Source organism: Diplotaxodon limnothrissa, linkage group LG5, assembly GCF_057381915.1.
Source record: "Diplotaxodon limnothrissa isolate DT_005_m linkage group LG5, D_limnothrissa_male_GT1.1, whole genome shotgun sequence".
Classification (NCBI taxonomy): domain Eukaryota; kingdom Metazoa; phylum Chordata; class Actinopteri; order Cichliformes; family Cichlidae; genus Diplotaxodon; species Diplotaxodon limnothrissa.
Window position 1 is genome coordinate 28,717,194 of NC_140600.1, and position 72,089 is coordinate 28,789,282.

The 72,089-nt window shown below is 39.0% G+C and overlaps 2 protein-coding genes across 4 annotated transcripts in view; one reads left to right on the plus strand and one right to left on the minus strand.

Moving 5' to 3' along the window:
* The first annotated feature begins 9,989 nt into the window (after nucleotides 1-9,989).
* On the plus strand, nucleotides 9,990-35,543 carry LOC146632557 (sodium- and chloride-dependent taurine transporter-like). Its single transcript, XM_085353385.1, has 15 exons — nucleotides 9,990-10,182; nucleotides 19,765-19,994; nucleotides 20,083-20,217; nucleotides 23,640-23,728; nucleotides 24,054-24,199; nucleotides 24,383-24,515; nucleotides 25,972-26,106; nucleotides 26,494-26,597; nucleotides 26,709-26,833; nucleotides 29,382-29,494; nucleotides 30,593-30,730; nucleotides 32,520-32,622; nucleotides 33,281-33,381; nucleotides 33,671-33,841; nucleotides 34,071-35,543. Exons 2-15 carry the CDS (start codon nucleotides 19,766-19,768, stop codon nucleotides 34,227-34,229), a joined length of 1,881 nt encoding a protein of 626 aa, XP_085209511.1. The 5' UTR covers nucleotides 9,990-10,182; nucleotide 19,765; the 3' UTR covers nucleotides 34,230-35,543.
* A 21,981-nt stretch (nucleotides 35,544-57,524) lies between these two features.
* The window catches only part of grip2b (glutamate receptor interacting protein 2b), a 280,202-nt gene continuing 265,637 nt past the window's right edge, over nucleotides 57,525-72,089 (minus strand). For 2 of the 3 annotated variants that reach the window (XM_085354483.1, XM_085354482.1), the window contains exons 18-25: nucleotides 63,056-63,195; nucleotides 62,263-62,457; nucleotides 61,970-62,126; nucleotides 60,335-60,449; nucleotides 59,505-59,718; nucleotides 59,150-59,358; nucleotides 57,940-58,086; nucleotides 57,525-57,683 (exon numbers count right to left, since the gene is read on the minus strand). In XM_085354483.1, the coding sequence (XP_085210609.1) occupies nucleotides 57,525-57,683; nucleotides 57,940-58,086; nucleotides 59,150-59,358; nucleotides 59,505-59,718; nucleotides 60,335-60,449; nucleotides 61,970-62,126; nucleotides 62,263-62,457; nucleotides 63,056-63,195 (1,336 nt within the window). Of the gene's footprint in view, nucleotides 57,684-57,939; nucleotides 58,087-59,107; nucleotides 59,359-59,504; nucleotides 59,719-60,334; nucleotides 60,450-61,969; nucleotides 62,127-62,262; nucleotides 62,458-63,055; nucleotides 63,196-72,089 lie in introns of all 3 variants that reach the window. The other variant, XM_085354481.1, reaches the window with a different exon arrangement.

A 72,089-nucleotide genomic window follows, 5' to 3' on the forward strand; every position in this document is an offset into this window, starting at 1 on the left:
TGCAAGGTATCTCATTTACTTGAAATGTTTTTCAGGTTCTGCTGACTTCACAAAATCTTTAACAAGTTGAAAAGAACTAAATGCATATATTTAGATCTGGATTTGTACATTTTATTAAAGAAATGTAAGAATTCAAGGCCAAGAGCTGCTTGCAATGTTCAAGATCGCAATAAAAAATCAAATTTTCTTTAAAGAAATAGCAAAAATGATACAAAGCATAAAAAATGTGTTAAGTTAAAATATGAAATAAATCAATAACTAATAAAAATGCTTTGTTCCTTTAAAACAATCCTGACGCCAGCGGTGGTTGCCTAGCTGTTCATGGCTCACTGACTGAATGCATGACTGTGAACAGAGAAGTAGGCTGAATATTTGACGAGGTCTGCTAAAATGTAGGGACAGGGAAAGGGGGACTTTTGTAATTGAGAAACATTTGTTCTTCACAGAAACTAACTGCCTGCCTTATACATAATGCTAGTGTTTACTGGGAAGTGGTGCATTTATTTTGGTTTAATCCCTCTCGCTGGCCAACGGGATAGTCAGATGACAGGCACTAATCTCTGGACTCCTGGCCTGACTGACTGCCTACTTACTAATAAGGGATTAAAACCTAGCATGCCTCCATCACATAGCAGGCTTTCAACCCAACAAGTGGGGTGAATAGAGATGCTAACGCTGATGAAGTGGAGGAGTCAGATGATGAACTGTGTCAACTGCCTTCCTTCCTTTTATATTCTCAGACCTATGTCTTTGTACATTTTGTGTTCCCTTTGAAATACAGCACCTACTTAAACCATGAACTCACATAATGTTATAAACCAGTGATTTCAGATCTGCTACTCTCTCTAGTAAACCTTAGTTTTCCAACATAGATGCTTCTCCTTATTCTTGATACTCATCATTGGGACCAATGAGACTGGTTGACGAACAATCCATCAGCTAATCATAATTTTTAAAAAGCAAACGTTATGGCCATGTTATGTCCATAGACATCATAAAAGGTGGACATATTTATCATGATATCATATTTTGGTGTCTTAAGGCCTGTGCTGAAGGCTCGACAATTGGGTTTTCAGCATCACCATCTTGGTTTCAAAAACCTGAATGTGCTGAAAATTCTTTTTTAAATTTTTTTATTCAGTGAAACCTAAAATGAATGATTGAGGCAATAAAGTCATCAGGAAAGTAGAGGTACTGGTCAAGACAGAAAGACATTTTCTGGTGGACTTCTACAGGACTGAAACTACAGCTATTTCTATCTGGTAGCCTTCAGATAGAATGCAAACACTTCTGCACTGGTATAATTTTTCTCACTCACAAGCTATGGTAAATGGTAAATGGCCAGTATTTGTATAGCGCTTTACTTAGTCCCTAAGGACCCCAAAGCGCTTTACACTACATTCAGTCATTCACCCATTCACACACACATTCACACTATGGTTATGTTTTATAGTAGAAATGGTTGAGCTACATGTAGGGTACCCTGGATTCAGTACATTTTATTGAAATAAATAAACATAAAAGCCAGACCAAAATTGAAGGTAAAACCTGGTACCGTGGTAAAAGAATATTTTTCACAATACAACCACCACTGTGGTTCAGATGCTAGCACAATCACTTTTTAGATAGAGCTGCTGCTGTGTTAGCATGCTAGCATAATTACTATAGGCATGAAATCTAAGTTTAAGCACAAATCTCAGGTAGCGTGTAGCACTAAGTAGCATTACATTCTCTTAAGTATTGCAGTGATTAAATTACACTGCTCACAAAATTAAAGGAATGATTTTTAGCGACTAATGTTTTTAATAACATTAAATAAATTAAGCTTCTGGGATAATGATCCTGTCTGTTAAGTACCAGAGACTATTGTTAATCAGTTTCAGCTGATTTGGTGTTAATTTAACTAACAACAAGTGCACTAGAGGGGTTACAATTAGATGGCCCCTAAAGCAGGAATGGTTTTACAGGTGGAGGCCAATGACATTTTTTTCTGACTATTTTTCTTTTTCTTTTTTTTGTAATTTAAATTTAGTGTCATTGTTATTAATGTGCACCAGCATCTATTTATTTTGGGTGGAAATGTGTGGAACTGGGGGCAGCACGGTGGCACGGTGGTTAGCACTGTTGCCGCACAGCAAGAAGGTCCTGAGTTCAATTCTACCATCAGGCCGGGGTCTTTCTGTGTGGAGTTTGCATGTTCTCCCCGTGTTTGCGTGGGTTCACTCCGGGTACTCCGGCTTCCTCCCACCGTCCAAAGACATGCAGCTTGTGGGGATAGGTTAATTGGATAATCCAAATTGCCACTAGGTGTGAATGTGCGAGTGAATGTGAGTGCGAATGGTTGTCCGTCCCTGTGTGTTAGCCCTGCGACAGACTGGCGACCTGTCCAGGGTGTACCCCGCCTCTCGCCCTATGACAACTGGGATAGGCTCCAGTGCCCCCCGCGACCCTGAAAAGGATAAGCGGAAGTGGATGGATGGATGGATGGATGGATGTTATTAATGATAACATGAAGCAATGCCTGCACAGGTAATTCAACTTCTTGAGGATGGCATATCAATAAATGCCATTGCCAGAAGGTTTGCTTTGTCTCCTAGCAAAGTCTCAATACCACGGGGGAGGTATTCTGGACTGATATGTGCTGCTTTGTGCAATGAAGAACAGGATGAGCGTCCTGGAGCCATTTGGGCTTAAGATTTTATTTTAACAGGAAACACATGACAGTGCAGCATTAAAATTGTTTTGAAATGCAGTTTCAGTGAGAGTTAAAGCACACAGTCAGTCTTAAAATCTGCCTCTTCTGGTCCTCTGTGAACAAATAGCATGCATTTTATTCTTATTCTTTCTAACATTCTGCTGATCTCTTTGAGCTTAGTTTCTTATTATTGTCAAAACATTGATTGTATGATTTCATGTGGAAATTAAAAGTGACGAGATATTCAGTTTGAAAAGAATAAAACGCCTGGTACCATGACTCTATTTTATAAGCAAGAAACAGAAATATAAATAAATAGATATAAATGTATATATAGAGAGATTAAATGATATCAAGAGTAATAAATGACTAAGGGAGAAAGTCTGATTAAATTTACTACTGAACACAGCTTTGCCTTTATTTTCTCTTTGCCCTTTTCAGGAAGTCTACCATCTAGATCTTTGTCACTTTTCCTGTCACATGACCTCGAGCTGCACTAACAGTGGCTGTGCAAACACAGTAACACCCTTTATGGTGTTAGAGTCTGCAATGTGCCCTGGGATTTTTTCTTTCTTTCTTAGCAGACTGTTCTGGCATCTGAAAGAAACCAAAGAGAATAAATTAAAATCATTGTTTCTAACTCCTTACACATATGTATGCACACATATATATGACACACAGTGTCTTTCTTAACACAGAAACGTTATTTGTATTTAGGTTACAAAAAAGAAGAAGTCTATACTGCACATTGGACAGTCACGCACAATCAAGTTATTTCCTGAAAAGACCTCAGAGTCACTGTATATTTTATGAAATATTATTATATTATTATCATTAAAATAATCTGCTAGACCCACTCCTTCAGTTTGGGTTTACAGCTCCTGAGCTTCCTATTACCATTGAAACCACTCTGGATTTCAACTTCGACATCTTCCACAACTTCCAATTGTTTCTTCGGCCCCTGGTACTACTTTGTTTTCTCATGCTTCTTCTGTCTGACACTCTTGTCTGCTGGGATTGTAGCACCAATTACAGTGGTCTTGGCAGTGTTCTGCCTGTTGTCAGCTAGCACTATGTCTAGTTGTTTAGCCAGTCTGGTCATACACTCCTGGTGTACTGTATCAACCAGTAGCTGGTGCTTTGATATCTGGCAGCTCAGAAGGCCATTGGAAGTCTTATGAGCCTACTCAGCTCCTGATGCCTGAGAGAAGCTTCAATATTGCAGAGAGGTAAGTAACTGGCCTGCAGTTCAAAAATACTATATCTTTGCTTCTTTCATGACCCCATTTGTTCTGACCTGTGTTATCCAGTCCTGGTGAGTACCTGCTGTTACCTGCAATCACTTATTTGTGGTGCCTGGCATTCATGAAGTCATAAGTGTATTCTTCCAGGAGGTGCCGATTGTGTTACTCTTTCTGCCTGAGACTTGCTGTTGGATGTCCGCTTTGTGATGTTGACTGGTTCTGGGACATTGTTTTGGTCTGCTCTCAGGTCCGACCCAGCTCAACTCTGGGTGGGTCTGTACTTCTTTACTTTTTTTTTTTTTTTAATTTACCCTTACCAATAAAAACATCACATGGTACATCTCTTACAGTTGCAACATTTATCAGGTGGCTTTTAATTTTATCCTTGTGAAAATTCAAAACAAAAAATGGAAAAATCTGCATCTGCATCACACCATAACACTCAATCTGGTGAAGGCTATTTTATTATCCATACCAGATTACTTCATTTGAAGTCATTTGGCAGTGTAAGCTAATTGTTTGGTGCATCTGAACAATTTTCATAAGTCATAGTGAGTTATTTGTCTGATTCATTTGCCACTGTGTGTGTTTATATAATCTTTCCATTGAAGAAGTTTTCCTCAATGTGTAAATGGCAGCATGGGTGTGTTTGTATTTGCATGCGCGTACGTCTCTCTGTGTTTTTAAGCTAACCCAAACAAATCTGTCCTTGGTGATTACAAAAAAGACAGAGTAACATGAACAAAGCATTATAACTGATATAATTCATGTCTCCCTGGTATTCTCTGTGCTTTGGGTGCATGTTGTCTTCATTGTCTTTTGACTCATGGGAATGTCATATTGGTTCTTCAAAATGATATCTTATATCAGAAAATATCATTTTCTTATGATATTCTTTTTTTTTACAAAAATGTTTTCAACCTTAGTTTTAAATTCATTTCTCTATACACCATTTTAGTCTCCTTGAAAATCCAAACATCCTGCAAGTATTTTTTAGTTCCACTTGATTGGTTTTAGTCAAAGGCAGGACTGGTAATTTGTTTACCTGGCACAAATGAACTCACTTGTACACCTCAGATGCATTATCAAGCCAAAGGTCTCAAAACATAGAAGAGCAATGTATTCACAGAGTTGTCAAAGCGCCACTGTGACATGACCGATTAAAGCTGACTGAGGATGAGCTGCTGATATGCTGGATGTTGGCATGCATGGCCAAGATGCTGCAGCCTTCGTTGTCAACATCAGAGCACCATCTCTGATCTGACTGTTCTTGATAGAAATCAAGAATAGTCAGATGTGACAAATCTATTGTGACAATAGATGTGACAAAGGTATCGCGATGAGGTGGATGAGGAGCATATCCACATGCAATCTTCCTTTTCCAACATTTAACCCTGATAGCCCCAGGATTTAGTGTTCTGTCGAAGATGCCTGGGGAAGGCTGGGTTGGCATTTTCAGAGGCAGCCACAGCCAGTGACCACTGCTGCAGGCTACACTCATTCAGGATTTGCCTAAACAATAGATCTGGACACCCATGCTGTCACTGGACAGATATGTGACTTTTTGCATTGTGTCCAGAGGAGGCCATATCTTGTATTAAATGTCTTGTATATACATATCGTGTTTGTCCATATAATCTATTTGAAACCCAAAAATTTAGTTTCTTTCTTTCTTTCTTTCTTTCTTTCTTTCTTTCTTTCTTTCTTTCTTTCAAACTAGTAAATGAATATATTTAAGTGAAAACCAATGAACGTGCTATTTTGCATGCTATTTCAATGAGTCACAAATGGAAAAAAACTCTATCCTACAACTTAATGACTTTAAATGACCCATGTTTGCCGGCAGTATAATTATATAGTGTACACACTTTCATAGGAAATGACTCCTCAAAAAGTGTACACTTGTTTTGAACAACTGCTCTGTCAGAGAGTCAAGAAAAGAGGAAGACCAAATTGACAGCATAGTCAAACAAACTGTAGAGGACTTTGAATTCAATGCCTCTTTCCTCTGCTGCACCGTCTTCCGACTCTAGGGTACTTTGAATACAACTTGCGCCTGCATAAAATCTCGTTTTAAGTTCCATTTCATGAGTGTTTCAACGGAAACTGACGTGTGAAGAATTGGCACACAAATCACTCAACGAATGGATACCTATCAGTATTGCAAAACTCATCTTTTTCATAACATGAAAAAATATGCAAACACCTGCTCTTACCATCTGGTGCATGTGCATACATGATTCAAAAATTCCTCGTGAGTGAATCCAAAAATGATCAAAGACAGTTCTGAACCTGTGCAGACCTCGCACCCTTATTCTTTAAACTATCTAGGATTGTTTTTAGTCATCTCCAATTAGGACTTTGCATAACTGCACGGTATGAACTGATTGGTCATCATAGCAAAATTATCAACAGACATACCAATATGATTATGTAGTCATTCATTTCAAGTGAGAAAGCAATTGTCATTTCAACTCAAAGTACACACTGTACAAAGTAAATGTATCAGACTAAAAGTGATGTCTTTTTCTGGGAGTCAACAATGACCAACAAAGAAGATTATTTCAACGGAAATGTAGTATGACATGTAGTATGACATGTAGTATGACAGTATGGCAAATAACCACATTAGTTGTCTTATTAATTTAATTTGAAAATGCAAAAAAAAAAAGAAGAAGAAGAAGAAGAAGAAAAAGACACCAACAGCATGAACATGTACATTTTAAATGAAAGTAGAAACTGTCCATTGAGGCCAAAGCTATTTCTGTTAATATGAGAGTGTCTGTGGACTGAATAATTTTTGAAGCAAGCCTCAGGTGGCCACTAGAGGAATTGCAGTTTTTGTCACTACACTGTTGGCTTGCCCAAAGTGTAGCATGCCCCTTGGACATACCTAATGTGATTATCATTTTCATTTCTGTGGATGTGAAATGCAAAAGAGTATGATAAGAAAACCAAGTGAAGTACTGTAACTGAAACAGTTAAGCATGCAAATGAAGAGAGATAAGAGGAGTATTTAACAGGTAAGATAACAGTACAGCTCTAGCTTTTTTAACAGCATTTTAAGATTACAAGCAAAGTAAAGTAAATATACAGTGCCTTTACTGAATATGCAATGCGAGAACATTATAAAATTGGAAAGCTCTCACTGACTGTATGCCTAAAATATGTTTTCCATCTTTAAACAAGAGCGTTTCTTCTTATTTTTGATCAGGCAGATTTTTCAGGTAAGAGTGATATGGCTGAAGCTAGTCCATTTATCAGTTTCCACCCAGATCACTTAAAAGTTATAAAGAACCGACCAAAAAGTACTTTGTCATATCTGGTACTCTAAGAGAAAAATAATTATCCGAGGCAATTCTCAGAATGTGTAAGGTCAATGAGTTCATCACGGTGCTCTGGAAGTGAACCGAAGTCGTCGAGGTTGTCCAATCACAGAGCTTGGAGCAAGAAAGTAGGGAAAGTCTGCTATTTGCCACGCTGTTTCCAACAAACAACACCTTGTTACATGAAAAACTCTTGCCCATGCCAATAGTTAGTTTCAAAACTCTTATTTTTTTCTTAATATTATGATTTGTTCTGTTTCTCAAAGCAGTAAAATAGTAAACATCCTTATCTTCACCCAGCTGCTTTAGCCTGCCAGTGACCTTATGCCAAGTTCTTAGTTAACTTTTGTGACACATGGACGCTGCCCATTTGCTCTGAATAGATAAAGCAGCAATTTAGTGACAGTTTGCAGGAGCACAGTGTGTGTTATACATAACTCAGTGTTTACATTCAGTGTTACTCCTCAATATGCAGTGTCTATGTCCTTGAACTATATAAAATGTTGAATATATTTTTCGTCTTAGTGAAACAACAATGCATTTTAAATGTATTACATGTGTCTCCCCCCACTGTTGTACTGCTGGCACAGTGACACATATTTGCAAAATAAACAGAAAATGGGATCTACTGAAAAGTCTTTCCTCCCTTCACTTTGTGAAATTGTCATCCAGGTCAAGGCTGAATGGAAAGTCCTGCAGAATGGTACACAGCTACTTCTGTGTATCCACACCCATTTTTTTATTCATCCTGTGCACTATGGTGACAGTGCTTAGTGGGACAGATCTCATCATCTGCGTATCCATATTTGGTTATGAGCAGTATATATGATAGTATTGGATTCCAAGAGTCCACTGTCGCTGTGGCTAGTTTTCCTACTGAAGAGATTACTAACGGTGCCACTAGCATGGCTCTCTTTGAAGGCCTGAAAAGAGTTGCTTTCTAAGGTGGCACTTGGAAGTTTGCATTAGAGGCGTTGAATACGTATGTTTCTGTTGTTTGTGCTTTAAAACTAATAATAATAATAATAATAATAATAATAATAATAATAATAATAATAATAATAATAATAATAACAACAATAACAATAATAATAATGCTTTTGAAATTCAATGTTCAAATCCAAATTTAACAGATGTTTGAATGGAGTTTTGTCACATTGTGTCTGTAATTTTCCATTAAAGTTTCTGAGAAATTGCACTGCCCTTCTTACAACAACAACAACAACAGGTTGCAAGTTTCAACTTCTCTAGTATTAATAATCTTTCCTTGAACCCCATCCCAAACAAACAAACAAAAAAACTCAAAACAATATTTGCAAGTTCCAGTTATGAATGAGTCTCATCTAAACGCTTGCTTTTTGCAACATATTTGCCATCATATCCAACTTTTCTCATGATGGCTATGTAATGTATAGTTGCACTGGCCAAAATCAAATCAATTTTTTAAAAATGACCATAAATCAGTTTCCCAGATCAGAGATTACATAGTGAGACTACAGTCTGGATTTAAGTCAGTCCTTCAATAAGGTTAGAGAAAATAATCTGTCTTCGCTGTCAGCTGAGAGTCTACAACAAAAATATCTCCAATATTTAAGTCCAATGTTTTTTGGCCCCTCCGTCCACTTCAACATCTTCTCTACACAATCCTTTTGGTCAGTAACACCAAAAGGTGTTGAAAATTAAAAAAAAAAAACACGTGTTATTTATCTATTTGTTAATGGCAGGTTAGCCTCAAAACAACAGTTACCAATAACAACCCTTCAATCACCCTAACCCATTTACCAATATGGATAAAGTATATGGAGCCATAACCTTATACATGGACTGGTTCTTATATAGAGCTTTTCTACTTGGAGCACTCAAAGTGCTTTTTAGAGTTTTTAGTTATTTGTTTTTTATAGTGTACATCAAGAGTCTGACGGAAACATACAGAATATAGGAAGACAATTATCAGTTCCTTATCAAAGCATAGGATTACAAAATAACAGAAACATCTTTTTATTCACAACAAAAACTCTGTCAGGCAAGTTAGTTTCGATTTAGATTTGAGCTTGATTTGTTTGTGATAACGTTTTTTTTTCTATTGTGAAAATAAAAAAAATAAAATGAAATAAATAAATAAATAATAAAAATGTGGCTACACATTAAAAAGAGCTGCTGAATCTGTGTTACCACAAAAGGTGTTATCTCGTAGAGATCGTTTATTTCCACACGTGCACTTCTTCGCCTGTCCTCGGCCGCGTGTGGGGAAGTGGAGCTAATTCAAGAACGCGCTCGAAAATCTGAGCGCGTGCTCGTGAGAGGCGGATAAGACATAGACTAAATGGAGAACTTGGCACTTTAATATCTATTAATGCTGCATGTGATGCTTGTAAACACCAACTTTTTTTTTTTTGGATGGCCCAACATAACCTTTAAAGGCATGCTGGTTGAAGTAACAATAACTCTAACAACAAACAAACAAAGGAAACAAAGTATAGCCTAATTTAGCAACAATTCCCAGATAGAACATGGAAAAATTGCTTAATTTAAACTATTATCATAAATATGATCATAACTACTAGCTAGTAAATGGCTATATTCATTTCCTGATGCTTTGCAAACGCGCAGTTTGCCTTCACAAAAAATCCGAGTGTGCTGCTGCACCCTGAAGGCACCATAGACCTCTCCTGTTGCTCAGAGAGGAGGCAAGCCGGTGATTTTCCACTGCTGCTGCTTCTCTGGTCCCCCAGTTTTAAGAGACAAAGGTCAGGAAGAGAAGCTTATAAATAGGCTTAAATATAGGCTCCCGACGCGTTCAGTCCTCAGTCGCTCTAACGGACTCAAGAGGTCACGGACAAGACGAAACGGACAAGGGACGGCGCTCAAAGGACATTAAAAGGACAAAATAACAGAGGAAAGCACATCAACATTGCAGGTAAAGACAAAATGCACCCTCGTTGCACACCTACAAAATATTTCACGGAGAGATGATGGTGTATCTTACATGCATTCTCTTATAGATTTTTTCTAAAATATCAAATTACGATTTTTGATGTTTTGACTTATTTCGATTTTGTGTCTGAATGGAAACCTTTCCTTTTAAACCCCGAGGAACAGAAAAAAGTTCTTGTCCATTTCTAAGTTAAATCCATCGCATGTGTTTCATTATTATTGCTGGTTTTACTGATGGCAGTGTATACACGAGATGTCCGGGTGAAGATCTGTGAGGAAGCTGTGAGGTAGATTTGGGTGAAGGCTGTTCTCCCCTCGTCGGTGAGCGAGCGTTTAGGAAGGATCACTGGTGGACTTGTGTTACCCAGATGGCTACAGTGTCATTTTGTATTATTGGAATATGTACAATTATCTGTTTTCATCAGTAGCTTTGTCATCTGTGAGATGTCGCGGATTCACACATGTCTACGTCAGATGCTTTTATTTTAGAGGATCTTATTAATTTCTACCATTTGCTTGCTGTATTTATTTATTTATTTATTTTAAATCGTCTTTGTTTAGGATGGCGAGCAGCGGATTTAGTTCTGTTATCTGATTATTTGCTTTTACAGCCTACGCGAGTCTTACAGTCTTTGTCTCTCTTTTTTATATACATATATGTCGCTTTATTCTTAGGTCCTTGGATATCCACATTATTTAAACCAAATGAGAAGTTATATTTTTGGTCATTTAGGTTTATTATATATAGACTTTGTTTCGAATAATTGCGTTGCTGAACTAAAAAAGAAAGGGGAAGTGAGACGAGAAGGCGGAGATGCTCGTTTGTCGCTCTGAAAGCATCACACGCTGCTTCCCCTTAAAACGTCTCTCTCTCTCTCTCTCGTCCTCTCTCGTCCTTTTTCTTTCTTTTCTCCTTCGCTTAATTTTGTCTCCGTAACTGCACTATTTGTGACAATGAACGGGGGACATTTTACCGTCTCCAGTAACAAGTGCATGTGCAGCGATCATTAGCTTCCTATTGCTATTTAATTGTTAGAGTATTGAGAAATTACGTTTTTCGTCTGTATACGTTAATCTTACGCGCTTCGTTCGGTCTCACATTTATTCACAAGGGGTCGCTACAGTGGATTGCTCAATACCGGGGACCTTGTGTTAGGTGAATGGGTAAATCACTACACTACAGGGCTCTTAGACGTCTTACAAAGGTTGGAAGAGAATAAAAAAATGATTACTGGTAGCCTCAGTGTGCCTTGGAGGGGTTTGGTTCTGATAACAAGTAGTTATTTCCTTTTTGGGTTGGTTTCAGAGTTGGAAATTTACCCAGGATTTTTAACTCAGGAAGATGATAAAACCTGGAATGGAGTATCTTTCACAAAGAGACCTTTACAAAGCGTTTAGGAAACCGAATGGAGAGAAAATAAATCTTATCTATGAAATTATTTATACTATTTGAGTTTGAAATTGGATATTCAGCCTTGACAGAATTGATTAACAGTTGATAAACAGTGAGACATCTCCCACACAGACCATAGATTTCAGTGCAAGGTTAGATTAATAGTGTTTTCTTTTTTTAATCATTTATAAGTGTCAGTTACCAGTTCTTGTTAACTTTTAACTATATTAGGGGAGCAGTTTTCTGTGTTTTAGAGCCCAATGACACTGAGTGGAAAATATACTGGTATATAGGGCTAGTGTTAGGATTTGACAGAGACATTTCTGTGTGTATTTTCTCTGCTAGTGGCCTTGAGTTTAATCTAATCTTGACTGATGTAGGCAAAAATCTCGTGTAACTGAGTCTGCTGGCAAGTGACTAATTTCAAGGGGCTGTAAAAATTTATGAAAATCAAGAAGTGTTCAGTGGTTCAGTCTATCAGAATCATATACCCTCATTCTCATGTCTTTTTATGAAAGCTGGCAAACTTTTCAGTCAGTTACATGTTTGATGCTGTCATCGGTATCATGTGGGATGAGGGACAGTGGAGCTTTGAACAATGTCAGGAGTGATGTTAATACGGTGGGTTGGAGTGATAAAGAACGAGAGTGCACATAATGAGCTTAAAATGCCTGCAAAAGACCCCTACACATGTGACAGTTTATGGGTCTTAACAGACTTAAAAGGCACGTGAGTTTGAGTGCTGAGTTTGATGTGTGAAACTCTCGAATAGCACTGGAAGCTCAGGATAATGTCAGAGCTAGCTGGTTAGCAGGGACTGATCTTTTCAAATTAAGAGAGGTGATGTTTCTGTAGTGAAGTGATTTTGAATTGTGTTGTCCTCTTGGATGTAAAAAAAAAAAATAAGTAAATGACTAATAAAAAGAATTTCTGTGTGTGGGGAAACACTGTAGCCTGTCCAGAGATGCACTTCTTAGATTTTACATCACGCTTGTCTTTGTCTTTTATATTTGTGTTTTAATATCTAATCTGCAAAGTATATTTCAATTTTAATATGTTTGTTGTATTGTAAATAATAGTCATTTATGTAAGTGAAAATGTAGTGGGAATTTGTTGTTCCCTTGTCTGACAAACTACTGCTGAAAGCTGACGTGTCAACTGTAGGCTGTTGCTGTTAAATGATTTATTAAGTCAGTAATCTGAGGGTAGTGGAGCGTGCGTGTGTGTGTGCGTGCGTGCATGTGTGCGTGCATTCACGCATGCGTGTGCATTCATGCGTGCGTGTGTTTGTGTGCATTCACGCGTGCGTGTGTTTGTGTGCATTCACGTATGTGTGTGTTTGTGTGCATTCACGTATGTGTGCATGCATGTGCATATTAGTAAAATCTTAGTCATGGTGACAACAGCACTTTTTACAGATTAAATCTGAGAAAGGTGGTGCAAACCTATACTGACGTGGAGGATGAAAATATAAACTGTTGCATTGCATGTGCTGATATCAAACATTTATGATCAGGTGGCCTTGACATCAGACATGCCGCACTAAATATTAACCAACTTGAACCGGTAAGCAACATAAATTCACACCATTATGTAAGTTCACTATGAGCTCATTGCTGTTGGAGCTGCCCCATTAATCTTGTATGACTGTATAAATGTGTTGAGGTCTCAGTTTGAACATTTATTTAAAAAGCATTGACAGCTTTGAAAGATCTTATTTATCTTGGCTATTGAAGGTGAAAACGACAACGATAGTGATTAACACCTTATATATTTGTATATCAGGCTGATGAAAATTGCATATGTGCATGCGTTATCATGGTGATTGACTTTAATACATTTCATGCAAGATAACTGACAGAAGATAAAAGATCAGCATCACCTTGTGGCTAACAATCCAGTTTACCAGGAAATGTAGAAATTTTGGATTCTTTTAAGATTCCCAAAGAAATGATTAATCAAAACAAGACACTGAGAAAAAATTTTTGCACAATATATTCCAGAGAACTTGAACTCAATACTTCTGTAGACTTGATGAATATGGTGGAAGTTGCAAAAAAAACCCCAAGACAAGGGAGATAAGCTAGGGTTTATTCGCTTCTTGTGGTGGCAGGGACCGTATCAATAATTAAACTCCTGTGAATACTATAATGAGTAAAATAGAGCTTCAAGTGCTATCCTTCAGTCTCCTAGTAGACAAACCTATGGTATCAATTTGAAACTCCTACGTCGCCTTATTTTCAAGTTATTGCATTTACAAACTTGGGTGTCCACAGCGCCAGTCTGTTGAGGTGACGACAATACCCCATTGGCCTTTTACAGCTGAGGGGTAAAAATGAAAACAACGAATTTACAATGTATCTGCTGGACATGCAATTTTGAATCTGTGAACCGAAACGTTTATGACGAAAGGTTCGGTTAAAACCTTGCATTATTCTTTCATAATAAACCTCAGCTTATCAGGAATCTCTTAAAAACCAAAATATGACCAAAGTTTTGGGCAAAACGTTGAAATTACAGAGACACTAAAACAAGCCATAATCTTTGAAGTTCTTGAATGTTTAATTGTTAGATACATATTTGCAGTATGTGAATAATTGAAGCTCAGCTCCACTGACCTGTTATAGTTTGCAGAACTAGAGTGGAAAAAAAAATGTTAGCAGAACCGACAGTGAGTGTTAACTGTAGCTTGATAAGCCTTTTGGTAACTTTTGATAACTTTCTGTTGCCTCACATGCTCATACTTCTTGTGATTCTTGGTGTTCAAAGAAAAGCCTTTAGTCTCTTTTTTGGTCCATCAGCCCAACATCTATTTTTGTATTTGTCTGCATGTGACTCTCACATGCCGTTACCTTCTGTAGCATGATTAATTTTTAGTAACAAATGTGTACACGGACCTCATTGTTTCTTTTTGTCTTCATGCCATTGTGTTTTCAGCTTTCCCCATCCAAGTTAATCTTTAACAGCTTTCAGTCACTCTTTCCTTTGTCCCTATGTTCCACCTATTTCTCACTCTTTTTTTACTCATATTCACTCTCTGTGTTTCGGTTTCTTTTCCTGTCTTTCTTTTACAAGTTTTGTATGATCATTTCTATTTGTCTGAAATGAAAATGAGAAAAGAGCATCGAGAAGTGTCTGTACTTATGCAAAGTGAGGTAGCATTAATGGGGGAAAATTGTAAATAAACAAGAGTGTCTAAAGGAGTGCCTTGTAGAAAATAACCATAGTAAAATTAAGAGGGAAGGTAGCTATTGGAGGGAAACAACAGAAAATTTGCAAACAAGGACAAGCTGATTTAAAAAGTGACCCAGGAGGAAAAGGGTGAGTGATTACAAGAAAAGGGGGTGGGGGCAGCAGAAGCAAGCTGTGGAAATAAAGTGTGGGGGTGGGGGTAAAGGGTCGAGACTTCTGAAAGGCCCTGTGGGGGGTTGAAACATGAAGGATGTATAATGAAGAAAATGTAGAAAAACTAAAAGCAAAGGAGGTCAACCAAGATGATGAGAAAATAGGAATTGGAAAGGCAGAGGACAGCTGGTTTTGTGTTGCATCTCACTGTGTTTGGAAGACTGCTGTTGATTATTTTGTTACTGAAACGTCCAATCTTATCTCTAGTCTTTGGTAAAATATTTGAATCTGTCATCCTTAAGCCCTAAATCCAATAATTCTATTCATTGCTCATAAGCTAATAGGCTGAATAGCCTAAATAGCTCATTTGAAATGAATGAAATATCTAATATTGACATGTTTGTTAAAAGCACAATGTGATGAGCGTAAAAGAAGACTTTAACAGAAGACAAAATATGGGCGAGGAAAAAAGAAAACAAATATGCAGGGGATGAGTAAAAGAAATGTGAGGCAAATAAAGAGGAGAGTGGATGTAACGGGCAGCTGCAGCCAGCCCAGTGGAAATGTACATGGTCTCAAAATAGGAGAGTGTGTTATGTAAGTACTTTGGGACTGTAGTAAATATGTGAAGTCACTGAATGCATATCCAGAGTCTGGGTCCAGTGAGGTCCACCCTCACACACAATGGTTCTCTGTTGTGCACAAAACTTTTGGCCTGAACTTTAAATCATCCCACAATTCATAGTGGTTTCCAAGGCCAGTCTAACTCCGTGGGAGTCATGTTGTAGGAAATTGTGGAATAGCAACATTCCCGTGAACAGATTGGGTTCAGTCTCTTTGAAATGATGCCTTTTTCTTGGGATGAACCACCTGAGCAGCTAAATCTACACCTACACATGGTCACCACTCAATTACTTCTGTTTTCCACCACTTATCTGGGTCCAAGTCTGTAGTGAAAGCAGACTACACAAGATAGATGATGTGGCAGAGAGGTAAAGCTATCTCTTCCTGTGAAGTCCTGAAGCACTCCCAGGGCAGACTGAGTACACATCACTTCAGAGTGTTCTCGGTCAGCCCCAGGATTTAAACGCAGTTAATGTGCCTAGAAGATCTAATCTTAGAAGCGCCCAGGAAACATTCTCATCAGATGCTGTTTTCCAGTGATGTTCAAGACGATTCATTGCAGTATGCTGAATCACTAGAATCAGTTAGTTCAAAAGAATTGTTCAACAAATCGTTCAGCTTTGACCGAATTGTACTCACTGGAATTCAGCACAGTAACATTTCTAGTTAAAGGAGCTAGTGCTAGCGATCATAACGGACAAGCTAAATGCTATTCATAATTCTTGAGATTTTAATGATTTCCTAGCTGAAAATTGGGGAGTAGTACTAATATAACTGTCAAGTCTTTATTTTTAAAAATTATTTTAAGCTACTCTGCAATTCCCTCCAAAACATGAGAGGTGATTCTGGCTGTTTCAGCAACTGACTGTCACTGCGTCACTTTACATTCACTGTAAAGTACTTAAAGTTACAAATCATTAAACATAGGCCATTCCCCTGCAGCAAAACGATGAATTACTTTTGATCCTCTACACGCTTTCCTAATACAAGGAAGTTTGTTCACTGGCCCTGCTGGGAACTTGAAGGTATGTGTTTGTCTTCGTATGGCTTTGTAAGTTTAACAACATGATGAATTGAATCAGAAAACAATGGCCTTCCTGTCAGTGTATTCCTGTGCACAAATGACTTAAAACACTTGGCGAGCAAGTTATTCCTACATGTTCACCAGCACCTGACTGGGGACAAAAAAAGGTCATTTCAGGATATAATTCTGTTCACTTCACAAGTTAAACTCCTTGCACAAAGCTCAATAGATTGTACTACATAGCATATATGTAGTACAATGTCTTAGGCCGTCCATTATACTTTACACTTCCACAAGACTGTTGGGGCCCCCAAAAGCTTAATCATCAAATCGTCAAAGTACCTATGTACCTGCCAATTTTTGGGGACTTTAGAATACTTCAAATGCACCTATGCCACTTTTCCTTGCTTTTTAGCATGTTGTTGATACTAGAAGTGCCCGATTTGTCAAACTGTTTTATTACTGGATGATTCCCAACTACTACACTAGTAATTTCCAAAAGAACTGGTAGTACACAGTACATCCCAGCTAAACATTTTAATCTTGTTGTGCTTTTCTTTTTATGTATTTGATTTAACTTCACCCTAGCTATTTTAGGCAAATGGCTTCACTCCCTGAGTCAGTTTATTCAGCTTATTGCATTAATTCCTGTGATGTTGCAACACAACAGAGCACATTGCAGTATCACGTGAATTCCTCTTTTGTCTACTAGCTGGTTTCCTTTTTCAATTTAATATCTTAATCCAAATATATACAGGTATAATGTCACATATCTAGTGCTGTTAGGGGTCCTTTGTCTCTCCTAGCAGAAAGTCACTCACACAATATATGCACAAAAAGCCAGTTCTCTCCTCCTAGCATTACTCATTAACTTACTATAGGAAGTTATTCATGAAGATAAATATATGTGTCACTAACTGTGAAATCATTAACTTGTTTGAAATGAGAGATGGTATTGTACAGGGCTGTTTGTACTTAGTCAACCAAATATTGGCAGAAAAAGCTAGTATTTAGGCATGAACAGCTTTTTTTTCCCCCAATTCTACCTTGGTTGAAGATATCTGCTGATGCCAAACACCAATACACTAGTCTTAAATTAACAAGAGGCTAGGAATGATCCTTTATGTGCCTGATTTAATCATTGATTTACTAACTTATTTCCATTAGTTAGTTTGTGTTCATTATAAGATTTGTAGGCTACTGCTTAATGCTGCTATTAAAAAACACAGTAGTTTCTCCTTTTGTTTCAGTGTGAGTGTGCCTCCCTTTAGTTCTAGTCACACACACAAATAATCTTAGGTTTCTCTTCAGACTTCATAGCTTTTGCGGCTTAGCGATCTATAAGCCGCTCAGATAACGGATAACTCTCTTGCTGGGGTAAATTTTTACCCACCTTAGTGTACATCAATACGTTACAAGCATTCACCCATCAATGCAGTTGGTCACAGGATAATCAAAAACAGTGTTTCATACCTGCTGGCTGCTGCCAGCATGCCAGCAACATCTCATGAAGGAGTGGTGGCCATCCTTAACCAAAATGCTCATTTCTAACTAGTAACAACCCCACCCCACCCCCAATCTCTCCAAACAACGATATATTATATGAAAAAAAAAAAAAAAAAAAAAAAAAAAAATATATATATATATATATATATATATATATATATATATATATATATATATATATATTTTTTTTTTTTTTTTTTTTATATCAAAACTTAGAATTTCAGTTTCAAATCACTTTTTCAAATGAATAAAACATTTGACCCTGATTTAGCTTCCTAGACAGGTGAGATGAAATGATATCAGTGACGCTGGCATCAACACCTTACTCTGCAATAAAAGCCTTTAAAGAAATGTTACACTGAACATGACAACCGTTCATGTCCAGTCACTTGACCACAGTTTGTGTCCAATTTAAAAACAAATTCAAACAAAAAAGCTGTAGGTGCAACTAAAGTGAAATACTTCCATGCTGTATCTGATTCAAACATAAGAATCATGCATTCTGACTAACATTCCTGGGTCTGGTAGAAGCAAGGGAGAAAAAACCCAACAACTTTAATTTAAATATCCAGGTAAATATAAACTGGAAACAAAGCCTGTATCTGCAGATAGCCACTGAAAAGTAGTCTTTCCCTCAGTTTTACCTTCTGTAAATATCATCCTGAAAGACACAATAAGATTGAAAGATGAAGACAAAGAACTAGAGGGTGCAGCAACCTAGCACATGGAAAGAGAGGGATGTGGCATTTTCCACAGTGACAGACATCTGCTGACTACTAAGTATGTCAGTCTCTTCCACGACTGTCTTTGTGTCCCTCATTGTCATTGCTGAATGGAAATTTACAGCTACAGTTGTCATCGTAACCCTTATAATGTTCAGCCAATCACAGCGCCATATTAAATAGTTTCAATGAGGAAGTGCCGAAGAAGGAAGACTAGTTTTACGGTTTCATCTTAAACGTGTTACCATATATTCAAATCTTTTTATCTTGACTCTGATCAGTTTTAGCTTTCATTTGAACAAAATGCATTCAAATTGAACTGTTTATTTTTACCAGCTTTCTTTTTCATGTGCTATTTAGTAAGGATTAGGCAACAAAACCTCTCGGTGAGCATTCAAAAAAAAAAAAGATATACAGTTCTTTTTGGGGTGTTTGTTTGTTTGTTTTTTGTCAGTAATCAGTTTCATGTATCCAACAGATAATTTTTTATGCACTTATTTACATGACCACAGGAGGTCTCCTAAATATTCTTGGTCATTTTCTTCTTAGAACTGACAAAAATGGAGGATGCCTAACCTGATGGTTTATGAGTGGGTGCATAACCTGCTGGTAATGCCTGTGGGAGTGATTACAACTGATAATAGCCATTCAGTGGGATGGTTTGTGAAGCAGATGATAATTTTACAACTTCCTGAATCTTAAGCAACTGTTAAGCAGTTTTCCTGCCTCAGCTAATGTGTTTAGTCTCACAGTTCTTTGTCTCCAGTTCAGTCCCTTGCCACAACTGAAAAACTCAGTCTCAATCGTTCAGTAAAAATGCAGTGCATTCATGAAAGAAGGCACCAAAAATAATATATATATTTTAATTATTATACATTAATAATATTTTTGTTTTTGTTTTTCATGAATGCAGCTCTGACTTGATCTCTTCTTTGTCTTCTGTTTCAATAGAATGGCTCAAAAAGAGAAACTTCAGTGTCTGAAAGACTTCCATAAGGACACTCTGAAACCATCTCCCGGTAAGAGTCCTGGCACCCGGCCTGAAGATGAAGCAGAGGGCAAGCACCCCCAGCGAGAGAAGTGGGCCAGCAAGCTGGACTTTGTTCTGTCTGTTGCTGGGGGTTTTGTTGGTTTAGGGAACGTCTGGCGTTTCCCATACCTCTGCTATAAAAATGGTGGAGGTAAGGCTTTCAAATGCTGCAACAATTTATGTCAACTCATGGGGGTCATATTTTTAGGTTAATGGTTTCCCTTGTGTTCCCCATCTAGGTGCATTTCTCATCCCCTACTTCATTTTCCTGTTTGGTGGAGGTCTGCCAGTCTTCTTCCTGGAGGTCGCCCTGGGTCAGTTCACCTCTGAGGGTGGCATTACCTGCTGGGAGAAGCTCTGTCCCATCTTTACTGGTATGTAGTCCCTAATTAGATCCTCCCTGCTCAAATAATGAGCTTTTTCTTAGGAATCATATTATAGGTGCCCACGATATCAGTTCTAAAATAAAGAAACTGGAGATTATGGTGGTGGTTAGATGGAGTATTCACCCTAATTAACTCTGTCTCGGGTGTAACTTGTCTCATGAGGACTTTCCTCAAGGAAACCCATTACTTACTGCTGTTGAATCAGTAATTTCAGACACATCACTATAACTATTTCATTGAAATCTTGGGTATTATAATGATCATAAAATTCCAGTTATTGACTTAAAAAAACTTTCTTTCCATACACCTGCACCTGCACTTGTACCTGTGAGTTCAGCTTCACTTACTTCCCCTTCTTTTGATAGCCCGCCAATTTGACTGAGTGCAGAGTACTTTCCATATCCAATCCGAGACTTTGAATTTTTCCAGACCTCTGTTTTTTCCACTGAGAAATGGCTGTGTAACATAAGGCTGAGTCACACCAGGTTTTCATCCAATCAGGCTGCTGAGACTTTACCCTGCAGCCGTTACCAGGCAGCCAAGCCTGCACTGGTACACCAACATACTGAGGACTCTATTGTGCTTTAACCTTCTCTGGCTCACACCTGCCAAGAGGCATTTCTTCAGTGTACTCTGACAGGTCCTCTGTAGTTATTTTCTTCCACTTTACTGAGCTCAAGTCTTTTCTTTTTTCTTTTTCTTCTTCTTTTTTAATTCTAACGTCTTCTTTCTCCTCCTGTTATTAAATGTCTTATATATTATTTTTCCCTCCTGTCCTTCTGTCCTGGGCATCTCCACTTCCCCTTCTTCATTTCATTCACTGTTCTTCTCACCTCCCCCTCTCCTCCTGTTCACTACCAGCCAAATAAGGTTAATGTATTTCTCCCTGTCTGTTCAATTCTGAATAGTCATTTTTTTGTAATATTTATACTGCTCCATCTTCAGCAATTGCACATTAACAGTCATTATTTCTGAAATGCATTCGTGGCTTCAGTTCAGAGCTATAAACACATTCATTTCTTTCTTATGATCTTAATTATTTACTTGTCCTGCTATTCTTGCTTTCACATAAATACACAATCTTTCTTCTTTTCAGACACATTATCCTCTTGCAGTCTTGTACATGGATATCAAAGACAGACACACACACACACACACACACACACACACTCTCTCTCTCAAGACAGTGTACAAAGTGTCCTGAATCACACGTTGTTATGGCAACAGCGCAGCAACACATCAGAGAGATGATGAGAGAGAGAGGGGAAAAAGGCAGAGCACAGATCTGAGGACCAGACAGATGGATTGACAAAAAACAGGAAAAGGTGGAGAGGGATTTAACAGAGGAGAGAGGTTTGAATGGAGAAGAGATGATGAGAGTGAGGGAATTAGAGGAAGACAGGGGGGGAAACAAAGCATGGTAAAAGCAAAAGACAAAATAGAGGATATGAGTGAAACAGAAGCGAAAGGTCTATACTACAAGACTTAGAAAAAATAAAAAGAACATTATAAACAAGGGGAGAAAATCCAAGCAAAAAATTATCAAATATAATATGGACTTACTGGTATTTGTTGTTGCAATATATTATGTTGTGGGTTTAAAGTGAAATGTGATGTGATTAGCTTGGATTCAGAAATTTGAACTGTTGATGGCATTTTTTGGCTTTAAGGCCAAAGAGAGGCCAATAAAAACAGAGCAGATAGTATTAGAAAGGAATAGAAAAACAGCAAGAACTATAGACTGCATCTCGCACTCTTACACAAATAAATTACTGCTTCTGTGTAAACTGAAAGTTATGAGGGCTTGAAGAATAAAACTGTCATTGAGTTGTTGTGGCTAAACAGAACATGAACACAATGTCAGTGAGGGTAAACAAAATTACAACTTGGCCTTATTTGATTTGAAACAAAGCTTGGTAAAACACATGGGTGGCAACGTTGTGATATGTTATTCATAAAATGAGGGCTTCTAAGGTCAGCAGATGAACGCAAGATGTGACGTCATGGAGGAGGGCACAGCTCTTTGATTTGCAGCGTACCATGTGATCCAAGTGTTTGTGTGTATCTTGTGAGCATGTGCATGTCTGTGTTTTTTAGACATATAGAGGTTATGATGCTGCCAATTAGCTCAGTGATTAAAATAACATAATACAATGTTAAAATATTCCATGCATTCATTAGCACACTAACACGCACAGACACAGATTGCAAATTAGAATTTAGTCAGGCAGTTCACAACACCAGCACACACACACACACACACACACACACACACACACACACACACACACACACACACAGAAGGCCAGTGACGTTGAAGGACATTAATTTGTATGAGTGGCCTCAGTCGGCTGTGTTTACAAAAGCAATACAAAGCTTTTTCTGATATACTTACGAGGACCGTCGGTGACCTCTAAACTAAAATCTAATCCATGTCCAAATCTTGGTCCAAATCCCAGTTTCAACATCTGTTCTCATCTGAAGCAAGGGTTGGGGTTTTTCTTCCCTTCATATCCTTGTGTAGTGCATAAGAGCACACAGGAGTGCACACACAACTCATGTGTTTACCACCAGCTTATTCAAGTCATTCAAGGCCAGTACTGATGCAATGAATCTTAGCTGATATTAAACATATTAGATGCACTATAATTAAAACTGAAGGTTAAAAAAGAAATAAATGATTGCTTTAGACCTTGTATTGGGTAAATGTTGTCCTGTACTTGTGATATCATTTTATAAGGACTAGCTATTTTGTAAAAAAATGGATCTGATACTGCTGACTTTTCTGCAGATGTACAAATCTTGCAGTTTGCACTGTAAATTCTGTTAAGCGCATGTAACACTTAGTGCACAAAACCATTAAAAACAGGAAGTATCACTGAGACTCAAACTTGTGAGGATGCAATGACTGGCTTGTAGAAATCTTTTTATCTAGTGAAATCCAAGTTTGCAATTTTCAGTTCTATCTTTTTTTTTTTTTTTTTCTTTTTACATTTTAAAACTATTTTTAAAATGGTGTATCATATATTCAACCACTGCCATCTTGTGCTTTACACAAATTTCCCATAGAGTTTTGCTTAGGATTCAAATCTTTGTTTTGTTTTTTTTTCTCTCCTTCTTTTGAACATCTCTGCCACTGGTCTCGTCGTCTTTTGTGGCCAATCAAACATCAGCATTAAACCTCTTCCTCTTATACAAGAAAACTGTGTGTTGAAAATTGTGGGGCTTTGGAAACAGTCACTAAAATATCATGTCTTATATAAGTTGACGTGCCAGAAAATGGCAATATTGAAATTGTTGTATATTATTTCAGAGAAAAGTAATAGTATAACTAATAATTATTAATAGTGATTTAATAGTTTGATGACCCGCTTCTTGTTTAATCCCCTGAACCGCTCTATTCTCTCCAGGCATTGGTTATGCTTCCATTGTGATTGTGTCCCTGCTGAATATCTACTACATTGTCATCCTGGCCTGGGGCCTCTACTACCTGTTCCAGGTAGGTTTGAGGGGGGGAAAGACAGCTGTTGAATATTCCATTTCATTTTCCACTTGTTTCAGGCATGTATTATTTACAATGGAGATAGGTGAGGAATTTACATCCGGGTAGTGCAATCTTTGATTCTTGTTAATTTAACTACCAGCTAACTGCCATGCAAGTTTTGTCTAAACTTACATTTTTCAGGGGACACATTCAACAATAGCTGCATAAAGAAGTGACTAGCCTGCTACCAGAACATGAATATAGTAATTATTATTAATAATAGTAATAATGCAGTTGTCATCATTTATCTTTTTTTTTTTTTATTATTATTATATCCCAGTGTTTTCAGCCTGAGCTGCCCTGGGCCAAGTGCAATCAGCCCTGGAACACTGATCATTGCATTGAGGACACCTACCGCAAGAACAAAACCCTCTGGGTGGCTGCCAACGCCTCCAACTTCACCTCCCCCGTCACCGAGTTCTGGGAGTAAGTTACATAAAACCACACACACCTGCACACTTGCATAACCACAAACAATTGTTCATTCTTTGTCATGTAAAAGTTCAGTCAAGGTGAGGTAGAAAGTCGGCAATGAAACCTGCAGCTTGCAGACACACACCTACAGAGGATTATTTATTTATTTATTTACCCATTTATTTATTGTTACAGGCATAATGTACTCGGTATCTCCAGTGGTATAGACGAGATCGGCCCGATTAAATGGGACCTGGCCCTGTGTTTACTGCTTGTGTGGGTCATCTGCTTCTTCTGCATCTGGAAGGGCGTAAAATCCACTGGAAAGGTAAATATCCTGTAGTGTCTCGTGTTCATTGCTTCGTCACTTCTTTATTCCTCTTAGAATACAGGGACCTGGTTTTTACAGGACATTAATTTCAGCTAACATCCAAGACATGGTCATGCTTATCTGATTTTTATTTCTCGCCTTTGTGGTCTGACCAGGAGAACAATTTGCTATGTTTACATTTCCTTGTGTAAATACAAAAATAAGCTCATAGGTTTTCAAACTAAACAAAGGCAAATATGGGTGACATAATTCATGTTTTAAATGTTACAATATTACTATTTAATACACTACTGTGTGCAGAATGTAGTCAATGGTGACTAAAAGAGGACAAAGTTGTAACACAATTTCTTGTTGCTTGACAAATCACTACGGATTTTTCTGATAAATTGATATTGGGTGCTTCCATGCATCAAGAAATTACCTAAGAATTTGTAGATTGCAATTGTTTTATTACTAAATATAATATCTACAGTGAAGAGCCACTAGTGTTGTAATGTGTATGCCCCTGCTTGTGCTACAACAATGTCTCTGGCCTGTTGAGACACAAGTTCTCCTGTTCTTTACAGGTACTGAGACATTTGCAGCAAATCTGTAGAGCGTGAGGGGGGTTTCATATGTTACACTTCATTTCCTAGTATGCTACACAGATGCCTGGTCAAAGGAAGGTCTAAGAAGTTTGGACAACAAGTCAATGCCATGAGCATTTTGGCATTTTGCCCAAACCCTTCTTGAACTCTTGTTGCTGAGATGCTTTGACCCTGTTGTCTAGACATCTTAATTTGGCCCTTGTCACAGCTGCTGAAATTTTATGCTTGCCAGTTTTCCCAATTCCAACATCAATTTAAAAAAATGACAGTTCACTTCCAGCCTAATATATCCTTGACAAGTGAAAGCTGTCTGTTTTATAAAATGGTATTTTCTCTACATTTTTCTATAGTATTGCAGGATAAATGTAATCTTGGGTATTTCAATATAGGGAATATTTCAGACCACGTTGAATTGCTGCTGCAGTAACAGCAGCAACAGCTTGCTCCAAGACCAAAGGCAATCAATCCCAGACCGCTCTTTTTATAGCCCTAACACACTTTATTGATTGCGCTGACCTGATTGATACTTTCTAGTTGATCCAAGTTGTAATTCTTGTATTATTGTCACTCCTGCAAGGCCAAATGTGGTCACAGTTTTCCACATAAGAGATACTGGTACACCGCTATTGATTTAACGGACCACCTGTGGTCTGTTGTTGTCCAAAATATTCCCAAGTTCACACACTGATCAAATCCATTATCTGTAATAAAGCCAGAGTATCAGCTAGCTGGCAAAATAAAACTACTGTGGATGGAGATTTGATAAGCTAATATATTGGCAGTAAAATAATTCAAACTGGATCATTTAGAGTTTGTCTCCGAAATGTGTGACCTTGCTCTTCTGTACCTGTGGTCTCCCCTTATAGGTGGTCTATATCACAGCCACGTTCCCTTTCGTCATGCTCATTGTGCTTTTGATCCGTGGTGTGACGCTGCCAGGTGCTACTGCAGGCATCAAATTCTACCTGTATCCTGACCTCACTCGCCTGAAGGACCCAGAGGTAGGTGTTAACCTGAGGTGCATGAGCAAGAAAACACTGTTATAGCTTTCCTTCACTAGTTTGACCACATACCTGTCCGGCTGTTCATACAGAAAAGAACCAAATTTAAATTCCAAAATTGTTGAACTCATAAAAATGGAACATGTGGTTTACAAGGAAATGAGACCGCAATAATATAATTGCTGTTGTCCTTTTTTTGGTTGAATGGCAACAAAACACATGCCTGCACACTGATTTGTAAAATGTGGCAAAAGAAAAGCCAAAAAAGGTTTTTCATAAACAACCAGAAACACAGTTTTATCCCACTTGCTTCGCTGTACAAAATCCCCTTAAATTCCCCCCCATCAGCAAGCCTCAGCCTTTTTGTCCCCACTTCCTTCTTGGTAGGTGTGGATTGATGCTGGCACCCAGATTTTCTTCTCCTATGCCATCTGTTTGGGTGCCATGACGTCCTTGGGGAGCTACAACAAGTACAAATACAACTGCTACAGGTGAGCCATTAGTTTTCAGTGAGGGGGTTAGCGATAGGGGAGAGAGGGGGGGCTAAAGGGATCCTTGTGTGTTCATTAACAAATCCTCCTCATGACATATGTGTGACATAGGGACTGTTTGCTGCTGGGAGCCCTCAACAGTGGTACCAGTTTTGTGTCTGGCTTCGCAATATTTTCCGTCCTGGGCTTCATGGCACAAGAGCAAGGGGTGGACATTGCTGATGTGGCAGAGTCAGGTACGAGGGTTCTGTAAAGGCGGCAGTGATGGTGGGCGCTGCTTCCTGGTTAACAAATAAAACAATAGCAATTATGAAGAAAAACAGCAACGAAACCTGAGTGAGAATTCGACTACACGTCCAGTTTCGAAATGAGTTGAAATTTGGAATTGAATGGATTCGCTGATTGATCTTGAATGACAGCATCAGAATATAAAAGCTTCCGAAATCAAACACTCCTTGACAAAAAGTAGAAATATTGACTTGATTTGTTAGCGCTCATTCGAACGAAACAAGTTGGGGCTGAGATGCATCTGAAACTCGATTGTGCTTTTTTAGGCACGCGTTGAAAACTGTAGCGGAGTGCACTTAGAATTAGCTGTGTCATATTGTACATGGATCTTGTGCCAACGTGATGTAGTTCTGAATTGTTCCTTTTGTGTACACGAGAGATTCCTGCCACCATTATTGTGGTTCCTTTTTTTGCGTGACATCGGCATATGTGGTTCTTGATTCTTTCTATTATTTATTTGTTGTTTTTAATCATGGTAGCTAGAGCCAGCGCCTTTATCTGTTTGGGTTTCTTTTCCTCTCCAATCATGTTGTCCATGTAAGACATGATTTTGTTTTGAATGCATGACTATCAGTATACTTTAGGTAAAAGAAAAAGAGTAGTTGTTTTCACGGCATCGTGAGATTGAGATATTTTGGAAAATGGCTTTGAGGGAATTGTAAGTGTCGACATCTTTTCAGCGTAGGAAGTGTAGTTTTCAGACAGAATCACAGGATTTAAGTTAAAAGCAGATGTGCAAAGGTATAAGTCACCCTCAAATGTGTTGGCACATGAAGCTTTGTCAGATGAGTCACAAACTTGAAATCTATACTAATATTTGTTTTTTCTGGTATATCATCATCAAATGCTCTGATCTTCATCTCTGCCCCATGATCGACCAAGAAAAAAACCCAAAATGTAGCTTTCAGTCTGCTAATGTCAAAAAAAGAGAAACTGTCCTTGCTGCCAGCCCAGTTTATATACACTTAGAGTGGCAACGTATTGGTGGGGTGTGCAGAACTTTCAGAGATCAGTGTTGTTTGGTGAGTGGGCTGATGCTCCACAGGGAACTAGAATAGAAGTGTTGGTCAGAGGAATTGAGTCGAGCACCCTGCATATCATGGTTATCAGCTTGGTTTTCATGCCTTAGAAAGTTTGTCCACCTTTGTGGGTCTATGAACACGGAAGGTTACGTAGACAGCAGAATATAATAAGTATTGGAACATCTGCATGCTCATCAAGCCAACTCAGGCAAGCAGGTTATGAAAAGCCCCAAATCATCAGAAGTAAGTCTGCCTTAACTGCTAATGCTTGAATGTTTTGTGCACGACAGAATGTGCTGACTGAATACTCAAAGAATACTGTGGTTTTCACAGTAGAATGTAAGCACACATGACATGGCATTCAAATGCAGCTTTGGAAGTATTTGTAGAAATGACTGATCAATTTCATTGAGTTAATATAGCATATGTTTGTTTCAGGTATAGGAAAGGTTTTTGTTTTTTTCTTTCTTTCTTTGTTTTGTTTTTTTTGTTTTGTTTTTTTGAGTCAACGCGCGGTGTTTGGTTGGATGCCTCATCATAATTTGCTACAAAAAATGCAACACATTGACACATCTTGTTATCAGCTGCAATGCTGTTTCGCTGTTATGGCTGCTTCCCTGTTCTTTGACTTCTGTTGTATAGTTCCCGATGTAGCAAGTCAAATAAGACCTCATTTAAAAAAAAAGAAAAAAAAAAGAAAAAGAAACTACAGAAAAAAAGAACATGTTTGCTCTTTATCTGACCACTCATTTTGCATCTGCTGCTGTTTTGCATTGGTCCTTTTGCATTCCTTATAGAAAGGGTCATCCTAATTTCAGTCAGGAATGCAAAATGGCTTGGGTGAATTCGTTGAACCGTCTTTAGCAGTTGAGGTTATATTTTGCATAGAATTGCTGCAGTGTTGTGGTGTTGTATGGTCTTTTTGGTAATTTTATTCCACATAACCCATGTACCAGTTTTATTCCATTACATAATGTACATGCATCCATTTACTGAATGCTTTACAAGTTATCTCATGATTTACTTACTTCCACAGAGCTGCAGCTACATTATACTAAAGCGTGCATTTAATGTCATACTCTACCTGTATTTATTTTTCTGTTTGCCTTTTAGTGTAAGAATTCAGTGTAATATGTCCTTGTTAATGATATGAAACTGTGCTGTGTTGAGTGTATACAGTTTATAGTGTGCCATAATGTGTTGCTCATAAGAGGTAAGTATGTGTATTACATATACTTTGGTGTTAGTGCATACTAGCTATATACAAAGTCATAAAACCAAAGTAAATAATTGTTCCCAACATTTAGCCAGTTTTTTATGATGTGTTCATACCCTGTTCTGCGTCTCCATTGTTTGGGGCTTCTTTTTCTCCCCCATAGGGATGCAGATCAGATGAGTTTATCATATGGTTCTAATGTTGCCTTACCCCCTTCCCCTTCTTTCTGCTCTTACCCCCTTCCCCTCTCCTCCGCAGGTCCAGGCCTGGCTTTCATTGCCTACCCTAAAGCTGTAACCATGATGCCTTTTCCTACACTCTGGGCAATCCTCTTCTTCATTATGCTGCTGCTGCTTGGCCTCGACAGTCAGGTTAGAGGAAAAACAAACTTTCACACATGGGTGACTGTTGGAGCTTCAGGAGGTTCGCCATAAAAGGAAATGCTGATGACACTTACAGGCGTCAGCTATTTTTAAGGTTCCCATAAGCAAAACATTTAACTGCTCATTGGCCAACCACAGAACCAAGTGTGTGAAGAAGCTTGTGCACAAATACAGTAGTGTTTGAAAAAGACTTTGGCTGGATATTTCGTGCTTTAAAATGTCTGTTTCTGTGCATAAATATAGACACAAAAAGTCATCAAATAGTATTCATTAATAGGTGAAATTAATAGGTGAACGACAACTGGAAAAAGATTTATATAAGATTATGTTTCAAATTCAGGAGAAACTGTTAAAAAAAACCACAACATTACATTACACAAACATTACTCTTTCAAGGTCATTTTTCTTTGAATCTTTGCACCACTCTGCAATAATCTTTATTATCAACAGACCGAGAACGTCTTTAACACCAATAAAACGTATGCAATCATGTGTATATATCCTTGCTATTGACCCCCTGTTGAGGTAGGCTACGATGCACACTTTAGTTGATGATTTTTTTTCTTTTTTTAATATAGAAAATTTATATTTTTCCTTTCCATATTCATTGTTATAATTATTTTCCTTGTTTTTGCTTTTATCAAAGCCACAGGGAGCCACTGCATGTAAGCCAGAGCTGCATTCAGCTATGGAGTGACCCAAAATGTATTTCTTACCCGTGCCCTGTAAGTGGGTGCATGATAGCACAGTGACGCGCACCACAACTGAGGTGGTTTGTGTGGTTGAATATTCGTCTTTAGACTCATAAGGGAATAACAATAGAACTACTTCTGCTTTTTACCTGAGTTCTAAGCTTAGACACTTTACACATTGTACCACAATTTCAAAAGAACCAACAATAACAACTCCGCTTCACCCACTCGTTAAAATGGCCACTGACTAGTCTGTGTTTGAAATTTTACACAGCCACGTCATATAGTGCTGCCAAACCTCAGCAACAAAAGTTGCACTGAAATATTTTGGATACTTATTAGTGCATTTATCCTTTTTTGATTAATGCCACTGTATCTCTCGGTTCCCCTGCAGTTTGTGGAGGTGGAAGGGCAGATCACATCACTGGTGGATCTGTATCCGTCCTTCCTAAGGAAGGGTTACCGCAGAGAGGTCTTCATCGCTATTATCTGCTGCATCAGCTACGTGCTTGGACTCACCATGGTTACCAAGGTAACAACACAATGGAAAGTGAACACAAAAGAAAGCACCAGCAATCATGGCCAGAGCACTTTTAGAGCACTTAGAATCAGTGTAATCATTAGAAAATTATAAAACAGTCAAACTCTGTGTTGTGAATTACAAAAACAGTACTCGAACAGAAATGAATCACTCTGCAGTATTTCTGCAGTATTTCTCCACATGTTCACTACACCCACTGATAAATATACATACATACATACATACATACATACATACATACATACATACATACATACGCACACTGTGGTTGCTGACCTCATTTCAGGCTCCATCTCCCAACTCAATACTCCAGGAAAAACAGTGTTCAGACAGCTATTAGTGTCGATCCCAAAAGAGATGACAGGGGGCTATTTATACTGTCAAGTCATGAGAACTTCCCTTCCCTCGTTTGATATTAATAGATACAGTAGACTTGATATAGCTTTTCTAAATCTCGTGCTTCCTCCTTCTTCTCTCTTGTTCCCGTCTGTTTCTTTTGTCTGTTGTTTTTCATCTCATTTAATTTCATCTTCCCTTTGCATTTACCTTGTTTGTAGCACCTATCTACAGTTTCCCTCAATGTTCTCTCATCCTCATCCTCCTTAAGCTTCATCTTAGCTGATTCTGTCTTTTTCACCTTTCTTTACTTGTACATAAGGCTCCTGGCAGTTCCTCATTATTGCAGTAATATCTGTAGAAGCACACCTTTCTCCTTCATTTGAAAAATGCAGCAGTCCTGATACAGCAGGTACCTGGTATTGTGTATATACTTTTACAATATGCCACATCCAGTATGCCATGGGCCATACTCATGAGAAATGTTTGACATGAAAAAATCAGGTAAAATGTTTAATTATGTTATGATATGAGATGGCAATCACTCATTTTCAAACCTGACTAGAAATTCTGAGTTACTTAATACAATCAGCCTGACAACTCCATTTTTTTGTTTAAATTGTTTTTTAATTACATATTTTTGTTTTCTTGAACACGACCCTTGATAACCCAGTTCCACTTCTTTGTTTAACAAAACAGAAATCTATAATGACCAATTTTCCTTACACCAAAGGTGGGAAAAGCCCAATATTTTCTTGCTTTATTACTGCAAAGTAAGAAACACTTAAATGAGAATCTACAGGTCAGTAATTATACAAAGTGGGTTTTTTGTTTTGTTCTTCGGCAATCCTCGTACTTCGCTTTTTCTCCTACGATCAACATTTAAACATTATCTCTGTACTTACAACCTCCCATCACTGTTTTCTGCCCCAACCCGTGCTCCCTCCCCTTCTCTTTCACGCCCCCTCTTGTTCCCATGACAATATCTTTTTATGGCAGCACTGGCCTGATTTCAGTTCAGGATTCCCATGACTAACTTCTCACAATGGATAAACGTGTGCACACTCAAAGTACATGTGGACATTTTGGCTGCTCACTTTTACTCTGTATTTACCTTAGCATCCTATAATAGTCAAATTAGTACATGTATGATTAACAGTTTTTCATAGTTGAGTGTTCTTGTCACACTTGTCATTCTTACACCAACTCATTGCAAAGGAAAACCACTATTGTACTTATTGTAGTATAACCCCATACACTTAAAGCCACAGTAATGCTGGTATACAGGTCTTTCTGTTGTAAAGCATGGTAACAAGATGAAAACTGAAAATACCTGAAATGCACCTGGACAGAGGAGAATTTAAAAAACAACAACAAAAAAAACAAACTTATTTTAAAACTAAGTCTGTGTTTTGTTTTGTGTTTCTGTTGTTGTTTTTTGCAGGGTGGCATGTATGTTTTCCAGCTGTTTGACTACTATGCAGCAAGCGGTGTGTGCCTTCTGTGGGTGGCATTCTTTGAATGTATAGCTGTTGCCTGGGTTTATGGTGAGTACTACATAAATAATACTTTTTTTTATTAATGCTTTTCTAATGAACACCAGTTAACATGACCTTGTGTTGTGTATTCAGACAACAACAAGTTTACTGATTAAGTACCTAGTAATGTCTACCTATTTAATATCCCAGCTATTTGTGTGTACACTCTTTTGTTATAGAAGGTGACAGACAGACAGCTTAAAACAGAAAAGTCCGCATAGACACCTCAAATCTATCTTGTCAGAAAAAATATACTTATTTCTGATCATGAATCTGCAAACAATTAATAAAGGATGAGGTTGTCTAAAAGTAAAATTTTCTAAATTATTTCCTGTCTGTAATCTGTGACATGTTAGTTACTTTGGCAGGTGTCTTTCATGCTGTTGGAATCCATAATTTTGGTTCAATTTACACTGATAGGATTTGAGCCTTCAGATTTCTAATTTGTGGATGAGGCCTAATGTCATAGCATCTAAATTTTATTTTATTTAAATATTTATTTCTTTATCATTTTATCATAATTTCTTTATTTTTTTCAATTTAAAATAATGCTCTAAATTGGCTGAAGTGCTACAGCAATATGACAGTAACAGATTTCAGTAAGAATTCAGCTGCAGTACTTCACAACAGTTAGGAGGCAAGCCAATTGAGTATTTTATCTCCACAGGCGTTGATAATTTCTATGATGCGATTGAGGACATGATTGGCTACAGACCAAATCCTTGGATGAAATGGAGCTGGACTGTGGTCACTCCTTTACTGTGTATGGTAAGGACTGTTGTTTCATCAATCAGATAATCAATTAAACTTGTTCTCATTTCTGAGAAATAATTTCAACTTTTTTCCTCTGAATTAACAATCGACAACTTTTTATTCACTGAAAATTGTACTAGTGTCATCATGAGCTTTTCTTACATATAGTTTAGAGATATTTCACCACGTTATGCTTTGGGTATAACACAGTAATTTATTTATTATTTATTACCAAATAACCAGATACAAAATAATTAAAAATACATTTAAAAAAACGTACACTTCTGCTCCTCTTCCAATCCAGGGTTGCTTTATCTTCTCTTTGGTCAAATACAAGCCATTGACGTACAACAAGATGTACCAGTATCCTGACTGGGCCATTGGAGTAGGGTGGACTTTGGCCTTGGCTTCTATGATCTGCATCCCCATGGTGGTTGTCATCAAGATCATTCGATCTGATGGGCCGCTCATTGAGGTGGGTGCCTGGCTGTTAACTGTTTAGCTCTTCTCTTTCTTCTCTATTATTCATCACTTCACTTTTAGTGGAATTAATGGAATCTTTTAGATTGTAATTCAGTTACAATCTGTCTGACATATCCTGACATCTTTTCATAAGACTTTGCTCATCAGTTGTCCTTTCTACTTTCCCTATAACTTGACCATTTCTTACCTTCAGTTTTCTAATCCCACCTTTCTCCCCACAGAGGATTAAGGCAGTGGCAGCCCCGGTTCGTGGTGGAGCCAGCTCCCGTCCTGCAGACCACCGTGGGCCTAAGGAGCTCTCCTGTCCCCTGGACCCCAATGGGAACAAGGGCCTACTGATGAAGGCCCCCACTCACACCATCGTAGAAACCATGATGTAAAGGAATGAGGCGGAGGCTCTCCATGAGATCGCTCTCCTCCCCTCTCCTGTCCTCTAAAATGCTTTTAAAGCTAGCTAGCTTTCTGTCTATCTGTCTGTCTTTGTCTGTCTGGTGGACTGATAAGGGTTTTAAAGAAAAAGTTCAAATCTTTTAGGAAAGTTTTGAAAGTAGTTTGCTGTTGGTGGTCTTCATAAGAGGGTAACAGTCACATTTCAAATCTATTTCTGAATGACTTAAACTGTTTTGTTTTTTATTTTTCCGTATAAATTTTCATGTGACTACACGTCCCACTGTGTTCTTGCTTTAAAGGCAAGGTGGCAAATTAGAAACAGCCAGCGGCCATGTTTCACTGGCTACTTTTGCACATAACCAGCCATTATTCTAGAAGAAAGTGGTTATTGAGTCTTGGAATCAAATCATCTTTTGTAGCCACTATATACAGAGAATTCCTACAATAGGCACTGATCACCAAAAATTGTTTTTTTTTGTGGTTTTTTTTAGCTGCTTTGATGGATATTTTATTATTATAATAATAATAATAGTAATAATTATTATTTGCCAGTTATACTATGATCATCGTATAGTTCTCTGAGGGCATGTGCCACAGGATTACGCTTTGGCATATTCTGTTCCATTATGTTCGGCAGAGGCCTTGTTGATATCAGAGTTATTAGCTTTTTTGCCGAAATATCAAAAACGCAACTCTGCAGACACCAGCGTTAAATGGCTTATCACTGCCGGCTCTTTTCCCCTTGTAATCATAGATTTTAAAATATCAGCAACAATGAGCTTACCACATATTTGGGTTAGTGTTACAAAATATGAATAAAAACAAATAAAATCAATTTCAGCATAAACCAAAACCAAATCAAATTATAATCAGTGACTTTTTTTTAAGTTAATATCTAATCATAATGATGAAAACAGAATCCTCTGAATTCACCTTGTGCCCAAATATTCTCATCTTTCACAGTCAAACAATGGGCCAAAGAGAAAACTAGCACTGAAACTGAATTGGGGAACTTTTTTTTTTTTTTTTCCTGCACAAAGAGAGATATCTGAAAGGATTTGAAGTGTGGAGGTTCAACCCTTGACTGTGTTGTTTGTGACGTACTGTACAGTAGTGGCTAATCAGTCTATCAGTATCTATCTCTTTATCTATCTTTCTCTGTTCTAGACCAGTTTACAGTACATTAGTGACTGCACTAGGCACTCTTGGCTTAAAAGTTTGGATTGAATTTGTTTTATTTACTACAAAGGAAGACACATTATTATTATTATTATTATTATTATTATTAGTTCTTTTTTCCTCTGTCAGTGTTTAGATTTTTTTTAATTAATGTTATTGATATTTACTATTGAATTGCTGTAGTTTTATATAGAAGGAGGAACACTTTCATCTGGTGAAAATACTAAGCTATTATTACAAACCATACATCTATATTGGCAGCCATTGTAGTAAAGTCTTTAAATTTCTTGAGCTTTGGTCCTAGCAACAGTTGTCTTAGGCATCATAGAAATAAACAATGCAACTGTTTCCCCAAATATTATCTCTTACAGAGGGGTGTGGGCCAATTTTTATACATACAAAAAGAATTGGAAACCTGCAATGGCTCCAGTCACAAGTTTGTAATTCTTGGGTTTTTAACTTTTCCTCTTCTGGAAATACCAGGACACAGTATTTATTTCAAAGAAATCTAGCTAGGCAGGACACTACAACCAGTGGTTAAACAAAATTTCAGTAACTCAAATGACTCACATTAACCAATGGTTGGAAGAGACTCCCAGTAGATAAACCAGTGTCTGACTGTCAGTTCATTTCAGACACTGAAATTTGGCAGATGGCTGAGTTTGGTCTTTTCTGGGGTCTCCATGTTGCTTGCTCTCACTTCAACTGAGACCTGAAAAGCTTCACTTTTAACAGCAACTGTTCAAACCTGTCTTTTCCCCATAAATGAATACAGATAATATAAATATAGTTTTGGATTAATTATGTCACACGTGTTGCAGTAGAATGCCCTTGGCACTTTTTTTGTTCAATTTTCATGCACACCAGTGAAACTAGTGATACCCAGACCCCATTAACCCTGTGATGGATTAACTCTGTCTTGAACTCTGTTTGATTTTAGCAATCATGCATGAAAAACTACATTCATCTTGTTAACATAGGGGCCATACTTTTGATTATGTGAATAGCTGGCAACAAAGAGCAGACTACGTGAGAGGTATAACATTTACAACAGTTATGTTCATTTTATTATATCTGTGTAACAAAGGGTTTCTCATGTGTATGCGTCACCAGCGACCATCCACTCAGGATCTTCTTTGTAATGCTTTTGTCTACTGTACAGCTGCATTAACCCAGCATCCAAAAAAAGACACTTAACTCTGGGTGACAGAGCTACATTGGTAGCAATTGAAACTAATGTTTTCATCCAGCTTGGTAAGCCATTAGATCCTTCTTTGCTACAGAGAGATGAAAATCACACCATATCTGCCTATTTTAACCGCAGTCAAATATGAAAAACAGTTACTTGACATAAGGCTATATTGCACTTTTTTTTTCATTTTAATCCTTTTGATTTCATATCAAACAATGAGGCCAAAAAATATGTATTGCCTTCTTTTTATTCTGGGCTCTCAGGGGCCTCTCCAGTAAAATTGGTACATTTTCAAAACACTCTAGTCTCACTTTGGTTCTGAAATAAGCAAAAAATAAAAAAATAAAAAAATTGAAATTAGATCAAGATGCACACATTACACAGTTATACAGTACACATGCATTGCAGGATTTTCATCAACAGCTTCACATGAGAGGTGATAGTGAGACCAGGGCCTCATTTTCATTTCATTTCCTGGCTCTCGTTTCATTTAAGCTTTGAGAACTTTGTGTCCATTTATTTAATTCCTTCAAATAGAATAAAGTAGTTGATATCATTAAAAGGGATTTGTGAAACCAAATCCATCAGGCATCTATTTTCATACAACTTTTCATATATAAGTCTTCTTTGTATAGCTCAGCTCCCGTTTCCCCACTCCCATTTTAATACAGATACAATGCTTTGTTCTATTATTACACTTTTGTATAGATCTGGTTCTCAGTTTCTCTGAAAAATCTTTGCACTAAGGTTTTAAAAATGCAATTAATGATCTAAAGAAAGATCTGCAATTGCAGTTTAATTTGCTCAGATGTGTTGAATATTAAATGAAATTCAAACTTGCCAACAAAAAGGTGTATATAGAAAAAAAAATGCCTTAAGCATTGAAAATAAGGCTGAATATTTCTTAGTGCTAAAATTGCTTCAGGGAAATGTGGACTAATAATAACTAATGCAGTCATTTATTGAATTATGCTTCCCCTCAGTGTATATTTACAGTATGTACCTGCTCTCCTGCCTTCATACACTCCCTATCAGTTAGCCTATGTAAAACATCTGTTAACATAAGCTAACTAATTCTCAAAGATCATGACTTTTCAATAGAACTAAAGCATTAGCGATGCACAAGTTTTTACTGATGGATGTTGAAATGTGAAAGTCACCTGCAGGTGAACGTAAAAAGTTTCTGAAGATTTTTTTTTTTTTCATTTAAAAAGTCATTTATTCTTATTTTATACTGATCTTTGTCGAATTCTGCAGTTTCTCATTCTGTTTTATTTTAGATTGTCTGTCTGTTTGTCACATTTGCCTTTTTTATATTTCAGATAGGTTTCAAATATGCAAATCTGTCACTGGAGTGACATGTACAAATATTAATCAAAAAGCAAACACAAAAAAAACAACAACTTATGACTTGTTGTGCAATACTGCAAAATATTTTTTAGTACCAACAGGTGGTACTAACCTTTAAGTAAGACGTAATTTCCTGAAGAGTAAATATTTGAATCTCCAGTTAAACTAAACCCAACAAAGAATCCTTTGTAGTTTGGAAAGTTAACCAAACTAAACCACTATCCACAGTCTTGTCATTTGAAATGCACTGATTAAATATGTGTCACATCAAACTGAATTTTGTTTTAGCAAAATATCATATTTTTGTGACTGATAAAGGTATGAATGCGTGAGGGGTATGAAACACAGTAGCACTGCCACTAAGCCCATTTTCTACCTACTTATATCAAAATCTCGTGTGTGTGTGTTTATGTACATGTATGTGTGTGTATTTGAACCTTGGAAATTATATATATATATATATATATATATATATATATATATATATATATATATATATATATATATATATATATATATATATATATATATATATATATATATATATATATATAAATAAAATTTATTTTTTTTTTTTTTTTTTCTTTGAGAAGCCGGCCCTTTGCACCAAAAGCAGTAAATCCAATGAACATGAGTCCACCATATCAAATAACAATTCTACATTCTGCTTATTTAGACATGTCTAACTATCTCTCTACAAAATATTCCAATCAGAATGCTTATCAAATTAAGCTGAAAAACCTTATTGGATCCGCACAAGAATAGCCTGATTTCAAATGTCATATTGTCTACATTTGTTTATTTTTGGTTGGTTTTTTTTTTTTTGTTTGTTTTGTTTTTGGTTTTTTTGTCTTTTAATGAGAACAACATATCTGCAAGATTTGGATTCGAATATAGATGCAGCATTAAACAAAACAGGGCTGGATTTTGGGCTATGTAACAGTGACACATCTGTTAATGAATAAATACAGCCTTTTAGTTGGGGTCCAGGTCTAGCTAGGTCTTCTGGGAAAATAAGTTGTATTTTATTTATCCTTCTCCCCACATTCTGTCAACTGTTTGATCATGGTCTCTTTCCTTCATTACACCATATACCAGCCCTTCCTTTTTGAGAATGTACATGGGATTTTTTTTTTTTTTCAATTCGTAAAGAAGAAGAAAAAACATTTTTAAAAGAATTTGAAAGTTTGGGTTTTTGTTTGTTTTTCTATGGCCAATCTGTAAGCTACAAAAGTGTAAAATGTTTTTGTTTTTTTTTCTTAATAAAAAAAAAAAATGTCTTCAGAAAATGAAGTCTGAGTTCCATGTGTCTAGAGTGGTATTTTTATGCACACATATCCACAGTTTGTTCCATTTAAGTTCAATTACCCAACCAGTGGGACTTATGTACCTAAATCCTCCTGACGACACAACCTCTAATCCCTCAAAGCCTGTAATACAAGCTTTAAGGTATTCAAACCAATGAGGGGGCAGCATACCAGCACATTCAGTGCTTCCTATGAGCCTTAAATATGTGAAAGTAATCATTTGGGTTGCATGACAATGCTCTGGGCGAGCCTAACCCTGCAGAAGTCTGACTCGGTTAGAAGACTTGGGTCATCTTAGAGATTTGGCTTACCGAGCTAGACTCTCCTTCATTGTTAGTTGTGGTAGCCACTTCCTCCACTTTCCTCTGCCTTCCACTTTCTTTCTTTCTTTTTGTTAAATAAACCTTTTTGAACAAATTGCATAAACTTCCCTCCTTTTGTATAACTATGACTCTGACATTATAGAGAGAAAACAATGGAAAGCTCTTTATAAGGTCAGAAAAATATTTCTAACACAAAATGACCTTTAACAGATTCAAATTGAGGCATCTGAATCCATATGCCCCAACCATTTGGATTGAGTTGAAGTCCAAGGTGGAAATTAAGAAGATTGAAAAGGCAGGTTAGTGAGACCAGTAGCCACAGATTGAAACCTCCAACTCTATAGATACACTCCACAGAAAGGTACAGGAAGATAGAGTAGACAGAGGAAAAACCACAAATTACAGTAGATGGAATTTACAATGTTAGTGACATGTAATCGTGTCCTATAAATCCATGGAGATTAAAAGGACTGTGGAAACTCACTAGTAGAGTTAACTAAACCGACCTCATAAGTAAAGGCCTCTATAAGCATGGATCATCAACTGTTGTTAGCTGCTGTGGTGAAATTCAAAACATGTTTCTTCCAAAACAGAAACAAACGTGTTGGCAACTTCAGTTAGTTGGACTGGATCAAAAGAAGACCGAGTTTCTCTCTTGGTTTCCACCCAATCTGATAAAACACAGTCATAAGTAGTATGGACAAGCAGACTTAAACATTGAGTGCAGAAATTTAAGGTCACACAATCTGCCACAGACTGTGTGACTTTCAGAGTCCACCATGCAGAAACTCTCATGCCACAATCTCTTGCAAACGTGGCGGCTCCGTTGTGTGCTTTTTTTTTGGGTTTGTTTTTTTTAAATCTACAAATGCAAATGTACTTGTTATGTTATTCACTTGTTATAAATACACGTGTTTCTGTGATTGTTGTATTTGCTTGCGTGCATGTTTTTAAGAAAAAAATTCTAAGCTTAAAAATGTATCACTCTCCTTCTGTGTACCCATTTTTGAATGAATGTCTGTCTAATGAGGTGAAGGTGAGGTGCTATGATTGGTTATTCTCAATCATTGCACAGGTAATGCAAGATTAATGTTTGGCTTATTGTTACCATGGAGTGTGAAACTCTGGTGGCCATCAGATATTCCATTTTCATTCATTTAGCCTTCATTGCCTTTCAATGTACAGGGTGAGCCATTTATATGGATACACTGTAATAAAATGGGAATGGTTGGTGATATTAAAGTCCTGTTTGTGGCACATTAGTATATGTGAGGGGGCAAACTCCTCAAGATAGGTGGTGACCATGGTGGCCATTTAGAAGTTGGCCATCTTGGATACAACTTTTGTTTTTTCAATAGAAAGAGGGCCATGTGACACATCAAAACTTATTGGTAATGTCACAAGAAAAACAATGGTGTGCTTGGTTTCAACATAACTTTATTCTTTCATGAGTTATTTACAAGTTTCTGACCACTTATAAAATGTGTTCAATGTGCTGCCCATTGTGTTGGATTGTCAATGCAACCCTCTTCTCCCACTCTTCTCCCATTGATAGCAACACCGCAGGAGAAATGCCAGCACAGGCATCCAGTATCCGTAGTTTCAGGTGCTGCACATCTCGTATCTTCACACCATAGACAATTGCCTTCAGATGACCCATCCATCCATCCATCCATCCATCTTCATCCGCTTTGTCCGGGGCCGGGTCGCGGGGGCAGCAGCCTAAGCAAAGAGGCCCAGACCTCCCTCTCCCCAGCCACCTCCTCCAGCTTGTCCGGGGGAATACCAAGGCGTTCCCAGGCCAGCCGAGAGATATAATCTCTCCAGCGTGTCCTGGGTCTGCCCCGGGTCCTCCTCCCGGTGGGACATGCCTGGAACACCTCACCCAGGAGGCGCCCAGGGGGCATCCTTGTCAGATGCCTGAACCACCTCAGCTGGCTCCTTTCGATGTGGAGCAGCAGCTGCTCTACTCTGAGCCCCTCCCGGATGGCCGAACTTCTCACCCTATCTCTAAGGGAGAGGCCAGCCACCCTTCGGAGGAAGCTCATTTCTGCTGCTTGTATCCGCGATCTCGTTCTTTCGGTCACTACCCACAGCTCATGGCCATAGGCTCCCTTCTCCCATCACTCGCGAACAAGACCCCGAGATACTTGAACTCCTCCACTTGGGGCAGGAACTCATCCCCGACCCGGAGTGGGCACTCCACCCTTTTCCGGCTGAGAACCATGGCCTCAGATTTGGAGGTGCTGATCCTCATTCCCGCTGCTTCACACTCGGCTGCGAACCATTCCAGTGCGAGCTGGAGGCCCTCACCCGATGAAGCCAACAGAACCACATCATCTGCAAAAATCAGAGATGAGATTCTGAGGCCACCAAAGCGAAAGCCCTCCGCCACTTGGCTGCGCCTAGAAATCCTGTCCATAAAAATTATGAACAGAACCGGAGACAAAGGGCAGCCCTGGCGAAACCCATCACCCACCGGAAACGAGTCCGACTTATTGGCAGCAATGCGAACCAAGCTCTTGCAACGGTTGTATAGGGATCGAATGGCCCGTAGCAATGGGCCAGACACCCCATATTCCCGCAACACCTCCCACAGGACACCCCGAGGGACACGATCGAATGCCTTCTCCAAGTCCTTCAGATGACCCTAAAGATAAAAGTCTAAGGGGGTCAGATCGGGAGACCTTGGGGGCCATTCAACTGGCCCACGACGACCAATCCACTTTCCAGGAAACTGTTCATCTAGGAATGCTCGGACCTGGCACCCATAATGTGGTGGTGCACCATCTTGCTGGAAAAACTCAGGGAAAGTGCCAGCTTCAGTGCATAAAGAGAGAAACATACGGTGGCCCTGAGAGGCCAAACGGACTGCAACTTCAGAAAACACTTGCAAAAAGAAAAATGCTGCAAAAAGAAAAACACTGCAAAAAGAAAAATGCTGAAAAAGAAAAACGCAACAAAAAGAAAAACGCTGCACTGCAATTTCAAGAAAAACGCTGCACTGCAACTTCAGAAAACACCTGCAAAAAGAAAAACGCTGCAAAAAGAAAAACGCTGCAAAAAGAAAAACACTGCAAAAAGAAAAATGCTGCAAAAAGAAAAACACTGCAAAAAGAAAAACGCTGCAAAAAGAAAAACACTGCAAAAAGAAAAATGCAGCAAAAAGAAAAACGCTGCACTGCAATTTCAAGAAAAACGCTGCACTGCAACTTCAGAAAACACCTGCAAAAAGAAAAATGCTGCAAAAAGAAAAACGCTGCAAAAAGAAAAACACTTGGAAAAAGAAAAACACTTGGAAAAAGAAAAATGCTGCAAAAAGAAAAACACTGCAAAAAGAAAAATACTGGAAAAAGAAAAACGCTGCACTGCAACTTCAGAAAACACCTGCAAAAAGAAAAACGCTGCAAAAAGAAAAACGCTGCAAAAAGAAAACAGCTGCAAAAAAAAAAATGCTGCAAAAAGAAAAACACTGCAAAAAGAAAAATGCTGAAAAAGAAAAACGCAGCAAAAAGAAAAACGCTGCACTGCAATTTCAAGAAAAACGCTGCACTGCAACTTCAGAAAACACCTGCAAAAAGAAAAATGCTGCAAAAAGAAAAACGCTGCAAAAAGAAAAACACTTGGAAAAAGAAAAACGCTGCAAAAAGAAAAACGCTGCAAAAAGAAAGATGCTGCAAAAAGAAAAACACTGCAAAAAGAAAAACACTTGGAAAAAGAAAAACGCTGCAAAAAGAAAAACGCTGCAAAAAGAAAAACACTGCAAAAAGAAAAATGCAGCAAAAAGAAAAACGCTGCACTGCAATTTCAAGAAAAACGCTGCACTGCAACTTCAGAAAACACCTGCAAAAAGAAAAATGCTGCAAAAAGAAAAACGCTGCAAAAAGAAAAACACTTGGAAAAAGAAAAACGCTGCAAAAAGAAAAACGCTGCAAAAAGAAAAACGCTGCAAAAAGAAAAATGCTGCAATAAGAAAAACACTGCAAAAAGAAAAATACTGGAAAAAGAAAAACGCTGCACTGCAACTTCAGAAAACACCTGCAAAAAGAAAAACGCTGCAAAAAGAAAAACGCTGCAAAAAGAAAAGAGCTGCAAAAAAAAATGCTGCAAAAAGAAAAACACTGCAAAAAGAAAAATGCTGCAAAAAGAAAAACGCAGCAAAAAGAAAAACGCTGCACTGCAATTTCAAGAAAAATGCTGCATTGCAACTTCAGAAAACACCTGCAAAAAGAAAAATGCTGCAAAAAGAAAAACACTTGCAAAAAGAAAAACGCTGCAAAAAGAAAAACGCTGCAAAAAGAAAAATGCTGCAAAAAGAAAAACACTGCAAAAAGAAAAATGCTGGAAAAAGAAAAACGCAGCAAAAAGAAAAACACTGCACTGCAATTTCAAGAAAAACGCTGCACTGCAACTTCAGAAAACACCTGCAAAAAGACAAACGCTGCAAAAAGAAAAACGCTGCAAAAAGAAAACACTTGCAAAAAGAAAAACGCTGCAAAAAGAAAACAGCTGCAAAAAGAAAAACGCTGCAAAAGCACACAAAACACAACGGAAATAGGAAAAAACACAATGGAAATTTTTCAGGGGAGACAATAACCCGACAGACCAGTTGCACGAACCAAAACGTATGTATGGCTGTATCCCAATTCAGGGTCTGCAGCCTTAAAGTACGCAGCTTTAACGGTCCTCAAGGGCCGCGTACTCAAAGACCGCTAAGGCCGGAAGTGCAAGGCTTGTAGGCTTGTGAAATGGGACGGTCTAGCCGCGTTGCCCAGGTTGCCTAGCAACCACGATACTAACAGCTGGAAACGTTTCATACAGCTTTGTTTGACAGAAATGAAGGAGAACATATTTTGTACATTTGTTTCTACACGAGCTTTATGTGATTTGATAAGTATCTGAGGCTGAGACCACAGGACTGTAAAACATGATTGTTGGGCTTCATTTCTGTACTGAACAGTCATTTTAAGATTAGCTAGTAAATAACAATTAGCTAAAGTCATCTCACTTTGGTAATATAAATATAATATGGCCAATATTATAGTTATTATATTAATCATTATTAGTTATTACAGCAGTGAGTTTGAACTCCATGTCAAATACTGAGCTTCAGTAAAGATTCAAGTTGCATTTATTTATATATCCTATCACCTTAAATCTTCACTCAAAGACAAGTATCTGTGACAGTGTATCTATAGATGTATTATGCATAAGAGACAAATATTGTTCTTTTAATATGTTGGCATTACTAAATTTGGCTCAATGCTTACATATATGTGTAAAAAGCAAATGTACGAGCTGTGATAACTGTTTCTGATAGAATGAAGAGTAGACTGATATATTAAATATTCCTTTATTGGGTGAGAAAATCATATCATGTCATAACTGCTTTAAGTCATACAGAATAGATATCGGAGCCTTAAACAGGCTGACTTCTGCTAAATGGGTCAAACTGGGCAGAAAGTATACAAACACATAACATCCTTATAGAATATGATGTAACACTATAGATCAACTTACCTCAGAATATATAAAGCATATAAACAATTATAGCAATATGATGCAACAAACACAGCAGTACTACTAATCCAAAATACTCAAAGCTTCATAGAACTGAAACAAACATTTATTTTAGGTGCATTCTGCTGCTGATACATACTTTAGGTTTCTGAATATTAAACTTGCTTCTTTCATAGTGTGTAACTTGAAGACCCTGAGTACTTTCTCCCACACTGAAAACACTGGGGTGATAAAATGATTTGAACATTACCTAATAAGACTGATTCAGGACAGACAGTTAGTTATTTTAAACTTTTCTAGCAGTCCTTCACAAACAGGGAACAGTCTGTCTATTCTCTCCATCTGTCAGCTGCTGCTGGCTCTTCCTCCTCCTCTTCCTCACACACTGCTGAGTTTGTCCTGGTGGATCATCAGGGGTGCAAAGCCTCACAGATGATGTGCAGCAGTGGGTCCCTCAGTCTGTCCTCACTCTGGACACTTGCAGTTGTCACACATGGAAATCAAATGTTTGATAAGCTGCAGGATTCAAACACAAGTGTAACTTATAAATAAAATGGATATATGACTGACTTTAATTATCCATGAAATCATCACATTCTCTGTAAGATTAAAGTCAACTATCGAACGGTGTATAAAGTAAAGGCTTTAAAACAAAGTAAACGCTGAAAGTACAAAAATCGCTAATGTCACATAACTTTGCCAGCATGTGGCCAACAGTAATGTTTTAATGTTCTTCATTATTAAACATTTGCACATAAATAAGTGACATAATATTCAGTACTTGCTTTTGAAAGTTTACTCTTCGGCCGCTCCACTTCCACCGTTTTTTTTGGCAAAATTATCCACACCCCCCACTGCGCTATGAAGTCTCGGATATGTTGGTCCATGAAGTCTACATGTTACACCCCTGTAAAAAGGGGGAAAAGAATCACGAGAGTGATTATGACTTGCGTCTCTCATGCAGTCGTTTATTGCAGTGAAAATGAGCAGAAACGTTTCACATTCTGTACTGCTAAATGTCACATGGTGGAAGAAAAACACTAAATAATAAGCCGAAATACTGAAGTGCTTACTATACATATACTTGAGTAGGTTTCCTAATAAAATGGCTGACAATAGCGGCGTTTTTAAGCTCCTGCTGTTATCGTAATGGCCATTACACAGTACAAAACTAAGGCTCAAAACCGCCACGTACATGTGCACAAAACTGTAATATAATGTTTCTAAAGCTTACAAAACAATGAAGGGTTACCTTTTAAATATCTTAGCAGTGTACACATTGGAAATATATCAACTTTTAAACACATTTACCTGAAAACAGGGGGAAAAGAATCACAAGAGTGATTATGACTTTTGTCTCTCATGCAGTCGTTTATTGCAGTGAGGAGAACGCGCGAAAGCCCCCTAGTGGAGAATAGAGACAATACTAATCGATCCCAGAAAAGGCTTACTAGCCAATCAGAGATGTATAGTTTGTTGTTCTCTTAAGTAACATGAAAGCCATTAATATAACATGAAAAATAATAAACTCTTAACCATTTTCTTACCATATTTATATTATTTTCCTCCTTATATCAACTGATATGAATTACTATTAACTGAACAATTTTATATGCAGTAGTCCTTCAACCTGTCACATACACCGCCACATCCTTAAAATTCAGGGAAATGAAGGACGCATTTGAGGGCCGCATTTTGAGCAGCCTTTGAATTGGAACAGCCTTCGTCGAGTCGCTGTGACTTAATCCGCCTTAAAATGCGGCCTTCAAGGCTGCAGACCCTGAATTGGGATACAGCCTATATTCCAGATATCTGTAGTATTATTAGAATCATATGATTACAACACATTTACCTCTCCTCCACTTCTTTGAAATGTCTCCCAGTCCCAGTGCACTTGTTAGCATGTTTTGGTTCCTGCAACTAGTCTGTCGTGTTTTATCTCCCCAGAAACATTTCCATTGTGTTTTTTCCTATTTCCGTTGTGTTTTGTGTGCTTTTGAAGCGTTTTTCTTTCTGCAGCGTTGTTCTTTTTGCAGCTGTTTTCTTTTTGTAGCATTTTTCTTTTTGCAGCGTTTTTCTTTTTGCAGCTGTTTTCTTTTTGCAGGTGTTTTCTGAAGTTGCAGTGCAGCGTTTTTCTTGAAGTTGCTGTGCAGCGTTTTTCTTTTTGCAGCATTTTTCTTTTTCCAAGTGTTTTCTGAAGTTGCAGTCCATTTGGCCTCTCAGGGCCACCGTAGAAACACATCATTATGTAGCAATTTCAAATATCCAGTGGCCTTGAGGTTTCCATTGATGAAGAATGGACCCACTATCGTTGTACCCCATATACCACACCAAACCATCACTTTTGTTGTTCCAACAGTCTTGGAGGGATCCATCCAATGTGGGTTAGTGTCAGACCAATAGCGGTGGTTTTGTTTGTTAACTTCACCATTCACATAAAAGTTTGCCTCATCACTGAACAAAATCTTCTGTGTGAACTGAGGGTCCTGTTCCAATTTTTGTTTTGTCCATTCTGTAAATTCTGTGCGCCGATCTGGGTCATCCTCGTTGAGATGCTGCAGTAGCTGGAGTTTGTAAGGGTGCCATTTGTGAATAGTTAATATCCGCCGAAGGGATGTTTGACTAATGCCACTCTCCAGTGACATGCGGCGTGTGCTATGCTATTCGATCCGCTCCTCACGTGTTAACCTTTTCGACATGTCAATGGCTGTGAACAAAGAGCAACTTGTAAATAACTCATGAAAGAATAAAGTTACGTTGAAACCAAGCACACCATTGTTTTTCTTGTGACATTACCAGTAAATTTGATGTGTCACATGGCCCTCTTCCTATTGAAAAAACAAAAGTTGTATCCAAGATGGCCGACTTCTAAATGGCCACCATGGTCACCACCTATCTTGAGGAGTTTGCCCCCTCACATATACTAATGTGCCATAAACAGGACTTTAATATCACCAGCCATTCCCATTTTATTATGGTGTATCCATATAAATGGCCCACCCTGTATTTACAGTAGTGGTTTGTGGGAAATACTCCTAGCGTTTGCAGACCTGGCAGACTGTGTCAGCAACTTTATTTTCATCCATAACAAACATATTTAAGCTTTTGTTGGCTTCACAGAGGCAACCTGCTGAAAATGCTTAATCCAGTTTATACTTACCTAAAAAAAAAAAAAAAAAAAAAAATCTAAGCTCTTAACTACTAAAACCAAGGAAAAGAAAAAGGAAAAACATCAGGGACAAAAACAAAGCCCTCCTAAACTGAAGCTTGTTTCTAAACAATGTCACTAAGCAGCTCCGAGAATCTGCTGGAATCAACCTCAGTTTATGGAATATTTTGACCCAAACATCCGTTTCACAGTAAGAGGGTAAAGGCTCAGACATCCTGGTGATTAATAGAAGCTGGCTACTGAACACATTTTTCCCAGACTGTAATTTTCCTTCAATCACTATGGTTAAATGGGCCTTTTTTTTATTTAATCAACTAACTATTCCCATGAAAATATTTACATAAAAGCTTTATAAAATACTGGTTTGTGTATCCCATTTAAGCTTCAGCAATCAGAAAACACAGAAAGCTCTTTCAGGCACTGTTTGAATCAGGAACAGTCATGGATCCTTCCTCATTTTACATTTAGTGATAATTTTGACCAGGAATGTATCATGGAGATATATCCATGCCGATTATGGTTATTGCTCTCATATGACTCAACAAAAACATAGAGGATGTTGGTGGCATGAAACTGCTGTACAGGGACATGAATGTTAATGCTTTTGTTTTGTTGCTGAGCTTTAAATAATTGACACTACAGACAAAGAAACACAGAGCTGTTATTTCCATTCCCTGTCTGGCCTTTTCCAAGAATAGACTTTTCTGTTGAGAATCTTTTTTTTCTGTTTTATCTTCAAGGCAGTTTTTTGGCATTGACACAAAGCAAAAACAAATGTGTTTTTTTGATTAGTGTTTCATGTTACTTTTGCCTTTTGTTCTGCTAACAAAAATAGAAGAGAACAGGAAATGGAAGGGCTCTGAGGGATGAGAAAAAAATCAAATGAGGACAGTTTTGATCCCAGGATGTTGTGGTCACTTGAAAGGGACAAGGGCACATCTTATGTACTTTTCCATAGCCTATCTTTGTATAATCAAGATTTGTGACCTGCATGCTGGAGGAAAACTACTCCAATATTGTTTTTTCACTATAATACAAAACTTACAGATATGGAACTTCAGTCATCACAGGTCGTTTGCTTACTCCTTATATGTTTTATGTCCTCAGCTTTAAGCTATTTTCCACCACTGCTTTTGAATGTTTAAGCACATGTGAATATAACAAAGTGTGCACTGGGCACTAAAGTTCTACCCATATGTTATTGCTTACTATGTAAGCAATAATGTGTGTGCCTGACTGTGTGTATGCTAACACTTTTTTGCATGTTGTGTGTTAGATCTCTTACATAACAGTCGACTCATGGGAATAATTCCGTCAGCAAAAGCAAAATGTACAGTAGAAAACACTCTTGCATGTGCAAAAATACCCATGTTGTTTGTTAGAGTAAAAATGTACAGAGTTTTCAAAATAGAAATACAGACATAAACTGGTTCTAATACATGTCTTTTTTCTAAAAACGGAAACAAGCCTTTCAAAAGATCCATATGCATGTCTCAAGGAACCAAACCAGGATTGAGGTGCTGGAAACAGTACTAAAAGCTGAAAAGGTATATTGAAATCAAAAAGTTTTACAGGTTGAAACTGTGAGATTCTAGAGTGGGGTCAGTGACAGGGGCAGGCAGGTGATTTCTTCAAACACTAAGCTCCACAGCTGTCTCATCATCAATGTCTCTTTTAGAAACTAAGGGCAAAAAGCATCTGTACAGAAGAGAGTGACGTAAGTTCAGGACAAAACAGATTCAAAAACAGTTAAAAACACAGAGGAAACAGGAAGGGTCTCCCACAGGACTGGAACAAAAAATTTCTAGCTGGGAAACATCAAATGAGTTTTGAATCATCGGGTTTCTGGGCCGTTTTAGATGTACAATCATAGGATTAATGATAGGTGCCATGAAGATCATGGAATTATGGGTGCATTCCACCCAAGACAGTTTTGAGCTCCAGGTTGTTTAATTAGATGAAACAGTATATTGTGGGTTGCCTCCAACTCCTAATTGGTCCTTTCAGTTTTTGTTTAAGTCTGGAGATAGAAGAGAAGCAGAAGCTGGAGGTGAATTGAGGTGAATTGTGTTCCCTGGTCAGACAACGTCCAGTGGAATGCCATGGAGACTGAGCATAAGGCTGAAGGCAGCTTGGGAAGGGCTATAAAATGAAAAGCCCTGGAAAAACAATTGATTAAAGGTGGGATGGTTGTGTTACCTGTTCATGGTTACAGATACTGTAGGTGATAAAAATCCAATACAATTTGGGACCATGGATGTCCAGCTAAGGATCTATGTAAATGAGCTGATAGACAACGGAAAGTCTGTGTTTTAAGCACAAACAGAGTAGGGACAGACACATGTTGTTACACATCCCTGACTAGGCCTGTCCACTAAAAAAATGTCCAGAGGAAAGTAATTGTGTGGTTACACCTGGGATAACAAGTGAACTTAGTAGTGTGAGCCTAATGAATTACCTGTAATCGAACTGATGAAGGCATATAAATCGTATAGGGTGGTCTACCTCCAGGATCAAGTCCATTCTGTTGGGCAGTATAACCATTAATTCAATCTCTTAGATAAGGGATCTAATAACACAAGATTATGTGCTCAGAAAAACAGTAAAACATAGAGTATCATGAAAGGCTGTCCAGTTTCACATTGGGGGACGTTTACTTATTTCACATTTTGTCATGTTACAGCCTTATTACATTGTGGATTAAATTAATTTTTCACCTCAAGATTCTACACACAATACCCCCATAAAGATATGAAGTGAAACACTTATGCTTGAAATGCTTGCAAATTTATTTCAAATTTCTGTCTCCCAGTAGGACGACTGAGTCCCCAGCCTGAGCACCCCCAAGTGTAGGTGGTAGAAATGTGATTACTCTGCTCCATTTTGTGCTTCTCTAGGAAGCATTACCGCCACTGCAAGTTTGCTTTGGGGTGAAGAACCAAAATTAAACCTGATCTCTTTAGTTGTAAAATGAGGTCTTGTTCAAATTCCCTGGATAGAAAATTTTTGCATATAAAGGTTTGATTTAAGGAGCTTATCCTGACCAAAGATAATCTCTTATGAATGTCCATTGTTTTCCATTGGTCACAAAGATTTACCAAAATAAACACAATCCACACATCCAACATAAAATTAGACATTTTATTTTTTTTCTTTGCAATCTTTTCTTTTCTCAAAAAGAGAAGTATAGCAGTACACTCTTTGTTTCTTAGAAAATGAAACAAACAAACAAACAAACAAACAAATCAAAATGACAACAACAAAGTTATACGTTTTATTTTTCATTTTGTATTTTCTTCCTATGTTTTGGAAGAGCATACTGTCATAGAAAAATACTATATTACATAGAATAGAACTTTACACAGTTTGGAAAAAAAATACACAATATCAATGCGTACATTATTAATAGCCCAGTCCAGAACCGTAGCAACTTTGACATCCAAACACATATTAGGCAAAAGAACAAATCAAAATATCTTTAAAAAATAAAGCATGAAACATAATTAAAAAAATAAACACATTAATAAAAAAAAATAGGAACAAAGACTGGAGACACTGACATTTCCTACTTTTGAAATGTGCAGCATGACATCATTTTCTCAGTTTCAAGTCATAATTACGCTGACTGCAACGAAGAAGTCAGTGTTTGTGTTTATCATTGAGCTAAATAGGTTAACTGGCTAGATATCGGAGAAGAAATTTAAGTTAGCTCATCAACAACTGTCATTAAACAGGCCAGTAAGCTAACAAGACATCTTATTGACTCATTGTATAGTTCTCAGCAACAAGCCTACTTATAGCTGGTTAGTTTAAGTAGGTTTGTTGCTGCTCACTTATTGTGGCAAGTTGTGAATAAAATGGCTATAAATAGCTGGTTTGGGTAGTTTTGCTGTCACAATTTTATTTGTTATTTATGTATAACTAATGGTCAGATTGGTAGGTGCTATAGTTTGCTAGTTGTAACAACTTGCTAGTGTTCAGCTAACATTATTTATCTGTTACTGGTAATTTTCTGACTTGTTGAGTTGACAAGAGGTGACAAGATAATGTAGTTTCCTTGCAGCCATTGAATGTTTTGCTACCCACAGTTTGCTGCAGCTGAGGCTCTCCAATTTAGACACTGCATGTTAAAAAACAAAACAAAATGCACACCAAAAATAAAAATAAAGAGCCAAAAGATTGATGTAATGTAACACAAATATTTGACTGTAGTCTCCCAACCAAAATCATGAGTACATGACTGGCTTACGTTGCACATTGACAACTCGTGCGGTAGAAAAAGCAACATGTGCTCTCTCCCCTACAGGAACTTGTTATAGAAGCATAAAGTAATTACCCAGTAACATTTACCTAGTTTGGCTTTCCTTACTGCTCAATAGCCATGAACTAGCATCCTCTGGTCAGAAGGTGAATCGCCCTTTATTTAAGCTGTACGACAAGATTAACCATGTTTACATGGTATATTTGTGAGTGACTGAGCAGGCGTGGTCTTGTGAAAGGGCTTTACTTTAGCTGATGATGTAATATATGGTGGATTATGTAATAACTTATCTAATGTACTGAAATCGCTTAATGGGTTCAGGGGAGTAATGCCAACAAGCTAGTCTAATAAAATGTGGTACATTACCATTAAATCTTCACATGAACATTTTTATTTTCCCCAAAATCGAAAAAGCACAGGGAATTAAATAACATTTTTTGTATTATAAACTTATCCGCGCGGAACAGTTGTTACGGTTCTGGATTGGGCTTTAAACTAACATTTGACCCAAAAATGCATAGGGAGTATACATGGCCACATACATACATAAAAGAAAAAAACAAACAAACAAAAAAACAATTCAGAAGGCTTTTCTCAGCATTTTCATTTTTTGTTGCTTTACAAAAGTTTGTTCCATTGTACATGAAAATACTTACAGTGCATGGTATTCAACAGTGTGCTTTATATTCAGCAGTAAGTGCTTGGAGAGAAGTAAATGTCCCTTTTTTGTATGTGTGTTGAGTTTACACTATTTTAAGCCTTTTCCGGTTTTTGGAAATAAAAATATAAAGGCCCACAATCCTTTAAAACCTCACTACTGTACAATGAAATGTACACAAATTAGTTTACACACACACACAGACACATACACACAAACACACACACACCTCTGAAACAGTGTATGCCCAGAAGTAGTGGACATTTTTTGCACATACATGTATTAGACAGAGAAACGTTGACAAATAGAAGTCTTCTGTATATGTTTTGTTATTCACACCCATACAGACATGGAAATTCTTATAGGGTGCCGCTGAATTCTGTTACATAACAACATAAGAAAATGGTAGGAACAGGGGTTGTGACTCTCTCAAAGTTGTTTTTTTTGTTAGTCTTGTCGAAAAAAAAATGCTGTTCTATTACTCACTTATAATAATATCCTTATACTGACGATGTATCCATCATATACTCCATATAGTTTTGTTCACCATAATTCATGCTAATATGTGTACACACACAAGTGTGCAAAGGATGTTTAGATTTGTTTTTTTTCCTCAAAAAGGACAAAACCTTTATCTTGCAACTTGCGCATTTATAAAATACTGCAGTAAAGTATTTAAATGTTAACTAAGAGCAACCCATACATAGATGAGCAGTTTCTTTGAAATTGTATGGCTTCATCATGTCTATCAATAGGATTAAAGAAGACAAAGAAGTGAACTGTGGTAGGTTCTTAGAAATATTTGGATGATGCCAGTTACCTTAAAGTGTAAAAGATTGGTGCTGTTTTGGTGGAAAATGGTAGCAAAACCAGAGATTGATTTTAGTTTTATTCTGTTTACTGCAATTTATTTAAGTTAACTGCTACTTTGTAGAATTTAAGCACCTACTTTTGCACAGCACATTCATAAACTGCCAAGATCAGTAGGAGGGAACAAGAGCCAGCCCAATTTCAGTTAATCCAAAGATAATTGGAGCAAACACATTTTTGGCAGGAATAAGAAAAAATCATGAGAAATTAGGGGTCTGAAGGAAATGGAATTAATGTCTGGGGTTGCAAAACTTGAAACTTGAAGACTTGTAAGTTCTAAAGTTTCTGTGTGAAGGGTATTTCAGTGCTCCAGCTACTTTGAGCATTCTGACTATTGTTAGTCGGATGCACAGTGCCCTTGATTATAAAATCAAGCAGCCTGAAATTTAGTTTTAGGGAAAGTCGAACCCAAAACAGGTTAGTATGATGGCTGATGAGTCACAGCTTATGTTGACACAAAGAAGAATAAATCAAATAAATAAATAAATTGCAGCTGTACAAGATGATGCTACAGCTAGGACTAGCTCTGTTAAATATTAATGGTGCACCACTCCAAACTAAAAAAAAAAAATGCTACTTGTTGTGCTTCTGACCTGATGTACTGCCTTTGGCCTTGGACACTGTAGTCTCATTCATTAATGAGGCGTCAGTGGTGTAAAAATACAGATTGTGTGTCTAACCACATTGCAGGTGTAAGGTTCTAGTTGGCTGTCTCTTGAATTAGTAATTAACATCCCCTTAGCAGTAGAAGTAGAAATATACTTAGGGCTTTAAAACTATCGCACAACTAAGATCAGGTTTAGTTCAAGAAGGGATCTGTAAGATGTGACAAGGTTGCTAATCAAAAGTTAGCAGGGGAGGCTTTAGGAAGAAGAGAAAGGTTTACTATTTTCCCAATAGTCAGCATTATGTGAACTGATTAGAATCTTGCACTAATGAGCTGTCAGTCAAGGAAACCACAACACTTAATGTTGTGGTGAAGGTTAATAGTGGGAAAACCAGCTCTCATTCCTTGACATAACATTTGGCACACACTCTGTTCAAACTAATGTTTGTTCTTAGTTCAATCTTGGATCCATGGTGAAATTGCAAATGAGCACACACAAGTAGTCAGGAATGCTCACAGTGCTTCAAAGGGTGCTGACCATTAAAGGATAGTGGCTCAGTTTAACTCAGGCCGAACTCTGGAAATTTCCAATTGCACCTTGGAATAGAACCTGCTGAGCCACTAAATTACACATCATAAACAGACATTCATGAAAGACACAACAAAATGGCTTGATAATAAATGCATAACACACACTGTACGGTTTCATTTCCTTTGTTATCAGAGCCTTTTGTGTAAGAATGTGTGTGTCGGAAATTTGTCCATAGTCTGGCTTCACCAGCAACCTAGTGTAGTAGGTCTGATAGCAGATGATGCTATTGACTTTGTTCATAATCTTTGTGCAAAAGGGTGAGAGTTACCAATAAATCCAAACAGCAGTAGTGCTCTATAGCTATTATTTGAATAGTTCAAAAGGCTGTTAAATTAAAAGCCACAACAAAGAGAATGTTACTTCTTTATGACTTGTTGCTTGTTGTTCCCACTGCCTTAACATCTATACAACAGCATAAATGATCCATGACAATGAGACTCTTCAATAATTGAATCTTCCTCAAGGACCACATAGGGTTTAGTGGTGAGGCTGCAGATCACAAGCAACTGTATACCACTTCCTTATTAGATGTGTAGAAGAAATACAGATTATATAATAAAAAAGAAAACTCAAAATGGAATATTATCAAATATTCCAGTTTGGTAATATTCCAGTTCTGGAACATATCGGGAACAACTGTGTCTTGTCTCTTCTGTAAAATATGGCGGCATGACACTCGGGCATTACTGCAGAAGGCCCACAACCATAAATGCTGATCTCATGCTGGACAAATGAAAACACGATGATTCATACTTATAAGTGATACTCCAATGGAAAATTATGAATATTTTAATTCCTATAGATCCTCCTAAATCACACTTGTCATTGTGTTGACACTGCCTGCTATTGGGAACAGCTTTATTCACTGCTTAGGCATTCTTCTCCAAGAATGGTCCCAGTGGCTCACAGTATATATTAGTTTTGAGGTCGCTGGTAAGTGAAATGATCCTTTTGTTGTTGGATTATATAAATCAGACTTAACATCTTAAAATTAAACTAACTGCTAGTTAATTTATTCTGCGGCACACATCCTTACACAAATATGCCAATAAAGACAAACAGATGTTACATTAAATCACTCTGAGCCTCAAATCTAATAATTTTGCGATTTGAAATGAATTTGAAATGCTACTGTTGCTTGACATTGTAGTCTTGCAATGAAATATGATGAGGTGAACCCAGTGATCTCAGACAACTATTGATATAGTGGATAATGTCATAACATTTGGCACATTTCAAATGCAGGTAGATGTTCTTCGTTTGGCAGTACAGTTTGTTCTGGGGCACAGCCACTCATGCTCATTTATGGTGTAGCAAAAGCCGTGATTGGTCAATTCCACTTAAGACACCATTTTTCATTGGGAGCAGAAATTACGCCCTTCCCTCCTTTCACTTTCATTTTATGATAGCATGAAACAAAATAACAGTTTGGCAGTTGTGATGGAATCACTGATGACATCTTCATAAATCAGCGTTGTGATGTCACCAAAGTGACATTATAATGTGCAGCAAGATCCAATAGAGAAGTCTGCCTTGAAAAAAAGACCTATACTTGACCACTCCAGAATTTTGTTTTTTTCTTGGTAATGTCAAGTGAGCAGCAGTGTTTGAGCAGAATCTTAGCAGCATTATGAAATTCTAAAATGGCTACATTTATTATAGACACACTCCCATTATGAACTGTTTGTTCCGTTTTCTGTTAGTACTTAGTAACCTTCTGTGAAACAAATGGAAACCCGAAACTGAGAATTTTTCTCCGGTAAAATCATTTACAATATTGTATAAGGCAGATCTCTCAGGTGCAAGTACTGTAGGTTCATGGGAGCATATGGCCTTGCAATAAAAACTGAAATAATCTTACCCGTATTGCAGGTTAAAATGAGTAAAAATGGCTATTTAAAGTGCCGAGTAAGTCATTGTTGAAATCGAAACAACACTGTGAGTCCAGCCAGTTATCGGGAGAGCTTTTGGTGTGTTTTTCTGTATTGTGGTGATGCTTTCATATAGACCGTACTGTGTAAAAGCAGTTCAACCCAGTGTAAATGGGATGGGGAGACTATGTGAGCATGCACGTGTTAGGATGTGTGTTCCAGTAGGAGTCTCTGTATTTAAACAGATATACTGCAAGCCGGTGGAGTGTGTGTGTGAGTGAGTGTGTGTCTGCGTTTTTGGGCCAGTTCCACTATGTATAAGTTTATGCTTCATCACCAGTTACAATATGTCTTCTGTATGTTTTGTGCACGTGTATGTATTTGTGTTACAGGTCAAGTGCGTGGTCTAAAGTGTTGTTATTGTCCTCTGGGTCATCATTGGCAAGTGGGTTGCGGCTGATGACCAGTTCAAGTCTGTCTCCTGCTTCTGTGATGAGAGGTACGGCCAGACAACAGTCAAAGTCTCTCGTCCTTACATGGTTCACCTAAATACAGTCAAAAAGATTAAGCCAATGGTTACTTTGGTAATTTGCATAACTGTAGACATTTTTAATTTAGCAAACAAAAAAAAAGAGGGGGACGTGAAGATAACTACATGTAAGCATAACAAAATATGATGTAAAGAATTTTTCCAAATGCTGGGGACAGAGTGAGCTTTTTTCTTTCTTCACAACAAAAAAACTATATTAGAATTAGGGATGCAATGATGGGCAGTACACTAATTATTATCATCATCATCACCTGCAGGATCCTGTCATAGGGTCTAAGCCCGGCTCTGTCAGCAGGGCCATCAGGTCTGATCATGTTGACATAAACACCTTTTTCCAAGAAACCATCTGACACGCTAAAGCCAAAGTCATCACTCTCTGGGTCCTTTATCACTGTTACCTAGTGACAGAACACAAGGATGTGAGGTTGAGTAATAAAATGTAATTTGCTAGTATCTTGTGCTCCTAATCAAGACAACAGAACAAAAAGACTATTCACATGTCAACCCGTCTGATGAAACTGTCTCAAAATATCTGTTGTGTCACTGCAGGAACAATAAGTTTCTGATCCAAATAAATATTTTACCATGTAAACATTTTAACCTGATTGCTTTCTGGGTGTGTATTCGCAGCTGAAAGTTTATTTGTAATACAAGGTCCTAAAGAATAAACGGAAAAAACGATAATGACAATTGTGCTGATAATAGACGTCTTTCTTCAGTGAACTGCCATGTGCCACAAAGCAGGAACCAAAAGCCGAATAAATGGACAAAGCCATATAATATAATGGACAACTGTAAGATAAAGTCTTTATTATTGGTAATGCAATCCAGATTGTTTGCTGTACCTTTTGGATACAAAACCAAAAATGCAGCAGCATTATGACATTCATCTGAAATGTTGTATGATCGATTAACGCCTCGTTAATCGATCATACAACATTTAAGGCTGTAATAGTTGTTCACTGTGATGTATTTTCTCTCTATGGATAAAACATGTATTTCTCATTCTGGCTCTGAGCTGTACATGTTTCACTTGGCCCTCGTCTCCTCAAATTGTGACTGTAAATTCATGGAAGGCTGAACTACATGTAGTCACTTGCATAACAGTTGCCCAGGGAGGCTGGGTATTTATACTGTATTACATAATACTCTGCACTGTAAAAAAGAACATTTCAAACCTCATAAGAGTAAACTAGAACTCACTATGCATGCTAGCTAGAAAGGGGATATTATTAAAGTTATTAGTAATGACAGTGTTTGACATGTCAAGTCAAAATGTGTACTTTAAAGTTTGGACCAGATACCAATGCTTACAAACTTTAACAGCAATGTCAGCTTGAATGGTTACATTGATATTTTTGGTTGAATTCTAATTATCTACTGCAAGTTTACCTAATATTCTCAATATTTCATCCTAACCCACATCAAAAACATATTTTGTCCAGTTCTCTCTGAACTCACTTTGTGAAGCTCTAGTGGTGTTGGTGACAGAATACCCTGCATCTCTTCTTTGATCCGACGGGACTCCCATGTCCTCTCTGATACTCTCAGTGAGGCCTTTGACTTGGGCTCGTGGTGCAGGAGAGGGGATTGGATATCTTGGTGAATGTGGACCCCTTGTTGTAGGTGCAATTCCTGGTTGAAATGGGCCTCCTCGTGTAGATGGGGGTCTGAGTGGCAAACATATTGCAAGTGTTTTTAACCAACTGTTTAACAAGTAATCCTTCTATACATGGTATAAAATGATACTTTACTATATTTTTCTGTTTAAAATTTGGAAACAACCACCCTTAGTTGTGTCATATCAGTGACTAACCTTGGTGAAGTTGAGCCTCTTCATGAAGGTGGGCTTCCTCGTGAAGATGAGCACCCTGATGGAGGTGTGTTCCTTGGTGGTGCAAGTTGCCTTGATGCAGGAGAGAATTTCGCCGCAATGGGCTCATCCTGCTGTGGGTCAGTATGGGCTCAGATGGAGGCTTGTTGACACCATCTACACCAAGACTGATGGCTGTGCCTGTCATGATGGATGCCTGCAATGAATTGAAACAAGTTGAGTTACCGCTTTGTAACCAACCATTTGGAGACATTGAGTGCTTGCCAATGTGATTGTTTGACAAACATTCATACGTTCAGCACAATTTGTTACTGGTTTAAATACTATTGGTCAGACTGGGCAGCATCACCTCATCCCCCGTCATAATGAACACTGGTGCTCCACAGGGGTGTGTACTGAGGCCTCTCCTGTACTCACTCTACACCTACGACTGCACGGCCACTAGCAACTCCAACATCATTTTGAAGTATGTGGACGACACTACAGTGGTGGGTCTTATCACCAAAGGTGATGAGACGGCTTACAGGGAGGAGGTCAGCGCCCTGACCCACTGGTGCCGAGACAACCATCTCACCCTCAAATACTAAATACTAAACATGCTATACATTAAAATAAACTGCAGATTAAACATGATGTTTACAACCATTAAAATATGAGGGTTCATAAAAACCTGCAACAAAACTGTTGTTAAAACCCTTTGACTCAAGTGCAAATCCACTTCAGTGAGCACTGTATGCTGATTAAGTCCAGTATTCATCTTTGATGCCAATTTTACACTTGAAGTCAAATAGTTGTGAAAAATACTAACTAACCTCTATTTCTCTTAGTAGTTCTGACTGGCCACAGGTCTCCAGGTCCTCCAGAGCTTGACACCAGAAACTGTCTTCTGGATCCAATAGAATGCCATCCGGTTGCTGGCCAATAAATCTGCCACACAAAAACAGACACACAAATAAAACAAGTTTCCACACCCATTTTGCTGGATTTTCTCTGTTGCTGAGTACTACAAAAGGGGAAAACCATGCAAAGCAAGACAAATATATTTAAGCTTTATCTTCATGGAACTGCCTTTTGATCACACGTTGTGTATTGTGCGAAATGTATTTTTCTCTTAAATATTTTATTATTATGATTATAATTATTATAATTATAATATTTATTTATCTAAAGTGCAGAGAATAGTTGGCTACATGAAAATGCAGTGTGCCTGATTTAGCACTGGAACTTTCACTTACAAAAAGACATTAAGGACACAGAATCTGTACACACACTGTCTGTATCTGTCATGGTTAAACCGAACAAAAGTAATCATTTAACCCAGAATGTCCCCAACTAACACGATTAATTCACTTTCATTGTTTTACTGATTTTTGTTTTTTTCCTCGAAAATCCCTTTCTCTCGCTGTACACCCTCAAAAGTGTTATGTAACTTTAACATGCTGACTAGCCTTAGCCTTCTGACTCATCACAGCTTTACACAGAGATACACAAAGACACAGGTACAACATATTCACAGTAGCACTGACTTCATGACTCAATCTCTGCAATGAGGTGTACCCTTCGCCATGAGCTCTTGGTGATGATACTGGCACAGTGAAACAGTGTTAAAGATAAAATCCTTTCTTGCAGAAAATAAGCTCATGCATTTTGAAGATCTATAGTGGTGAAATATATCATACCATTCCACACCATACCATAGCACTTTATTCATAAAACAGCTTTAGAAACATTAGCAGGGCTGACCAAATTGCTGTTCAATAACACCAAACATAAAAGACAAACACGGGCCAAAGGGTAAAAGATACAGAAAACAAAACAGCTTTAGAGTATATAAAAAGTAGATAGAAATCACAGTCAATTTCACACTGTGTCAAAGGATAGGGACTAAAAGTGAAGGACCTGTCTGAGCTGTGATTCCTAATCATTCCACAATATAATAATTAATATAGAACTGACATCACAAATGCAATCACTCCAAGGAGCTTTATATTGTCAGGTAAAAACCCTACAATGAAACAAAGAAAACTCGAGTAATCTGATTATCCCTATGAGCAAGCACTTGGCATCACTGGGAGGAAAAAACCTCTGGCAGAACCAGACTCAGGGAAGCACAGCCATCTGTCATGATCGGTTGGGTATGAGGAGAGGAAGACAGGACAAAAGATAGTGTTGATGAACCATAGAAACTATTATCTATGTCACCTTGAGGTCAAGGTCACCCCATCATTTCTTTTTACTGCTGAGGGATAAAAAACACACACTCACAAATAAACTGTACAATCAAGTGAGTGCAGACAGCCTACAATGGCCCTTAGTCAATAAGTCAACATTTATATGGATTTTTATGAATAAAAAAGGTGATATCAAAAAAAAAGTGTATGATAAACAAAAAAAAAAAAGACAGTCACAACGAACAGCTTTGTAGCTAAAACTAAATTCAGACCTACCCTGGTGGTTTGTCCCAGTCATCCTCACTGAAGCCTCCATCACTAAACGGGTAGTTCTTCCGACGTCCAGGAGGAGGCGTGGTACTTCGTTGTTGCTTGGCACTACGCCACTCATGCGGGTGTAGAGCGATACCAGCTGCTTGATGGGTGTATGTACCTACAAGAGGATAGATGAAATGACCAAATACAAGAAAGAGTGCTTTTAATATATTCCTTCTTTTCATTAACATATTTCTTACAGGGTTAAGACATCCTGAAATTTCACTTTCTACACATGCTCAAATGTAGCTTACCCTGGCTCCCATAGCCTGCATCCAGCCCTGAGCCATCCCATGACTCCATAGCAGAGTCAACGCTGGGTATTGTTGTGGAGTAAAGCTCTGATAGCTTGTTGGTTTGTTGGCTGTCTGTCAAATCATCCTCCTCAGGGTCACTGATCTCGTTTTCTGTTGTGTCCTCTATATCTGCTGTCTTCCTGTCTTCTATGTCTTGAAGAAAAAAAAAAGAGGCCAATTTAATTTAAAGGTTAACTCTAATTTTTAACTTGGTAAAATACATATGTGAACCTTTTACTACATGTATATTTTTCAACATTAAATGCTTATAAGAGACAAAATGAAACTTGAACTGGTTAACCTACTGACCTCTTCTCTGCATTTACCTATAAACAGGTTTTAAATCAGATCTATTAGGATATGAGTTGCAAACAGCTAACCTGTTACATACCACTTATACAGTACAAATATTGTATGCATGTTTTAAACAACAGGGTTTCCATATCTTCGCCCCGCAAAAGCTGTATTACTGTATTACTTTCCTATTTTTTTTACCTCCTGCACAGGAACTGAAACCATCTGATTCTGCGCAAGGTTTTTGTTCTATTGACCTGGTGTGCAGATAACGGAAGAACCTTTGTAATGCAAGTAACACCTTATTTGTAACTGTGATTACTGAATTTAGCACAGTAACGTGTTACATTACGGCGGTACTGAAAGATGTAATGTGGCAACGGTAACACGTTAGCCAACACTGCGCACAAAAGACAGATTTAAAATGCATGTTACTGTTACTAGTTTTTATACTTACTGTCAAGCTGTTTTTTTATCTTGAGAGTGACCGTCTCTCCAGCCATCTGCAGCAAGTGGATGGCTTCGCTCAGCGGCTTCCCTTTCAGGCTGACACTGTTGATAGCCAAGATCCGATCACCTACATGTATAGCCCCTGTCCTACATAGGTAACGAGATACACAAAGGTACAGAAGTAGAAATTTGTATTATTCCCACACAGGAAAAGTAAAAAATGTTAAACCTCATACATATCATTATACAAGAAGATTGTTAATAAGCCTAAAAAGGACTCTAGAGGGGTCTGAATAGCATTAAACCATTAAATATCTATCAAAAAAGTTATTTGTGAAAACATATTTTGACCTCTAGTGCACCATGTTAGTATTTTTAAATAATACCGCAAAATACACTAATATCAGAAATTCTCATTTCCTACAAAATCAAAGATCAATGTACAAAAAAGCAGCTGCTGTCAGGAGTAGTGTCGTGGACGAGAGAAGGAGGACCCAATCGCTGGACTCACAGGCAGGTAGGTGAAGGTGGATGTTTATTGCCGAAGGAGTGAGCAAACAGTACAGAGGGAGGAAATGGCTGGCTGGCTGGCTGGCTGGCTGACTGAATGAATGAATGAACAAAGGACTGGCTGGCTAACTGAACATACAGACAACACTAACATCAGACGTACATCAATGACACGACAAGGATCGGATGGAACTGAGGACTTAAATATGGGTGATGAATGATTAGAAACCGGTGAGTACGCAGCTGAACTTAGTCTGACTAATGATACATGGAAATAACTGGAACACAATACGCAGGCGGTATGTTGGCACAGAAAACACAGATGTGAAAATAAACTGAACATGACAAAACAGAAAACACTGGGTCAACGACCCAGGAACCCTGACAGTACCCCCCCCAGCCACTGAGCCGGTGCGGTGGTCGACCATACCGGCGACGAGGAGAAGGCGGCCAAGGAGCAGCTGCAGAAGGCGGCGCGGGAGCCGGCGGAGACTGAGGAGCAGCTGTAGGGCCAGGCAAAGCAGAAGCCGAAGCTGAGTCTGAGGCCGGACCAGGCGAAGCAGAGGCTGGACCAGGCATGGCAGAAGCAGAGGCTGGACCAGGCGTGGCAGAAGCAGAGGCTGGATCAGGCGAGGCAGAAGCAGAGGCTGGACCAGGCGAGGCACAGGCTGAAGCTGGACCAGGCGAAGCAGAAGCAGAGCTAGGTGACAGCGAGGCAGCCGCAGGTGGTGGCTGGACGGGCTCCTCGGGCCCTCCAGCGGAGACGGGAGGCTGGACGGGCCCCTCGGACACTCCAGCGGAGACGGGAGGCTGAACGGGCTCCTCGGGCCCTCCAGCTGACGAGGAAGGTTGCTGGATGGGCTCCTCGGGCCCTCCAGCTGACGAGGCATGAGGCTGGTGCGGTTCTCCTGAACCCCCAGCTGACGAGGAAGGTTGCTGGACGGGCTCCTCGGGCCCTCCCGCTGACGAGGCATGAGGCTGGACGGGCTCCTCGGGCCCTCCAGCTGACGAGGCATGAGGCTGGTGCGGTTCTCGGGCCCTCCAGCTGACGAGGAAGGTTGCTGGACGGGCTCCTCGGGCCCTCCAGCTGACGAGGCATGAGGCCGGACGGGCTCCTCGGGCCCTCCAGCTGATGAGGAAGGTTGCCGGACGGGCTCCTCGGGCCCTCCAGCTGACGAGGAAGGTTGCCGGACGGGCTCCTCGGGCCCTCCAGCTGACGAGGCATGAGGCTGGACGGGCTCCTCGGGCCCTCCAGCTGACGAGGCATGAGGCTGGTGCGGTTCTCGGGCCCTCCAGCTGACGAGGAAGGTTGCTGGACGGGCTCCTCGGGCCCTCCAGCTGACGAGGCATGAGGCCGGACGGGCTCCTCGGGCCCTCCAGCTGATGAGGAAGGTTGCCGGACGGGCTCCTCGGGCCCTCCAGCTGACGAGGAAGGTTGCCGGACGGGCTCCTCGGGCCCTCCAGCTGACAAGGCATGAGGCTGGACGGGCTCCTCGGGCCCTCCAGCGAAAACGGTCTCAGAACCAGTGGGCACTGGAGCCCCTGGCACACACAGGACAGAACCAGCAGGTGCGGGGACCTCTGGCAGGGAAGCGGCCGGGCCAGCGGGTGCGGAAACCCCTGGCTGAGAGGCAGGGTAGCTCACAGCTGGCTCTGGGTGCTGTGGCTGCAGGTCCGGGAACTGAACAGGATGGTGGACGGGCGACTGGACTACTGACTGGAGGACAGGAGGCGACTGGACTACTGACTGGAGGACAGGAGGCGACTGGACTACTGACTGGAGGACAGGAGGCGACTGGACTCCTGACTGGAGGACAGGAGGCGACTGGAGTGGAAGCTGAACAGCAGGTGAGGGAACTGACTGGAGTGGAGATGCTAAGGGATGAACAGAGGTAGGCGAGGCTGACAACGGAGTTGAGGTTGGTGTGGCTAATGGTTGAGCTACAGACTGAGCTAGTGACGGAGATAAGGCTACAGCTTGGGCTAGTAAGGCTGGTGCCTGGGCAGGGGCCAGTTCAGCTGATCTAACTAGGGATAGTGCGAGGGCGTGAAAGGCTGGGTCAGGAGGTGGATGAAGTGGTGAGGTAGCAGGTGAACCGGTTAGCTCTTCCAAGCCGCTAGGGAGTTCTGGCTGGGTTCTGGCTGCCCTCAGCCTGGGCGCTGGGACAGGCACGGGAGGTGGCTGGACACCAGTCGGGGGTGACTGGTGTCCAGCCACCTCCCGTGCCTGTCCCGAGAAACAGGAGCGGGCGTGGAGGTAGACTGGGTCGCAGCTGCCCTCCTCCTGGGAGCTGGCACTGGAGTGGGTGTAGCCTGACTGACGGGAGTGGAGATAACGACCGGGTGTGTGATACTGGCAGGTTTCTCTGGGATTGTTCTGGTCCTCCTGCCTCCACTATTTACAGTCTTTGACTGAACAGTTTTTGGGGGAGCAGAGCAGAAAAATTCGTCCCAGTCTACGTCCTCTTCTAGGAGGGAGACTCCCCATGAATCAGAGATAAGTCTATTAGTTATTTGAGGTGAAGAATCAAATGAGGAGGGTGGAAAACAGTCACTAGAACTCACCACCGGGAGTAGCTGAAAAAAGTCCTTGTTATGGCGGCGTGTGCGCCGCTTTTTCCGGGAAGAGGAAGCGGGTGGGGTACACAGCCGAGCCTCTGGCGCGGGAGCCTCCATTGAGCCGAGGTGGTAGGCGGAGCCGCTGTGCCATGGCGAGGGTGAAGGTCCGGTGAGTAAAACGGCTGGCGGGCGAGCGAGGAGCGGAGCGGCGGGAGAGCGAGCGGCCGAAGCTTGGCCTGTGACGCCCACTCTCCGCGGCGAATGCTCCGGTGCAGGTGAGGCAGCAGGTGAGGGGGGAATGCGGCGTCTCCGAGGCCCGCCCAGAGCCAGGCGAGTCCCCTTGAAGACGTGCTCTCTCTCCGCGAAGAGCCGCTGTTTTCCCCGAAGCCCCTCCGTCCAGCGAAGGAGCGCTGCCTCCTGCCGCTCGAAAAGTTCAGAGTCCGCTGGGTCCACAACGCGTGGTCGTGTCATTCTGTCAGGAGTAGTGTCGTGGACGAGAGAAGGAGGACCCAATCGCTGGACTCACAGGCAGGTAGGTGAAGGTGGATGTTTATTGCCGAAGGAGTGAGCAAACAGTACAGAGGGAGGAAATGGCTGGCTGGCTGGCTGGCTGACTGAATGAATGAATGAATGAATGAATGAACAAAGGACTGGCTGGCTAACTGAACATACAGACGACACTAACATCAGACGTACATCAATGACACGACAAGGATCGGATGGAACTGAGGACTTAAATACACGCTGGGTGATGAATGATTAGAAACCGGTGAGTACGCAGCTGAACTTAGTCTGACTAATGATACATGGAAATAACTGGAACACAATACGCAGGCGGTATGCTGGCACAGAAAACACAGATGTGAAAATAAACCGAACATGACAAAACAGAAAACACTGGGTCAACGACCCAGGAACCCTGACAGCTGCAGTGTTTACAAGTATTATTGCTACTGGTTTATTTTTGATTACAATTTTTTCCAACTAATACAGATTTTTGCCAATTCTGATTTTCTAAAAAAAGTTAACTGACCGCATGTACAAACAAAAATCAATCTTATCAGGACACACACCCATATTTGCTTTTCCAGTTATCTCTATAATTTTCCTCATAACTGCTTTGCTAATATTGAGGCAAGACACTTGTCCTGTGTTAGCTTCTTTAACATGTCCATATTCAACTGGGTGAAGATGATTTAAGTGTCTGACTAGATTTGTTGTTACAATTTTTTTGTGTGTGTGTTTTCCCCCCTGTGGTTTTCTTTGGAGAACCTTTGTGTCTTCACTCACAGCGAAGAGATTCCATGCTAACGACATGTTAGCATATGGCTATAAGTGTGGCCGTGATTTTTTGCCTGTGGTGTTGTGGAAAGTGTGTGAAATGGATTAGTTTTAAATTGGACATATATGAGGCTGACATGTGAATCTCAGTATGACACAATTATAATCTAACAGAGGGCAGGCGACTGGATAGTGTCACTGGGGCTTCACCACAGTGGTATTGCTCATGGCTACATTCATATTTTAGGAAGGCTTTCTGACCTGTATTTTATTATTTTATACTTGGCCTGTGACGCTAGAGAAAAAGAAAAACAAATTTGTATTTACCTTGGCTCCATGGTTTTCAAACTACTGTAGGGCACACGATTGGATAGAAAAAAATATATAACAATGGTCTGCAGTGATACAGTGTTACTACAGTGATACAGAGTTTCTATAGATAAGATCTTACTCTTTTATGTTCATACAAAACTAAGATAAGACAAAGTAAGGGAAAACTAAGATAAACCGCCATATGACTGGACTAAGGTCAGAACAAGGTGAAAAGAATAACACTGCCTCCCTTGAATATCATTAAAACTTTCACTTTCTTGTAAAGCCCTATAAGAAAGGAAAAACTGTCTTTTATATTCCAACCTAATTTGAGGAAGATATTCATTTTGAGGTCTCACACACAGGCTTATGAAAGCATATACTAAACATATATGTTAAACACTTTTTGAGAAAGCCTAGCATAACAAATAAGTTTTTTTAAGGATATAGGGATGGTGTTCTTGTGCCCATACTAAGCACTCCTTCAAAGTTGATGTCAAAGAGCTTGATTTTGGTTTTATCTTACCAAATAACCTTCTCCCAAGTCTTCTCTGAATCATTTAGATTCAGATTTAGGTTCACTGGTAAATGTAAGATGGGCCTATACATGTGCCTTTTTGCTGCAGTCCATTACAGCATAGCGTGTTACCAAATGTCTTCTTGGTGACTGTGGTCCCAACTGCCTTTAGGTCATTAACAAGCTCCTCCCATGTAGTTTTGGGCTGATCCACCACTTTTCTCATGATCATCTGCCCAATTTGATGTAAGATCTTGCATGGAGCTCCAGACCAAAGGTGACTTATGTTTATTTTATATTTCTTACATTTCAGAATTGGTACACAACTCACTTTTGCCCAAGTTGCAACAAGGCAGAGCCAAACCCAACCCAATCATAACCTAGGCTTATCACTAACTCTGATTTCTGATAAGGATGAGCTTAAATCCTGGAGAACAACACCTATCCTTGCCAACCTCACCAGTGGACGGATCCATCTGTGAGCCTGTGTGTCCTTGATGGTATTCCTTGGCTATCTATTGACTTAATGAACAAATGTTTTTATCAGCATTTTGCTATAATCTATAACCTGGCATCCCCATTCATCTTAGGAATACATTTTATAATCACAGGTCTATTAACCCTGCATAAATCAGAAAAGCCATGCACTTAGCTGTGATTTGAGTTCTTGAACCTTTCAGATCTTTTGCAAAGGGCCTTCGTGTAACTATATATACAGTATATACAGATTACAACAGCCTCAAGTGGCTAATGTTCCATCCTGGCAGGCTAGTCGGCTAATGGGATATCAGCCGACTAGCCTGCTGGTCTTTGTGACTCCAAAAGTTTCCTCCTTGTTCCCACAGATTTTTTTTGCCAGAGTGCAACATCACTGGTAGCTTATATTGCCATACTATGCCTCCAGTTTTACTGACAGATCGTGCACATATTAAACAAATGCAGTTAGATGACCCAGTCACTGCCCAGCTGTCCAGAAATCTAGGAACAGACCCATGTGCAGACGTGAGTGGAAACAGTTCCTCATCATCTTTTGTTTACCATGGTCTACTCTACTATAAAGACCCAAAGCACAGATGTGGTTTGCATCAATTGAAATACCTTAAACACTCCATGGTACCTTGCTCAGTTACTATCATGACCACCCCACTGCACGTCACCGTGGTATTTCCCAAGCACTCGTAGAACTGTAGTCTAGGTTTTTTTGGCCAAAAATGGCAGCGGATATCAAACTTTATGTTGCTTCCTGTTCAGTCTGTCAGGTTATTAAATCAAGGTAGGTTTTGTTGACAATTTCTCCAAGTAGATTAAGGTGTGTGTGGTTAGAGGGGCAACAGCACAGGTGGCAGCCAGTAAGTTTGTCAGTGAAGTATTCACCAGACACAGTGCCCCTACCTGTCTTAGAAGCTCACCATTTGTGACTGAGCCGTTTGAGCACGTCAGCTCCACCCTAGGATCCATGCATTACAGCCTGTCACCCTCAGACTAAAACTGTATTATAAGCTTATGTTGGAATCTTATGACAATCAAACTTCATGGAATAAGTTTCTTTCCCAGATCTGCTTTGGATTGCATATAGCTCCTCCTCCTTCATGGATGGATACATAGTGTCATACCCAGAAACTCTTAGAGCCTTCCTGCTGGAAGCCCATAACAAATTTAAACTTTTTAAAAGTTTTGTATCCTCTTATGTCTGATGTAAAATTAATACAGCATTTTATAAAAAGATCATGCCAACAGTCAAACAAGATGGTGTTAGTGTGATGGTCCGGGGCTGCTTTATTGCTTCAGGACTTGGATGACTTACCATAATTGATGAAACCATGAATTCTGCACTATTCCAGAAAATCTTGATGGAGAATGTCTAGCCATCAGTTCATGCCCTAAAGGGTGGCAATGATCCAAAACACACCAGCAAGTCTAGCTCTGGATGGCTCAAATGAATAAATAATAAAAAAAAAAAAAAAAAAAAAAGAGTTTTAGAGTGGCCTAGTCAGACTTTTAAATCTGACTGATCTGATCTTTGACGTGATCTTAAACAAGCCATTCATGGTCAAAAACCCTCCAATGGGGCTGAGATACAGTAAAATAATTCTGAAAAGAAGAGTGACTTGAGAGACTCATTGTCAGTTATCCGAAATGCATGAAATCAGTTCTTGCTGCCAAGAGTGGCACAACCAGGTGCAAGGGGCACCACTTTTTTCACATAATAATAATGTGTATGTGTTAGTCCCCATAGGGAAATAGTTCCTCTGCATTTAACCCATTCACCCAGTGAAGCAGTGGGCAGCCACCAATGCAGCGTGTAGGGACGCAGTGTGTAGGGACGGTACCTTGCTCAGGGGTACCTCAGGGTAGCCGTTCAGTAGAGTTGAACCCCCGACCTTCCGATCTCTACCTACTGAGCTATCCCTGCCCCGAGGTAGGTTGGGTAGGTTGGATAGCCTTTTCTTTTAATAAATAATATCATCATTTAAAAACTATTTTGTATTTGTGTAGTATTAAATTGAGTGAAATATGTGCTATAAATATAAATATGCAAAAATTAATTACATTTTTTTTTAAAGCACTGTAGATGACTTGTAGAAAGAGGACTGCCAAAAAGTTAAACTTAGTGCTACTTTCAGAAAATCATGTGCCACTAAAAACAATATCTGGAAGAATGCATTTTCTTTCTTTGTGAACAGTATGTACGCACACGGATAAGGTAGACCTAAGTTATAATGGTCCTAGTTTGTGCCTGGCCCTTACGCCCTTTGGTGGTTAAACAAAATTAAATCACTTGACCGAAAAGAAAAAAAGAAAAGGAGAAAAAGTGGGTCGGTGTAAGATGTAGCACTGTGGTTATCGTTTGTATTCCTGCACTTTCATCTGTGTCAAGTTGCACCAAGTTTATTTGTAGAGTGCTTTATCGACAACAGTTTAGAATGGGAAATAGAGCAATTACATCACAGACTCAGAGAAATGGGGTCACAGTGTGTGTGTATTTGGAAGTGGGAAAGTAGCATGTTGCCTCTGTGAACATAGTTTGATGGAATAACACGTGAGCCTGTTATAAAAGCTGAAGGTGCTGTGTGGTGGAGTGGATGTAAGCTGAATTTACCAATGGATGTTTATGACTCAGGGAAAACATTGTGTCATCTTTCTCTCAGTCTTGCTTTGGACACTAGCTACCATCTCGTGTTTCAGAATATCACATCTGTCATTACTCTGTGTCAAATGGCACATGCTGGACACTCAACTTCTGGTGTAGAATCTGGAAAATGGATGGATGGAAGGAAGGAATATAGGCTTGGTTGTAGCAGAGACAAAAATATCAACACATGAAAATTGGAGATGCACTGATTGTTTGGTTTTTATCTAACTGGCTCGGACCAATGATTGGTGGATTGCCAACTGATATATTCAATTCTGTGTTGATGTGATACAGTTGATATTAACCATTGCAGAAATGTAAATACATGTCACATTGACATATACTTCAACAACAGTAATTGTTCTGCTTGTTAGCAATATGCTGTGCAAACATGCAGTGAGCTTTAATTGTATGTGGTCGCCTTATGCTAACACAGTATCCTGTTATCTGCCAGTGGACATGTGTGCATAGGGTGCATCGCATCCCTGTGTCTCCTGTGAGAGTCTGTCATGTCCTCTGTGTAGGTTTCCTCGGTCATGTCTGCATCTCGGTAATGTCTCATCTCCATTTACTTTCCCCATGTTCCTCTCCTTGTGTTTCATCCCTCTCGCTCCCTCGTCCTCTGTGTGTCTTAGTCGTGTCAGGGTCTTTTGTCCCCCTGTTTGCTTATCCCCATCTCTGTGTCAAGCCCAGGTGTCTTCGTCTATGTCTCTGTCTGCTTCCTGTTTA

Coding starts and splice junctions, on each gene's coding strand:
- LOC146632557 (XM_085353385.1), top strand. CDS start 19,766: ATGGCTCAAAAAGAGAAACTTCAGTGTCTGAAAGACTTCCATAAGGAC. Junction 23,729..24,053: donor GCCTCTACTACCTGTTCCAG/GTAGGTTTGAGG, acceptor ATTATATCCCAG/TGTTTTCAGCCTGAGCTGCC. Junction 26,834..29,381: donor TGCTGATGTGGCAGAGTCAG/GTACGAGGGTTC, acceptor TCTCCTCCGCAG/GTCCAGGCCTGGCTTTCATT.